At 50.7% G+C, this 64173-nt stretch overlaps 1 long non-coding RNA gene and 1 other non-coding gene across 3 annotated transcripts; one reads left to right on the forward strand and one right to left on the reverse strand.

Moving 5' to 3' along the window:
• Nucleotides 1-19956: 19956 nt before the first annotated feature.
• Nucleotides 19957-47132, forward strand: LOC120946636. Of its 2 annotated transcripts, XR_005750775.1 has the most exons (5): nt 19957-20085; nt 29435-29559; nt 35976-36170; nt 36317-36509; nt 46860-47132. It is a non-coding gene; the product is annotated as an uncharacterized LOC120946636 (long non-coding RNA). The 2 variants fall into 2 exon arrangements; XR_005750776.1 differs by lacking the exon at nt 29435-29559 and having other exon boundaries at nt 19959-20085.
• A 13371-nt stretch (nt 47133-60503) lies between these two features.
• TRNAR-UCU lies at nt 60504-60575 on the reverse strand. Its single transcript has one exon. It is a non-coding gene; the product is annotated as a tRNA-Arg (tRNA).
• Nucleotides 60576-64173: the final 3598 nt, after the last annotated feature.

A 64173-nucleotide genomic window follows, 5' to 3' on the forward strand; every position in this document is an offset into this window, starting at 1 on the left:
TTGGTGGTAGATAAGTGCATATAGATGGGGCCAGGGGGCAGTACCATTACGCTGGGCGTGGGGGAGTGTGGGCAGATGAAACTTGGAGGGAAGTTCCACTGGCCACTCTCACCTTATACTCAGGGTGGTAGCGTCCCCTCTTGGTGGTAGATAAGTGCATATAGGTGGGGCCAGGGGGCAGTTACATTACGCTGGGCATGGGGGAGTGTGGACAGATGAAACTTGGGGGGAAGTTCCACTGGCCACACTCACCCTATACTCAGGGTGGTAGCGTCCCCTCTTGGTGGTAGATGAGTGCATATAGGTGGGGCCAGGGGGTAGTACCATTACGCTGGGTGTGGGGGAGTGAGGGCAGATGAAACTTGGGGGGAAGTTCCACTGGCCACACTCACCCTATACCCAGGGTGGTAGCGTCCCCTCTTGGTGGTAAATGAGTGCATATAGGTGGGGCCAGGTGGTATTACCATTATGCTGGGCGTGGGGGAGTGAGGGCAGATGAAACTTGGGGGGGAAGTTCCACTGGCCACACTCACCCTATACTCAGGGTGGTAGCGTCCCCTCTTGGTGGTAGATGAGTGCATATAGGTGGGGCCAGGGGGTAGTACCATTACGCTGGGCGTGGGGGAGTGTGGACAGATGAAACTTGGGGGGAAGTTCCACTGGCCACACTCACCCTATACTCAGGGTGGTAGCGTCCCCTCTTGGTGGTAGATGAGTGCATATAGGTGGGGCCAGGGGGTAGTACCATTACGCTGGGCATGGGGGAGTGAGGGCAGATGAAACTTGGGGGGAAGTTCCACTGGCCACTCTCACCCTATACTCAGGGTGGTAGTGTCCCCTCTTGGTGGTAGATGAGTGCATATAGGTGGGGCCAGGGGGCAGTACCATTACGCTGGGCGTGGGGGAGTATGGACAGATGAAACTTGGGGGGAAGTTCCACTGACCACACTCACCCCATACTCAGGGTGGTAGCGTCCCCTCTTGGTGGTAGATGAGTGCATATAGGTGAGGGCAGGTGGTATTACCATTATGCTGGGCGTGGGGGAGTGTGGACAGATGAAACTTGGGGGGAAGTTCCACTGGCCACACTCACCCTATACCCAGGGTGGTAGCGTCCCCTCTTGGTGGTAGATGAGTGCATATAGGTGGGGCAAGGGGGTAGTACCATTACGCTGGGCGTGGGGGAGTGAGGGCAGATGAAACTTGGGGGGAGGTTCCACTGGCCACACTCACCCTATACTCAGGGTGGTAGCGTCCCCTCTTGGTGGTAGATGAGTGCATATAGGTGAGGGCAGGTGGTATTAGAGAGAGAGAGAGACTTGTAAAGCGCAACACATGCGAACTGAATCGCCTCTGGGCGCTGTATCCATTTCATGGGTAAGGAACCCCTTGACCTCAGAAGAGATGGGTTTTAATCTTTCTCCTGAAGGCCAAGTGGTCCGACTCCAGTCGGATGGTAGTTGGTAGTGCATTCCACAGACGAGGTCCTTGGACTGCAAACCTTCGATCTCCTTTGGACTTGTATCTGGCCTTGGGTATCTGGGGGAGGTTTTGATTGGTGGATCGCAGAATGCGATTGGGGTTATGGGCTTTTATTTTTTCGCATAGATATTGGGGGGCGTTTCCTTGAATACACTTATTTATTAGACAGAGTGCCTTGAAAGTGATTCTGTCTTTTACCGGCAACCAATGAAGGGATCTCAGTGAAGGTGAGATTGATTCCCATGGTTTTTTCCCAGTCACTAGTCGAGCGGCCGTATTTTGAACGACTTGCAGACGAGTGATTTGGTATTTGGGGAGTCCTAGATAGAGGGCATTTGCGTAGTCGAGTCTGGTATTGATGATTGTTCCCACCACGACTGCAATATCCTCTTTCGGGATAAAGGGCGTGAGTCTGCGTAGTAGGCGCAGCAGATGGTGGGATCCGCTGACCACTGACCCTATTTATGCATCCATTGTCATGTAGGTATCGAAAATGACTCCGAGACTTTTGACTTTGGTGCTAGGGGTGATAGTTTTACCCAGAATGGGTGGGGGAGTCCATGTTGACGCGGGGTGATTTTTCCGTGAGCTGGTATGGGCCTCCGGTTGTTTGGGTCTTTGGGGTCGAGGGTAGTTTTTTTTAGAATTGGTTTTATTGTACCTTGTTTCAGCAAGGTGGGCACCATGCCCTCCTTGAATGATTGGTTTATGAGCTGCGTGATAGCTGGTGCCAGTATATCGGCACTTTCTTTCAGCAGTTTGGTGGGGATGATATCATTGGGTGCTGTGCTATTACGCAGAGTCCCGATGATGTTTTTAGTGGCATTGATTGAAATGGGTTTTAGAGTGAATTTTGGTGATTGCGGCGGATTTATGTGGGTATTAGGTTTGTGATTTGGGGGGGAGTTGGTGACGGTTCCATTTTGCTGAATACTTTCACGGATTTTTTCAATTTTATTAATGAAATAATCCGATAATTCGTTGCAAAATTCTTGTGAATCAGAATTGGGGGCCTCTAAACAAGCAGGATTCATAGTCTGAGTGACCAGCTTGAAGAGTTCTCGGGGGCGGTTAAGGGCATTTGCGATGATGTTTGAGAAATGATTTTTTTTTGGCCGTGAAGATTTCTTTGTGATATTTATTTGTTATTATCTTGTAAATGGTGTGGTTTTTATCTGAAGAGCACCTTTTCCACGCAGCTTCTGCTCTTCTACGCTCTTGTTTTAGCAACGTCAGCTGGTCATTAAACCAGCTGGAGTTGTTTTTCCGGATGCAAGTTTTGCGTTTTGGTGCTACTAAGTCAGCTGACTGTAGTAGCGCCTTGTTGATGGCGTCAAGTGTTTCTGTGGCTGTTTGTTTTTGTTGGGTTGTTTTTATTTTGTTCATTAGTGTTGTTTTGAAGAGTTCCGAGTGGAGCTTCTTCTGAGATCTAGTCCAGTGAGTTGTCACCGGTTTTGTCGTTTTTTTTGGGCTGGCATTTTTGGTGATTGTGAATTTGATGGCATGGTGATCGGTCTATGGTTGCGGCTCATTTCCCAGGACGTCAATTTCCAAATCTTGTTTGAAAATGAGATCGAGCGTATGGCCTGAGGCATGAGTGGGGCCTTGTATTAGTTGCTGCAGACCTAATCCTTTCAGATGGTCGATGCAGGCGTCGGCTACAGGGTCCAGCGAGGAGTTGGCCCAGAGGTTGAAATCCCCAAGCACCAAAAGGTGTTTGATGTTTAGGGTATATGTGGGGTGGGGTATATGTTTAGGGTGATGCCCAGTATGCTGGGCGTGGGGGAGTGAGGGCAGATGAAACTTGGGGGGAAGTTCCACTGGCCACACTCACCCTATACTCAGGGTGGTAGCATCCCCTCTTGGTGGTAGATGAGTGCATATAGGTGGGGCCAGGGGGTAGTACCATTACGCTGGGCGTGGGGGAGTGAGGGCAGATGAAACTTGGGGGGAAGTTCCACTGGCCACACTCACCCTATACTCAGGGTGGTAGCGTCCCCTCTTGGTGGTTGATGAGTGCATATAGGTGGGGCCAGGGGGTAGTACCATTACGCTGGGCGCGGGGGAGTGAGGGCAGATGAAACTTGGGGGGAAGTTCCACTGGCCACACTCACCCTATACCCAGGGTGGTAGCGTCCCCTCTTGGTGGTAGATGAGTGCATATAGGTGGGGCCAGGTGGTATTACCAGTATGCTGGGCATGGGGGAGTAAGGGCAGATGAAACTTTGGGGGAAGTTCCACTGGCCACACTCACCCTATACCCAGGGTGGTAGCGTCCCCTCTTGGTGGTAGATGAGTGCATATAGGTGGGGCCAGGGGGTAGTACCATTACGCTGGGCGTGGGGGAGTGTGGACAGATGAAACATGGGGGGAAGTTCCACTGGCCACTTTCACCCTATACTCAGGGTGGTAGCGTCCCCTCTTGGTGGTAGATGAGTGCATATAGGTGAGGGCAGGTGGTATTACCAGTATGCTGGGCGTGGGGGAGTGTGGACAGATGAAACTTGGGGGGAAGTTCCACTGGCCACACTCACCCTATACCCAGAGTGGTAGCGTCCCCTCTTGGTGGTAGATGAGTGCATATAGGTGGGGCCAGGGGGTAGTACCATTACGCTGGGCGTGGGGGAGTGAGGGCAGATGAAACTTGGGGGGAAGTTCCACTGGCCACACTCACCCTATACCCAGGGTGGTAGCGTCCCCTCTTGGTGGTTGATGAGTGCATATAGGTGAGGGCAGGTGGTATTACCATTATGCTGGGCGTGGGGGAGTGAGGGCAGATGAAACTTGGGGGGAAGTTCCACTAGCCACACTCACCCTATACTCAGGGTGGTAGCCTCCCCTCTTGGTGGTAGATGAGTGCATATAGGTGGGGCCAGGGGGTATTACCAGTATGCTGGGCGTAGGGGAGTGAGGGCAGATGAAACTTTGGGGGAAGTTCCACTGGCCACACTCACCCTATACCCAGGGTGGTAGCGTCCCCTCTTGGTGGTAGATGAGTGCATATAGGTGGGGCCAGGGGGTAGTACCATTACGCTGGGCGTGGGGGAGTGTGGACAGATGAAACTTGGGGGGAAGTTCCACTGGCCACTTTCACCCTATACTCAGGGTGGTAGCGTCCCCTCTTGGTGGTAGATGAGTGCATATAGGTGAGGGCAGGTGGTATTACCAGTATGCTGGGCGTGGGGGAGTGTGGACAGATGAAACTTGGGGGGAAGTTCCACTGGCCACACTCACCCTATACCCAGAGTGGTAGCGTCCCCTCTTGGTGGTAGATGAGTGCATATAGGTGGGGCCAGGGGGTAGTACCATTACGCTGGGCGTGGGGAAGTGAGGGCAGATGAAACTTGGGGGGAAGTTCCACTGGCCACACTCACCCTATACCCAGAGTGGTAGCGTCCCCTCTTGGTGGTAGATGAGTGCATATAGGTGGGGCAAGGGGGGTAGTACCATTACGCTGGGCGTGGGGGAGTGAGGGCAGATGAAACTTGGGGGGAAGTTCCACTGGCCACACTCACCCTATACCCAGGGTGGTAGCGTCCCCTCTTGGTGGTAGATATGACTAAGCATTGATATCCAATGCGAAACGCGTCAGCTGTTTTTCCCACTGTGTGCTGATACTTGTAGTGCATTTTTCCTTTACCCAATAAAGGGCACGTCTTTTTTAAGAAATTGGAGTGCGGCTGTCCATATCTTTCTTCTTTTGCATATCCCGTGCATTGCCGGCACCCATTGGTTCCTGAGTGGACATTGATTGTTCTAGTGTGCTCATCTGGAGCTGCAGCCTTCCTACCTACTTGCTCCAGTAAGTTGCGGCGGCGTAGTGTAAATAGCTTATGCGAGGCCGCCGCAGATTATTGGAGAATATGGCCCTCTGTCTTTTACGGGCAACCAATGAAGGGATCTCAGTGAAGGTCAGATTGATTCCCATGGTTTTTTCCCAGTCACTAGTCGAGCGGCCGTATTTTGAACGACTTGCAGACGAGTGATTTGATATTTGGGGAGTCCTAGATAGAGGGCATTTGCGTAGTCGAGTCTGGTATTGATGATTGTTCCCACCACGACTGCAATGTCTTCTTTCGGGATAAAGGGCGTGAGTCTGCATAGTAGGCACAGCAGATGGTGGGATCCGCTGACTACTGACCCTATTTGTGCTTCCATTGTCATGTAGGTATCGAAAATGACTCAGAGACTTTTGACTTTGGTGCTAGGGGTGATAGTTTTACCCAGAATGGGTGGGGGAGTCCATGTTGACGCGGGGTGATTTTTCCGGTTAGCGTGAAACAGGAGAAGTTCTGTTTTCGAACCATTGAGTTTAAGATAACTGTTTGTCATCCAGTTATCTATTAGAGTGAGGCATTTCTCTAGTCCAAGAGAATGATCCTTTTTGTTGCAGATGCGGAAATATAGTTGTGTGTCGTCTGCATAAGAGTGATAAAGTAACTTCTGGTTACTGATGATTTCAAAGAGAGGGCGAAGATAGATATTGACCAATACGGGCGATAAGGGAGATCCCTGAGGGACTCCGCATGACACCGTACATTTTTCGGAAGTGAAAGACCCCAGTTTCACTATTTGCGATCGGTTTTCCAAGAAGGAGGAGAACCAGGGTAAAACACCTTCAGCGACTCCGGCTACTTCAGCTAGCCTAGCCAGTAGTAATCCGTGGTCTACAGTGTCAAAAGCCGCGCTTAGGTCCAGCAGTATCAGGAGACAAGATTCTCCTTCGTCTGCGGCCTCTAGAGCGTCATCCCATATTTTGAGCAGCGCCGTTTCTGTTCCGTGACCCGGACGGAAGCCTGATTGAAACGGATCGAGTAATTTATGGGTGTCTAAATGCAGTTGCAGCTGTTGTACAACTTCTTTCTCCATTACCTTGGAGAAGACATTTAGAGCTGTTATGGGCCTCCGGTTGTTTGGGTCTTTGGGGTCGAGGGTAGGTTTTTTTTAGAATTGGTTTTATTGTACCTTGTTTTAGCAAGGTGGGCACCATGCCCTCCTTGAATGATTGGTTTATGAGCTGCGTGATAGTATATCGGCACTTTCTTTCAGCAGTTTGGTGGGGATGATATCATTGGGTGCTGTGCTATTACGCAGAGTCCCGTTGATGTTTTTAGTGGCATCGATGGAAATGGGTTTTAGAGTGAATTTTGGTGATTGCGGCGGATTTATGTGGGTATTAGGTTTGTGATTTGGGGGGGAGTTGGTGACGGTTCCATTTTGCTGAATACTTTCACGGATTTTTTCAATTTTATTAATGAAATAATCCGATAATTCGTTGCAAAATTCTTGTGAATCAGAATTGGGGGCCTCTAAACAAGCTGGATTCATAGTCTGAGTGACCAGCTTGAAGAGTTCTCGGGGGCGGTTAAGGGCATTTGCGATGATGTTGGAGAAATGATTTTTTTTGGCCGTGAAGATTTCTTTGTGATATTTATTTGTTATTATCTTGTAAATGGTGTGGTTTTTATCTGAAGAGCACCTTTTCCACGCAGCTTCTGCTCTTCTACGCTCTTGTTTTAGCAACGTCAGCTGGTCATTAAACCAGCTGGAGTAGTTTTTCCAGATGCAAGTTTTGCGTTTTGGTGCTACTAAGTCAGCTGACTGTAGTAGCGCCTTGTTGATGGCGTCAAGTGTTTCTGTGGCTGTTTGTTTTTGTTGGGTTGTTTTTATTTTGTTCATTAGTGTTGTTTTGAAGAGTTCCGAGTGGAGCTTCTTCTGAGATCTAGTCCAGTGAGTTGTCACCGGTTTTGTCGTTTTTTTTGGGCTGACATTTTTGGTGATTGTGAATTTGATGGCATGGTAATCGGTCTATGGTTGCGGCTCATTTCCCAGGACGTCAATTTCCAAATCTTGTTTGAAAATTAGATCGAGCGTATGGCCTGAGGCATGAGTGGGGCATTGTATTAGTTGCTGCAGACCTAATCCTTCCAGATGGTCGATGCAGGCGTCGGCTACGGGGTCCAGCGAGGAGTTGGCCCAGAGGTTGAAATCCCCAAGCACCAAAAGGTGTTTGATGTTTAGGGTATATGTGGGGTGGGGTATATGTTTAGGGTGATGCCCAGTATGCTGGGCGTGGGGGAGGGTGGACAGATGAAACTTGGGGGTAAGTTCCACTGGCCACACTTACCCTATACTCAGGGTGGTAGCGTCCCCTCTTGGTGGTAGATGAGTGCATATAGGTGGGGCCAGGGGGTAGTACCATTACGCTGGGCGTGGGGGAGTGTGGACAGATTAAACTTGGGGGTAAGTTCCACTGGCCACACTTACCCTATACTCAGGGTGGTAGCATCCCCTCTTGGTGGTAGATAAGTGCATATAGGTGGGGCCAGGGGGTAGTACCATTACCCTGGGAGTGGGGGAGTGTGGACAGATGAAACTTGGGGGGAAGTTCCACTGGCCACACTCACCCCATACTCAGGGTGGTAGCGTCCCCTCTTGGTGGTAGATGAGTGCATATAGGAGGGGCCAGGGGGTAGTACCATTACGCTAGGCGTGGGGGAGTGAGGGCAGATGGAACTTGGGGGGAAGTTCCACTGGCCACACTCACCCTATACTCAGGGTGGTAGCGTCTCCTCTTGGTGGTAGATGAGTGCATATAGGTGGGGCCAGGGGGTAGTACCAATATGCTGGGCGTGGGGGAGTGAGGGCAGATGAAACTTGGGGGTAAGTTCCACTGGCCACACTCACCCTATACTCAGGGTGGTAGCGTCCCCTCTTGGTGGTAGATGAGTGCATATAGGTGAGGGCAGGTGGTATTACCAGTATGCTGGGCGTGGGGGAGTGTGGACAGATGAAACTTGGGGGGAAGTTCCACTGACCACACTCACCCTATACTCAGGGTGGTAGCGTCCCCTCTTGGTGGTTGATGAGTGCATATAGGTTGGGGCGAGGGGGTAGTACCATTACGCTGGGCGTGGGGGAGTGAGGGCAGATGAAACTTGGGGGGAAGTTCCACTGGCCACACTCACCCCATACCCAGGGTGGTAGCGTCCCCTCTTGGTGGTAGATGAGTGCATATAGGTGGGGCCAGGTGGTATTACCATTACGCTGGGCGTGGGGGAGTGAGGGCAGATGAAACTTGGGGGGAAGTTCCACTGGCCACACTCACCCCATACCCAGAGTGGTAGCGTCCCCTCTTGGTGGTAGATGAGTGCACATAGGTGGGGCCAGGGGGTAGTACCATTACGCTGGGCGTGGGGAAGTGTGGACAGAAGAAACTTGGGGGGAAGTTCCACTGGCCACACTCACCCTATACCCAGGGTGGTAGTGTCCCCTCTTGGTGGTAGATGAGTGCATATAGGTGGGGCCAGGGGGTAGTACCATTACCCTGGGAGTGGGGGAGTGTGGACAGATGAAACTTGGGGGGAAGTTCCACTGGCCACACTCACCCTATACTCAGGGTGGTAGCCTCCCCTCTTGGTGGTAGATGAGTGCATATAGGTGGGGCCAGGGGGTAGTACCATTATGCTAGGCGTGGGGGAGTGAGGGCAGATGAAACTTGGGGGTAAGTTCCACTGGCCACACTCACCCTATACTCAGGGTGGTAGCATCCCCTATTGGTGGTAGATAAGTGCATATAGGTGGGGCCAGGGGGTAGTACCATTACCCTGGGAGTGGGGGAGTGTGGACAGATGAAACTTGGGGGTAAGTTCCACTGGCCACACTCACCCTATACTCAGGGTGGTAGCATCCCCTCTTGGTGGTAGATAAGTGCATATAGGTGGGGCCAGGGGGTAGTACCATTACCCTGGGAGTGGGGGAGTGTGGACAGATGAAACTTGGGGGGAAGTTCCACTGGCCACACTCACCCCATACTCAGGGTGGTAGCGTCCCCTCTTGGTGGTAGATGAGTGCATATAGGTGGGGCCAGGGGGTAGTACCATTACGCTAGGCGTGGGGGAGTGAGGGCAGATGAAACTTGGGGGGAAGTTCCACTGGCCACACTCACCCTATACTCAGGGTGGTAGCATCTCCTCTTGGTGGTAGATGAGTGCATATAGGTGGGGCCAGGGGGTAGTACCAATATGCTGGGCGTGGGGGAGTGAGGGCAGATGAAACTTGGGGGGAAGTTCCACTGGCCACACTCACCCCATACCCAGGGTGGTAGCGTCCCCTCTTGGTGGTAGATGAGTGCATATAGGTGGGGCCAGGTGGTATTACCATTACGCTGGGCGTGGGGGAGTGAGGGCAGATGAAACTTGGGGGGAAGTTCCACTGGCCACACTCACCCCATACCCAGAGTGGTAGCGTCCCCTCCTGGTGGTAGATGAGTGCATATAGGTGGGGCCAGGGGGTAGTACCATTACGCTGGGCGTGGGGGAGTGTGGGCAGATGAAACTTGGGGGGAAGTTCCACTGGCCACACTCACCCCATACTCAGGGTGGTAGCGTCCCCTCTTGGTGGTAGATGAGTGCATATAGGTGGGGCCAGGGGGTAGTACTATTACGCTAGGCGTGGGGGAGTGAGGGCAGATGAAACTTGGGGGGAGGTTCCACTGGCCACACTCACCCTATACTCAGGGTGGTAGCGTCCCCTCTTGGTGGTAGATGAGTGCATATAGGTGAGGGCAGGTGGTATTACCAGTATGCTGGGCGTGGGGGAGTGAGGGCAAATGAAACTTGGGGGGAAGTTCCACTGGCCACTCTCACCCTATACTCAGGGTGGTAGCGTCCCCTATTGGTGGTAGATGAGTGCATATAGGTGGGGCCAGGGGGTATTACCATTACACTGGGCGTGGGGGAGTGAGGGCAGATGAAACTTGGGGGGAAGTTCCACTGGCCACTCTCACCCTATTCTCAGGGTGGTAGCGTCCCCTCTTGGTGGTAGATGAGTGCATATAGGTGGGGCCAGGGGGTATTACCATTACACTGGGCGTGGGGGAGTGTGGGCAGATGAAACTTGGGGGGAAGTTCCACTGGCCACACTCACCCCATACTCAGGGTGGTAGCGTCCCCTCTTGGTGGTAGATGAGTGCATATAGGTGGGGCCAGGGGGTATTACCATTACACTGGGCGTGGGGGAGTGTGGGCAGATGAAACTTGGGGGGAAGTTCCACTGGCCACACTCACCCCATACTCAGGGTGGTAGCGTCCCCTCTTGGTGGTAGATGAGTGCATATAGGTGGGGCCAGGGGGTAGTACCATTACCCTGGGAGTGGGGGAGTGTGGACAGATGAAACTTGGGGGGAAGTTCCACTGGCCACACTCACCCTATACTCAGGGTGGTAGCGTCTCCTCTTGGTGGTAGATGAGTGCATATAGGTGGGGCCAGGGGGTAGTACCAGTATGCTGGGCGTGGGGGAGTGAGGGCAGATGAAACTTGGGGGGAAGTTCCACTGGCCACACTCACCCTATACCCAGGGTGGTAGTGTCCCCTCTTGGTGGTTGATGAGTGCATATAGGTGAGGGCAGGTGGTATTACCAGTATGCTGGGCGTGGGGGAGTGAGGGCAGATGAAACTTGGGGGGAAGTTCCACTGGCCACTCTCACCTTATACTCAGGGTGGTAGCGTCCCCTCTTGGTGGTAGATGAGTGCATATAGGTGGGGCCAGGGGGTAGTACCATTACGCTGGGTGTGGGGGAGTGTGGACAGATGAAACTTGGGGGGAAGTTCCACTGGCCACACTCACCCTATACCCAGGGTGGTAGCGTCCCCTCTTGGTGGTAGATGAGTGCATATAGGTGGGGCCAGGGGGTAGTACCATTACGCTGGGCGTGGGGGAGTGTGGACAGATGAAACTTGGGGGGAAGTTCCACTGGCCACACTCACCCTATACTCAGGGTGGTAGCGTCCCCTCTTGGTGGTAGATGAGTGCATATAGGTGAGGGCAGGTGGTATTACCATTATGCTGGGCGTGGGGGAGTGAGGGCAGATGAAACTTGGGGGGAAGTTCCACTAGCCACACTCACCCTATACTCAGGGTGGTAGCCTCCCCTCTTGGTGGTAGATGAGTGCATATAGGTGGGGCCAGGGGGTAGTACCATTACGCTGGGCGTGGGGGAGTGTGGGCAGATGAAACTTGGGGGGAAGTTCCACTAGCCACACTCACCCTATACTCAGGGTGGTAGCGTCCCCTCTTGGTGGTAGATGAGTGCATATAGGTGGGGCCAGGTGGTATTACCAGTATGCTGGGCGTGGGGGAGTGTGGACAGATGAAACTTGGGGGGAAGTTCCACTGGCCACTCTCACCCTATACTCAGGGTGGTAGCGTCCCCTCTTGGTGGTAGATGAGTGCATATAGGTGGGGGCAGGGGGTAGTACCATTACGCTGGGCATGGGGGAGTGTGGACAGATGAAACTTGGGGGGAAGTTCCACTGGCCACACTCACCCTATACCCAGGGTGGTAGCGTCCCCTCTTGGTGGTAGATGAGTGCATATAGGTGGGGCCAGGTGGTATTACCATTACGCTGGGCGTGGGGGAGTGAGGGCAGATGAAACTTGGGGGGAAGTTCCACTGACCACACTCACCCTATACTCAGGGTGGTAGCGTCCCCTCCTGGTGGTAGATGAGTGCATATAGGTGGGGCCAGGGGGTAGTACCATTACGCTGGGCGTGGGGGAGTGAGGGCAGATGAAACTTGGGGGGAAGTTCCACTGGCCACACTCACCCTATACCCAGGGTGGTAGCGTCCCCTCTTGGTGGTAGATGAGTGCATATAGGTGGGGCCAGGTGGTAGTACCATTACGCTGGGCGTGGGGGGCCCCCCCCCTCCCCTGCACCTACCTTTTCTGCCCCTGCTCCAAGGATGGCCGGCGCCGCGGCGCAGCGGAAGTCGGGACTCGCGGGAGGTCGGGACTCAGGACGGACGGCGGATCGAGTCCAGCTGAGCAACCGAGGCCTGGAGGGGAGGAGGAGGAGGTCTTGGTCTGTGCCGCGGTACTGGTAGGTGACGGTGAGTGACTCACTGTCTCTGCCTGCCCTGTAACGATGCTGCTGCTCTCTCTGCAGCGCGAACCGCGGCTGGCCGTTGGAGGAGGAGGAGGTGGGGGTGGAGTCGGAGCCGCAGAGAGAGCGGGACACGGTGACGTCACTGGTTGCTACAAGCCAAGCGGGGCTTCCCTAGCAACCAGTGATTTAGAATCATTTAATTACAGCGACAGCAGCGGCAGTGAGTGTGGCAGGCAGTTGATTCCGGGACTCTCTATTGTCCCGGTTTGAAGGCTCCCGGGACACGGGACAAAAGTGTATATTACGGGACGATCCCGGGCAAACCGGGACACGTGGTCACCCTAGTGGGGGAGTGAGGGCAGATGAAACTTGGGGGGAAGTTCCACTGGCCACACTCACCCTATACCCAGGGTGGTAGCGTCCCCTCTTGGTGTGGGGGAGAGCGGGCAATTAGAGCCCCACCCTCGGTGGTAAGTGAGTGGAGATGTGGGTGTAGGTGTGTGGAGAGCGGGGGAGGAGGGACAATCCCCCACACAGAGCATCTCCCACTGCCCTTTTACCCCTCCCCCGCAGGCCCAACCGGCCCACCCTTATCCTGGGGGGAGGGGACCCCTACTCTTCTGCCCCCACCTCTATACCCCCCTGCTCTTCTGCCCCTACCTCTGTACCCCCTGCTCTTCTGCCCCACCTCTGTGCCCCCCTGCTCTTCTGCCCCCACCTCTGTACCCCCTAGTCTTCTGCCCCCACCTCTGTACCCCCTAGTCTTCTGCCCCCACCTCTGTACCCCCCTGCTCTTCTGCCCCCACCTCTGTACCCCCCTGCTCTTCTGCCCCCACCTCTGTACCCCTACTTTTCTGCCCCCACCTCTGTACCCCCTGCTCTTCTGCCCCCACCTCTGTACCCCCTGCTCTTCTGCCCCACCTCTGTACCCCCTGCTCCTCTGCCCCCACCTCTGTTCCCCCCTGCTCTTCTGCCCCACCTCTGTACCCCCTGCTCTTCCACCCCCACCTCTGTACCCCCTCTGCTCTTTATAACACACTATACTAACACTGCACTACAATAAGACACTATAATAACACTGCACTACAATAACACACTATAATAACACTGCACTACAATAACACACTATAATAACACTGCACTATTAATATAATTAAACTAAATAACTGCGCCCACGCCTGCGCGGGAGTGACGTCATGTTGGCCCGGCCAATTAAATCGGGTGGAGATTGGTACCTGGAAGCCACCTGGCCAAAGCTGGCAGTGGCTCCGGGACACCATAGCGCTGGAGCGCTATGAAAAGTAAAGACTTTAAGACTCTTGGCGGTCCTCCTTGGTTGTCTTGCGCTTCTTCACTAGCTGGAATAATTTCCGTAGGTGAAGACGGGTCTGATTATTACGAGTTTCCACATTGGGAACGTCAGTCTCCTCCATGGCGCACGCTGCATTTTTGCTTGTTGGTGGAATGATGACATCACTCGGTGGGGTGATGTCACTCTTTCGTGGGAAGGTATTCCTCTTTCTGATCACCATTTTTGATTTGAGCTTCCCTATACGCTGGCTTAGGCTAGCACGATGGGAAGCTCGAGGAGGTGTGATGCTGGGAACGGGAATGTCGGTCTCTTCCATAGAGCTGTCCACTTTTTTCCTACATCGTGCTAAGCTGGGATGGAGAATGACTGTTCTCCGTTGTGGACTAAGACCGGAATCCATTGCTGGGGTGGTTGGACGGGTCTCCTCCATGGCGCTCGCTGCATTTTTGCTTGTTGGTGGAATGATGACATCACTCGGTGGGGTGATGTCACTCTTTTGTGGGAAGATATTCCTCTTTCCGATCACTATTTTTGATTTGAGCTTCGATATACGCTGGCTTAGCTTAGCACGAAGTGAAACTCGAGGAGGTGTGATGCTGGGAACGGGAACGTCAGTCTCTTCCATAGAGCTGTCCACATTTTTCCTACGACATGCCGAGCTGGGATGGAGAATAACTGTTCTCCGTTGTGGACTAAGACCGGAATCCATTGCTGGGGTGGTTGGACGAGTCTCCTCCATGGCGCTCGCTGCATTTTTGCTTGTTGGTGGAATGATGACATCACTCGGTGGGGTGATGTCACTCTTTTGTGGGAAGATATTCCTCTTTCCGATCACCATTTTTGATTTGAGCTTCCCTATACGCTGGCTTAGCTTAGAACGAAGGGAAGCTTGAGGAGGTGTGACACTGGGAACGGGAATGTCAGTCTCTTCCATAGAGCTGCCCACATTATTCCTGGTAGGTGTGACGCTGGGAACGGGAACGTCAGTCTCTTCCATAGAGCTGCCCACATTATTCCTGGTAGGTGTGACGCTGGGAACGGGAACGTCAGTCTCTTCCATAGACCTGTCCACATTATTCCTTGTAGGTGTGACGCTGGGAATGGGAAAAGCAGCCTCCTCCATGCTGCTCACTGCATTTTCACTTGATGGTAGAATGGTGTCCTCACTTTCTGGTAGAATGGTGTCCTCACTTGATGGTAGAATGGTGTCCTCACTTTCTGGTAGAATGGTGTCCTCACTTGCTGGGAGAATGGCGCCACTTGCTGGGAGAATGGCGTCACTTGTTGGTGGGGGGGTTTTGCTACTTGTTGGTCGGAACAGTCGCTTGATATATATTAGGAGCAGTACCACCAGCACGGTGATAAGCCCCAGAAAGCATTCTGACCGGTACTCAGTAACAATATTTATAAGCAGGGGTGGGACTGTGTTCTCTAATGCCACCCACCCCTTGGACCAGACTGACCAGAGCCCGGTGACCACCCATTGGTACCAATCACCAGCATTTATCAGCAGGAGTAGGATTATGTTCACGAAGGCTCGCCACAGACTGTCCAAGGCATAGAACAGTAGATAAATGAATCCTTGCAGCTGCGTGGTCTGCAAATAATACGCTGCTAGTATGTACAGGTAATTTTGGTGCAGGACGCTGATGGGTTCTAGTGTTAGGTTCTCGATGGATGTCCCCCTGCTGTTCCAGATATTGATCAGTGGATAAATTAATTGCCTCAGCTCCAAGAAAATCAAATAGAGTCCTAATATTGTTACCAGGTTATTTTGGATGTGCTTCAGCATGAGAATACATGTCAGGACTGCCCTTCTAAATGATGATGGAATGGAAGCCAGGAATGGAAACCAGCTGATGCGTTGTGGGATTAGGCTCTGAAAGAATATATTCCAGATATAGATCAGTTGATAAATAAATGCACACAGCTCCAGGGACATCAAATAGCGTCCTAATGTTCTGGCCCGGTAATTTTGGCTCAGGACGTACTTCAGAATGAGAACGCAGATCAGGAGTGCCAAACTAAACCATGATGGAATGGAAGCCAGGAATGAAATCCAGCTGATGAGTTCTGGGATTACGTTCTCAAAGGATGTCCCCCTGCTGTTCCAGATATCGATCAGTAGATAAATGAATGCACACAGCTCCAGGAACATCAAATACAGTGTTAATATTGTGGCCAGGTAATTTTGGCGCAGGATGTGCTTCAGAATCGGAAGACATATCAGGAGTGCCAAACTAAACAAGATTGGAGGACGGGTCAGGAGTGAAATCAAGCTGATGAGCCCCCATCTGTTCCAGATATAGATCAGTGGATAAAGGAATCCACACTGCTGCAGGAATGTCACCCAGCGTTCTAATGTTCTGTCCTGGTCATCTTCGCGCAGGACGCACCTCATAATCGGAACACATATCTGGAGTGTCCAGCTATGCAAGGATAGAGTGAAGGTCAGAAGTGAAAACCAGTGGATGTGTTCTAGGATTGTGTTCTCGAAGGCTGGTCCCCATCTGTTCCAGACATCGATCAGTAGATAAATTGATCCGCTCAGCTGCAGGAACGTCAAATAGCGTCCTAATATTCTAGCCAGGTAGTTTTGGCGCAGGACGTACTTCAGCATCAGAACACATATGAGGACTGCCCAGCTAAACCAGAATGGAGTACGGGTCAGGAATGAAATCCAGCTGATGAGTTCTGGGATTATGTTCTCAAATGATGTTCCCCTGCTGTTCCAGATATCGATCAGTAGATAAATTAATGCACACAGCTCCAGGAACATCAAATAACGTCCTAATGTTCTGGCCAGGTAGTTTTGGCGCAGAACGTACTTCAGCATCAGAACACATACGAGGACTGCCCAGCTAAACCAGAATGGAGTGCGGGTCAGGAATGAAAACCAGCTGATGAGTTCTGGGATTATGTTCTCAAAGGATGTGAATGAAAACCAGCTGATGCGTTCTGGGATTATGTTCTCAAAGGATGTGAATGAAAACCAGCTGATGCGTTCTGGGATTATGTTCTCAAAGGATGTCCCACTGATGTTCCAGATATCGATCAGTAGATGAATTAATCCGCTCAGCTCCAGGAACATCAAATAACGTCCTAATGTTCTGGCCAGGTAATTTTGGTGCAGGACGTACTTCAGAACCAGAAAACATATCAGGACGGCCAAACTAAGCAAGACTGGAGGACGGGTCAGGAATAAAAACCGGCTGATTGGTTCTGGACGGTCATTTTCCATTCCTCTCACTGTTTCCTCCACTGGCTGCTCCGTCCTCATCATGTCCCCCTTCTCCTCCATGAGGGTCGCTGGGGACCTTCTGACAACGTCTCTGGGGACAGCCCATGGGTAAAGGATTCTAAAAATCTGCGGAATCTGCGCTGACTGCGGTGTTGTTTCCACAATCACTTCCTCTGGGGGCCCTCCAATGACTTTTGTGGGCTCTTCCTGTATTGCGGTCTCTGGGGACCGTCTGCGTCTGGCGACGTCTCTGGGGACAGTCCATGGGTAAAGGATTCTAAAAATCTGCGGAATCTGCGCTGGCTGCGGTGTTGTTTCCACAATCACCTCCTCTGGGGGCCCTCCAATGACTTTTGTGGGCTCCTCCTGTATTGCGGTCTCTGGGGACCGTCTGCGTCTGGCTACGTCTCTGGGGACAGCCCATGGGTAAAGGATTCTAAAAATCAGCGGAATCTGCGCTGGCTGCGGTGTTGTTTCCACAATCCCCTCCTCTGGGGGCCCTCCAATGACTTTTGTGGGCTCCTCCTGTATTGCGGTCTCTGGGGACCGTCTGCGTCTGGCGACGTCTCTGGGGACAGTCCATGGGTAAAGGATTCTAAAAATCAGCGGAATCTGCGCTGGCTGCGGTGTTGTTTCCACAATCACCTCCTCTGGGGGCCCTCCAATGGCTTTTGTGGGCTCCTCCTGTATTGCGGTCTCTGGGGGCCGTCTGCGTCTGGCGACGTCTCTGGGGACAGCCCATGGGTAAAGGATTCTAAAAATCAGCGGAATCTGCACTGGCTGCGGTGTTGTTTCCACAATCCCCTCCTCTGGGGGCCCTCCAATGACTTTTGTGGGCTCCTCCTGTATTGCGGTCTCTGGGGACCGTCTGCGTCTGGCGACGTCTCTGGGGACAGCCCATGGGTAAAGGATTCTAAAAATCAGCGGAATCTGCGCTGGCTGCGGTGTTGTTTCCACAATCCCCTCCTGTGGGGGCCCTCCGATGACATTTGAGGGCCCCTCCTGATCCACGTGGACCTCTGGGGATTGGATGATGGTATATCTCTGTCCTCCCAAAGAGAGTAACAGAGTAACAATCATAACAAGGATTTGGTTCCTCATTTTTGCTTGTAGAAAATAACTGACAGGAAATGCCAATTACTATTAATAGACGATTAGACAATTAATGCCAATCAATCAATCGACTCTCAATTCCAATCACTGGAGATAATGTGATGAAATACAAATCAATCAGTCAGGAGCTCTGCAAGAGAGATGCTTCTGCTGTGAAGACCTATTGTCAACTGACAGCTCCTCCCCCTGCCGGCTATTTATTTGCTGCTGCAGCTGTGACATCACATAGCAGGTCATGTTACCATGTTACCATGGTAACAGAATGTTTGTTTTCTCTCTGTGTGCTTCTATTTTTACACTGCAGGTCACATGACCAGCACTGAGAAAAAAACATCCTGCCTGTGCTTGTAAACAACCTCCAGCCAGTAATTGGTTTCCTTTGCAACTGCTTCAATCTGATTGGCTGATCTGGGTCTAGAGCAGATCTGGAAAGGATCCTATAATATAGCATAACATGTCCTATATATTCACCAAAGGGGAATGTTTATTTTTCGGTGTCATATATATTAGAAGAGGTTTCAGAAACAGAATTATGGGGGGGGGGGGGGGGTTTGTGGCAATAAAAAACGTTTACACACCAAGAACATTTAATGGATCAGAGAGAATATATATATATATATGTATTTGTATTATCAGAGCAGATCATAATTTAATACTCTTATATTTTTTATTCGTATAATAATAACAATACAATAAAATATGTTTTATTATTTATTTATTTTAATATAATATTATTAATGATATTATTATTTATAATAATATTTACAATAATAATAATTATCATGGGGGGGGGCAATTAAAACCGATTACAGACCAAGATAATTAAATGGATCAGATAGAAAAAATATATATCATGTTTGAACAATAATTAATACAAATATATAATAAAAAAACTAAAAATAATAAATTCTGACCTGCTCTGATAATACAAAAAAAAAAATATATATATATATATATATATATATATATATATTTTATATATAGAAAATATATATATATATATATATATATATATATATATGTTCTATATATATATTTTCTATATATATAATATATATATATATATATATATATATATATATATATATTTTTATATATAGAAAATATATATATAGAAAATATATATATATATATATATATATTTTCTATATATAAAAAAAATTATATATATATATATATATATATATATATATATATAAAATATATATATATATTTGTATTATCAGAGCAGGTCAGAATTTATTATTTTTAGTTTTTTTATTATATATTTTTATTAATTATTGTTCAAACGAGATACTATATTTTTGATTTGTATTATAATAATACAATAAAATATGTTTTATTATTTATTTATTTTAATATAATATTATTAATGATATTATTATTATTTGTAATAATATTTACAATAATAATAATTATCATGGGGGGGGGGGGGCAATTAAAACCGATTACAGACCAAGATAATTAAATGGATCAGATAGAAAATATATATATATATTTGTATTATGAGAGCAGATCAGAATTTATTATTATTCGTTTTTTTATTATATATTTTTATTGATTATTGTTCAAACACGATACTATATTTTTTATTTGTATAATAATAATACAATAAAATATGTTTTATTATTTATTTATTTTAATATAATATTATTAATAATATTATTATTTGTAATAATATGTATAATAATAATAATTATCATTGTAAATATGAATACACATAATAATAATAATATTAGTAGAATGAAATGTCTCTCTTTGTATTCAGTCAGTAGAATTTTTCTCTGGTGACATTTCAGGGACTGCACTGATCTCCGGTGCCACTAGAGGCCAGCACTTCCCATACTGTGCGATCACTAGACAGTCCTTCCGGTAATTAGCATAGAGCTCCGCCCGGTACCGGAAGTGACGGGGGAGGACAGGTGTATACAAAGGATCCCGGGGGGGGGAGCGGCGCCCCCGGGTGGCCGGCGGAGGGGGAGACACGGGGAAGCCACGCGCAGCCGATTCTTCAGAGGGGAGGGGCTTTCATTTTATCCGTTACCATGGTAATATTTATTATTATTCATTTTATATTGATCATCAATATATTGGTTTTTCTTCTACAATTATTCTAAATCATCATCATAATTATTTATCTTATTTTTAAAATGAGGATTATTAATTTATTATTATTTTTATACTTAAAAAAAAAAAAATTAGATTTGGATATTTTGTTATTAATAATAACAGAGATTAATAATTACAGAAATGACGATAATAATAATATTTTCTCTCATTATTTGTATTATTATTATTATTATTGATATTATTATTATTATTGATATTATTATTATTATTATTATTATTATTATTATTATTTATGTTTAATCTGTAATTGTTATTATTTATAATCTTATCGTCATTAATTATTTTATTATCATCATCATTTATATTATTATCATCGTTATAATATTATCTATTATTATTATTATTATTAATTAACGATGATAATTTAAATAATGACGATAAAATAATTAATAACGACGATAATAATTTATAAATAATGGCGATAATATAATAACGTTGATAATAATATAAATAATGACGATGATAATAAGAAATAATTAATAACGACAATAATATCATAAATATTTTATTATCGTCATTATTTAAATTATCATTGTTATAATATTATCTATTATTATTTATAATATTATTGTCGTTATTAATTATAATTTATATTATTATCAACGTTATTATATTATCTTTTATTATTTATTATATTATTGTCAATATCAATGATGTGATTATTAACGTTATTAGTTCTATAATATTATCATTGTTATTTCTTGTATTCTTATTGTCATTAATATCCCCGGGCTCTGTGACACATGGGGTTAGGGGGGGGGGAGGGGGTGGTCATGGTGTGGCGGCGGTAAGGCTCGCGATACGCGTGGTTGTGGCGGCGGTAATGCCGCACTTAGGGAGTTAAAATAAGTGATGAGGAAGTGACATGTCGCCTCCTCACTGCCCGGCATATTCCTCTGAAAAGTGATCTATACATGGATCGCTTTTCAGAGGGGTGACTATTCTGATTATATGGGATTGGGGGGGGGGGTCAAGATTAAAAGTAATATACAGACACACCCCCTACAGGCATGGAGTCACCCCTCCGCTCTGCTCTGCGCTTATCTCATGGAGTCACCCCTCCGCTCTGCGCTTATCTCATGGAGTCATCCCTCCGCTCTGCGCTTATCTCATGGAGTCACCCCTCCGCTCTGCTCTTATCTCATGGAGTCACCCCTCCGCTCTGCTCTTATCTCATGGAGTCACCCCTCCGCTCTGCTCTGCGCTTATCTCATGGAGTCACCCCTCCGCTCTGCGCTTATCTCATGGAGTCACCCCTCCGCTCTTATCTCATGGAGTCACCCCTCCGCTCTGCGCTTATCTCATGGAGTCACCCCTCCGCTCTGCGCTTATCTCATGGAGTCACCCCTCCGCTCTGCTCTTATCTCATGGAGTCACCCCTCCGCTCTGCGCTTATCTCATGGAGTCACCCCTCCGCTCTGCGCTTATCTCATGGAGTCACCCCTCCGCTCTGCGCTTATCTCATGGAGTCACCCCTCCGCTCTGCGCTTATCTCATGGAGTCACCCCTCCGCTCTGCGCTTATCTCATGGAGTCACCCCTCCGCTCTGCGCTTATCTCATGGAGTCACCCCTCCGCTCTGCGCTTATCTCATGGAGTCACCCCTCCGCTCTGCTCTTATCTCATGGAGTCACCCCTCCGCTCTGCTCTGCGCTTATCTCATGGAGTCACCCCTCTGCTCTTATCTCATGGAGTCACCCCTCCGCTCTGCTCTTATCTCATGGAGTCACCCCTCCGCTCTGCGCTTATCTCATGGAGTCACCCCTCCGCTCTGCGCTTATCTCATGGAGTCACCCCTCCGCTCTGCTCTTATCTCATGGAGTCACCCCTCCGCTCTGCTCTGCGCTTATCTCATGGAGTCACCCCTCCGCTCTGCTCTGCGCTTATCTCATGGAGTCAACCCTCCGCTCTGCTCTTATCTCATGGAGTCACCCCTCCGCTCTGCTCTTATCTCATGGAGTCACCCCTCCGCTCTGCTCTGCGCTTATCTCATGGAGTCAACCCTCCGCTCTGCTCTGCGCTTATCTCATGGAGTCACCCCCTCCGCTCTGCGCTTATCTCATGGAGTCACCCCTCCGCTCTGCTCTGCGCTTATCTCATGGAGTCACCCCTCCGCTCTGCGCTTATCTCATGGAGTCACCCCTCCGCTCTGCGCTTATCTCATGGAGTCACCCCTCCGCTCTGCGCTTATCTCATGGAGTCACCCCTCCGCTCTGCTCTTATCTCATGGAGTCACCCCTCCGCTCTGCTCTTATCTCATGGAGTCACCCCTCCGCTCTGCTCTGCGCTTATCTCATGGAGTCACCCCTCCGCTCTGCGCTTATCTCATGGAGTCACCCCTCCGCTCTGCTCTTATCTCATGGAGTCACCCCTCCGCTCTGCGCTTATCTCATGGAGTCACCCCTCCGCTCTGCGCTTATCTCATGGAGTCACCCCTCCGCTCTGCGCTTATCTCATGGAGTCACCCCTCCGCTCTGCGCTTATCTCATGGAGTCACCCCTCCGCTCTGCGCTTATCTCATGGAGTCACCTCTCCGCTCTGCGCTTATCTCATGGAGTCACCCCTCCGCTCTGCGCTTATCTCATGGAGTCACCCCTCCGCTCTGCGCTTATCTCATGGAGTCACCCCTCCGCTCTGCGCTTATCTCATGGAGTCACCCCTCCGCTCTGCTCTTATCTCATGGAGTCACCCCTCCGCTCTGCGCTTATCTCATGGAGTCACCCCTCCGCTCTGCTCTTATCTCATGGAGTCACCCCTCCGCTCTGCGCTTATCTCATGGAGTCACCCCTCCGCTCTGCGCTTATCTCATGGAGTCACCCCTCCGCTCTGCGCTTATCTCATGGAGTCACCCCTCCGCTCTGCGCTTATCTCATGGAGTCACCCCTCCGCTCTGCGCTTATCTCATGGAGTCACCCCTCCGCTCTGCGCTTATCTCATGGAGTCACCCCTCCGCTCTGCGCTTATCTCATGGAGTCACCCCTCCGCTCTGCTCTTATCTCATGGAGTCACCCCTCCGCTCTGCGCTTATCTCATGGAGTCACCCCTCCGCTCTGCGCTTATCTCATGGAGTCACCCCTCCGCTCTGCGCTTATCTCATGGAGTCACCCCTCCGCTCTGCGCTTATCTCATGGAGTCACCCCTCCGCTCTGCGCTTATCTCATGGAGTCACCCCTCCGCTCTGCGCTTATCTCATGGAGTCACCCCTCCGCTCTGCGCTTATCTCATGGAGTCACCTCTCCGCTCTGCGCTTATCTCATGGAGTCACCCCTCCGCTCTGCGCTTATCTCATGGAGTCACCCCTCCGCTCTGCGCTTATCTCATGGAGTCACCCCTCCGCTCTGCGCTTATCTCATGGAGTCACCCCTCCGCTCTGCGCTTATCTCATGGAGTCACCCCTCCGCTCTGCGCTTATCTCATGGAGTCACCCCTCCGCTCTGCTCTTATCTCATGGAGTCACCCCTCCGCTCTGCTCTTATCTCATGGAGTCACCTCTCCGCTCTGCGCTTATCTCATGGAGTCACCCCTCCGCTCTGCTCTTATCTCATGGAGTCACCCCTCCGCTCTGCTCTTATCTCATGGAGTCACCTCTCCGCTCTGCGCTTATCTCATGGAGTCACCCCTCCGCTCTGCTCTTATCTCATGGAGTCACCCCTCCGCTCTGCTCTTATCTCATGGAGTCACCTCTCCGCTCTGCTCTTATCTCATGGAGTCACCCCTCCGCTCTGCTCTTATCTCATGGAGTCACCTCTCCGCTCTGCGCTTATCTCATGGAGTCACCCCTCCGCTCTGCGCTTATCTCATGGAGTCACCCCTCCGCTCTGCGCTTATCTCATGGAGTCACCCCTCCGCTCTGCGCTTATCTCATGGAGTCACCCCTCCGCTCTGCGCTTATCTCATGGAGTCACCCCTCCGCTCTGCTCTTATCTCATGGAGTCACCCCTCCGCTCTGCGCTTATCTCATGGAGTCACCCCTCCGCTCTGCGCTTATCTCATGGAGTCACCCCTCCGCTCTGCTCTTATCTCATGGAGTCACCCCTCCGCTCTGCGCTTATCTCATGGAGTCACCCCTCCGCTCTGCGCTTATCTCATGGAGTCACCCCTCTGCTCTGCTCTTATCTCATGGAGTCACCCCTCCGCTCTGCTCTTATCTCATGGAGTCACCTCTCCGCTCTGCGCTTATCTCATGGAGTCACCCCTCCGCTCTGCGCTTATCTCATGGAGTCACCCCTCCGCTCTGCTCTTATCTCATGGAGTCATCCCTCCGCTCTGCGCTTATCTCATGGAGTCACCCCTCTGCTCTGCGCTTATCTCATGGAGTCACCCCTCTGCTCTGCTCTTATCTCATGGAGTCACCCCTCCGCTCTGCTCTTATCTCATGGAGTCACCCCTCCGCTCTGCGCTTATCTCATGGAGTCACCCCTCCGCTCTGCTCTTATCTCATGGAGTCACCCCTCCGCTCTGCTCTTATCTCATGGAGTCACCCCTCCGCTCTGCTCTTATCTCATGGAGTCACCCCTCCGCTCTGCTCTTATCTCATGGAGTCACCCCTCCGCTCTGCGCTTATCTCATGGAGTCACCCCTCCGCTCTGCTCTTATCTCATGGAGTCACCTCTCCGCTCCGCTCTTATCTCATGGAGTCACCCCTCCGCTCTGCGCTTATCTCATGGAGTCACCCCTCCGCTCTGCGCTTATCTCATGGAGTCACCCCTCCGCTCTGCTCTTATCTCATGGAGTCACCCCTCCGCTCTGCTCTTATCTCATGGAGTCACCCCTCCGCTCTGCTCTTATCTCATGGAGTCACCCCTCCGCTCTGCTCTTATCTCATGGAGTCACCCCTCCGCTCTGCGCTTATCTCATGGAGTCACCCCTCCGCTCTGCGCTTATCTCATGGAGTCACCCCTCCGCTCTTATCTCATGGAGTCACCCCTCCGCTCTGCTCTTATCTCATGGAGTCACCCCTCCGCTCTGCGCTTATCTCATGGAGTCACCCCTCCGCTCTTATCTCATGGAGTCACCCCTCCGCACTGCGCTTATCTCATGGAGTCACCCCTCCGCTCTGCGCTTATCTCATGGAGTCACCCCTCCGCTCTGCGCTTATCTCATGGAGTCACCCCTCTGCTCTGCTCTTATCTCATGGAGTCACCCCTCCGCTCTGCGCTTATCTCATGGAGTCACCCCTCCGCTCTGCGCTTATCTCATGGAGTCACCCCTCCGCTCTGCTCTTATCTCATGGAGTCACCCCTCTGCTCTGCGCTTATCTCATGGAGTCACCCCTCCGCTCTGCTCTTATCTCATGGAGTCACCCCTCTGCTCTGCTCTTATCTCATGGAGTCACCCCTCTGCTCTTATCTCATGGAGTCACCCCTCCGCTCTGCGCTTATCTCATGGAGTCACCCCTCTGCTCTGCTCTTATCTCATGGAGTCACCTCTCCGCTCTGCGCTTATCTCATGGAGTCACCCCTCCGCTCTGCTCTTATCTCATGGAGTCACCCCTCCGCTCTGCTCTTATCTCATGGAGTCACCCCTCCGCTCTGCTCTTATCTCATGGAGTCACCCCTCCGCTCTGCTCTTATCTCATGGAGTCACCCCTCCGCTCTGCTCTTATCTCATGGAGTCACCCCTCCGCTCTGCGCTTATCTTATGGAGTCACCCCTCCGCTCTGCGCTTATCTCATGGAGTCACCCCTCCGCTCTGCGCTTATCTCATGGAGTCACCCCTCCGCTCTGCGCTTATCTCATGGAGTCACCCCTCCGCTCTGCTCTGCGCTTATCTCATGGAGTCACCCCTCCGCTCTTATCTCATGGAGTCACCCCTCCGCTCTGCGCTTATCTCATGGAGTCACCCCTCCGCTCTTATCTCATGGAGTCACCCCTCCGCTCTGCGCTTATCTCATGGAGTCACCCCTCCGCTCTGCTCTTATCTCATGGAGTCACCCCTCCGCTCTGCGCTTATCTCATGGAGTCACCCCTCCGCTCTGCTCTTATCTCATGGAGTCACCCCTCCGCTCTTATCTCATGGAGTCACCCCTCCGCTCTGCTCTTATCTCATGGAGTCACCCCTCCGCTCTGCTCTTATCTCATGGAGTCACCCCTCCGCTCTGCGCTTATCTCATGGAGTCACCTCTCCGCTCTGCGCTTATCTCATGGAGTCACCCCTCCGCTCTGCTCTTATCTCATGGAGTCACCCCTCCGCTCTTATCTCATGGAGTCACCCCTCCGCTCTGCGCTTATCTCATGGAGTCACCCCTCCGCTCTGCTCTTATCTCATGGAGTCACCCCTCCGCTCTGCTCTTATCTCATGGAGTCACCCTTCCGCTCTGCTCTTATCTCATGGAGTCACCCCTCCACTCTGCTCTTATCTCATGGAGTCACCCCTCCGCTCCGCTCTTATCTCATGGAGTCACCCCTCCGCTCTGCGCTTATCTCATGGAGTCACCCCTCCGCTCTTATCTCATGGAGTCACCCCTCCGCTCTTATCTCATGGAGTCACCCCTCCGCTCTTATCTCATGGAGTCACCCCTCCGCTCTGATCTCATGGAGTCACCCCTCCGCTCTGATCTCATGGAGTCACCCCTCCGCTCTGCTCTGATCTCATGGAGTCACCCCTCCGCTCTGCTCTTATCTCATGGAGTCACCCCTCTGCTCTGCGCTTATCTCATGGAGTCACCCCTCCGCTCTGCTCTTATCTCATGGAGTCACCCCTCCGCTCTTATCTCATGGAGTCACCCCTCCGCTCTGCTCTTATCTCATGGAGTCACCCCTCCGCTCTGCGCTTATCTCATGGAGTCACCCCTCTGCTCTGCCCTTATCTCATGGAGTCACCCCTCTGCTCTGCGCTTATCTCATGGAGTCACCCCTCTGCTCTGCGCTTATCTCATGGAGTCACCCCTCCGCTCTGCTCTTATCTCATGGAGTCACCCCTCCGCTCTGCTCTTATCTCATGGAGTCACCCCTCCGCTCTGCTCTTATCTCATGGAGTCACCCCTCCGCTCTGCTCTTATCTCATGGAGTCACCCCTCCGCTCTGCGCTTATCTCATGGAGTCACCCCTCTGCTCTTATCTCATGGAGTCACCCCTCCGCTCTGCGCTTATCTCATGGAGTCACCCCTCTGCTCTGCGCTTATCTCATGGAGTCACCCCTCCGCTCTGCGCTTATCTCATGGAGTCACCCCTCTGCTCTGCGCTTATCTCATGGAGTCACCCCTCCGCTCTGCGCTTATCTCATGGAGTCACCCCTCCGCTCTGCTCTTATCTCATGGAGTCACCCCTCCGCTCTGCTCTTATCTCATGGAGTCACCCCTCCGCTCTGCTCTTATCTCATGGAGTCACCCCTCCGCTCTGCGCTTATCTCATGGAGTCACCCCTCTGCTCTTATCTCATGGAGTCACCCCTCTGCTCTGCGCTTATCTCATGGAGTCACCCCTCTGCTCTGCGCTTATCTCATGGAGTCACCCCTCTGCTCTGCTCTTATCTCATGGAGTCACCCCTCTGCTCTGCGCTTATCTCATGGAGTCACCCCTCCGCTCTGCTCTTATCTCATGGAGTCACCCCTCCGCTCTGCGCTTATCTCATGGAGTCACCCCTCCGCTCTGCGCTTATCTCATGGAGTCACCCCTCTGCTCTGCGCTTATCTCATGGAGTCACCCCTCCGCTCTGCGCTTATCTCATGGAGTCACCCCTCCGCTCTGCGCTTATCTCATGGAGTCACCCCTCCGCTCTGCGCTTATCTCATGGAGTCACCCCTCCGCTCTGCGCTTATCTCATGGAGTCACCCCTCCGCTCTGCGCTTATCTCATGGAGTCACCCCTCCGCTCTGCGCTTATCTCATGGAGTCACCCCTCTGCTCTGCGCTTATCTCATGGAGTCACCCCTCCGCTCTTATCTCATGGAGTCACCCCTCCGCTCTGCTCTTATCTCATGGAGTCACCCCTCCGCTCTGCTCTTATCTCATGGAGTCACCCCTCCGCTCTGCGCTTATCTCATGGAGTCACCCCTCCGCTCTGCGCTTATCTCATGGAGTCACCCCTCCGCTCTGCTTTTATCTCATGGACGGGGGGGGTTGTGATTTCAGGGACACTGTGATGGGGGGGGTGATTTTAGGGGCACTGTGACGGGGGGGGTGATTTTAGAGGCACTGTGACGGGGGGATTGTGATTTCAGGGGCACTGTGACGGGGGATTGTGATTTCAGGGGCACTGTGACGGGGGATTGTGATTTCAGGGGCACTGTGACGGGGGGGCTGTGATTTTAGGGGCACTGTGACGGGGGGGGTTGTGATTTCAGGGGCACTGTGACGGGGGGGCTGTGATTTTAGGGGCACTGTGACGGGGGGGCTGTGATTTTAGGGGCACTGTGACGGGGGGCTGTGATTTTAGGGGCACTGTGACAGGGGGGGGTGATTTCAGGGGCACTGTGACGGGGGGGTTGTGATTTCAGGGGCACTGTGATGGGGGGGTTGTGATTTCAGGGGCACTGTGACGGGGGGGTTGTGATTTCAGGGGCACTGTGACGGGGGGGTTGTGATTTCAGGGGCACTGTGACGGGGGGGTTGTGATTTCAGGGGCACTGTGACGGGGGGGGGGTGATTTCAGGGGCACTGTGACAGGGGGGGGTGATTTCAGGGGCACTGTGACGGGGGGGTTGTGATTTCAGGGGCACTGTGACGGGGGGGTTGTGATTTCAGGGGCACTGTGACTGGGGGGTTGTGATTTCAGGGGCACTGTGACGGGGGGGTTGTGATTTCAGGGGCACTGTGACTGGGGGGTTGTGATTTTAGGGGCACTGTGACTGGGGGGTTGTGATTTCAGGGGCACTGTGACGGGGGGGTTGTGATTTCAGGGGCACTGTGATGGGGGGGTTGTGATTTCAGGGGCACTGTGATGGGGGGGTTGTGATTTCAGGGGCACTGTGATGGGGGGGTTGTGATTTTAGGGGCACTGTGACGGGGGGGTTGTGATTTCAGGGGCACTGTGACAGGGGGGTTGTGATTTCAGGGGCACTGTGACGGGGGGGGCTGTGATTTTTAGGGGCACTGTGATGGGGGGGCTGTGATATAAAGGGGACTGTAGAAGACACATGGGCTCAGTGACACAGCAGGAGGTGAGCAGAAACCGCGGTCTGTGATAATCCTGTCGGGTCCGCGGTCGCCGCCCACCACCCTCTGCGCAGGCTGCTGCCCATTATCCGGCCCGGGGGGGGGGGGGGAGACCCCCTTCTATACATTGTATGAACCTCCTGATTTTACAAGATCTTTGTGTGATTTGTTGTAGGTGCGGAAGGTCGCTCAGCTTGGCGTGCGCTCCATCCTGAAGAGACTCCGCCCCCTCCGCTCACCATCCTGCTGCCCCGTCCCCCGCCGCTAGGTTTTGTGTCCCGGAGATGGAGAAGTGGGGAGGTAAGAGGTGTATTGGTGGGAAGGGACAGAACATTGGGGGGGGGACACAGAGAGAGGGCAGAGAAGAGTCTGAGAAGAGAGTACAGTCAGCATGTGAGCTGATCAGATATAGGTGACCTGATGATGGATCTTTGATAACAGGGGAAGAGAAGCCTCACCAGCGCCCATCAGTGCAGCCTCACCAGCGCCCATCAGTGCAGCCTCACCAGCGCCCATCAGTGCAGCCTCACCAGCGCCCATCAGTGCAGCCTCACCAGCGCCCATCAGTGCAGCCTCACCAGCGCCCATCAGTGAAGGAGAAAAATTACCTGTTTGCAAAATTTTATAGCATACTATGAAAACTTTTTTTTTTTTTTCAGTTTTTTTAATTTTTTTTTTCTTTATTGATTTTTTTAGCAAAAAATAAAATAAAAAAACCCCAGTGGTGATTAAATACAAAACACCAAATACCACCAAGAAATCTCTAAAAGCAGACACACCCTGGAGAATAAAATAGTCACAATATTACCGCAAAGGTCTAGGAAACACTAAATTTCACTAAAGTGAATCTTTGTGAAAAATAACCCACAATAAACAACCTACATATTTGGTGAAATATAAAAGACGAGGTCACACCGAGTACATAGATACCCAACATGCCAAACCTTAGATTTGTGTGCGCCTGTGAAATGGCGACATACTTCAGTACCCGATATTTTCTATAGGGGACACTTCATAAGCCCCCCTATAGGTTATCAGTTTAGTGTTTTACGGAGGAGGAGGAGGTCTGGTGCTAGAATTATCGCTCTCACTCCGGCATACGCAGCGATATGTAACGTGTATTGCAGTCAATGTTTTCACATGTAGGTTCCCTCGACGTGAACGTTTCAGTTCTCATGGGAATATATTGGGGGTGGGGGGCCTCAAACATTTTTTTTTTTTTTTTTTTTTTTGGTGGGGTGAGAATTTGTATTTGAGTGTAACTTTATTTTTTTGCAAAAGAAAAACTTTTTGTTCCCTGCTTACGTTTTTTTTTTTTCTTCCCATCACATAAGGGACACAAAGTCCCCCCCCCCCGTGTCTTGATTTTTAGGTGACGGGTTCTCTTCAAGTCACGATAGAGTTGTACAAGTTTCCCAATGCGTTTTGGGGGGTTTAGGCTCTCTCCCTTCATCAAGGCTTACAACTGCTGTGACTGGACTCAGTAGGGTCCTTTTAACACTTGCTTATACTCAAGAGCAGTACTAGCAGGACACATACCAGAGGCATGATATGCAACTTGCTAATACTACTATCTTCTCCCGCTGCACTCCTATGACTACTATCCTCTCCCGCTACACTCCTATGACTACTATCTTCTGCCGCTACACACCTATCACTACTATCTTCTCCCACTACACTCCTTTGACTACTATCTTCTCCCGCTACACTCCTATGACTACTATCTTCTCCCACTACACTCCTATGACTACTATCTTCTCCCGCTACACTCCTATGACTACTATCCTCTCCCGCTACACTCCTATGACTACTATCCTCTCCCGCTACACACCTATCACTACTATCTTCTCCCGCTACACTCCTATGACTACTATCCTCTCCCGCTACACTCCTATGACTACTATCTTCTCCCACTACACTCCTATGACTACTATCTTCTCCCGCTACACACCTATAACTACTATCTTCTCCCGCTACACTCCTATGACTACTATCTTCTCCCACTACACTCCTATGACTACTATCTTCTCCCACTACACTCCTATGACTACTATCTTCTCCCGCTACACTCCTATGACTACTATCTTCTCCCACTACACTCCTATGACTACTATCTTCTCCCGCTACACTCCTATGACTACTATCCTCTCCCGCTACACTCCTATGACTACTATCCTCTCCCGCTACACACCTATCACTACTATCTTCTCCCGCTACACTCCTATGACTACTATCCTCTCCCGCTACACTCCTATGACTACTATCTTCTCCCACTACACTCCTATGACTACTATCCTCTCCCGCTACACACCTATAACTACTATCTTCTCCCGCTACACTCCTATGACTACTATCTTCTCCCACTACACTCCTATGACTACTATCTTCTCCCGCTACACTCCTATGACTACTATCCTCTCCCGCTACACTCCTATGACTACTATCCTCTCCCGCTACACACCTATCACTACTATCTTCTCCCGCTACACTCCTATGACTACTATCCTCTCCCGCTACACTCCTTTGACTACTATCTTCTCCCACTACACTCCTATGACTACTATCTTCTGCCGCTACACACCTATCACTACTATCTTCTCCCACTACACTCCTTTGACTACTATCTTCTCCCACTACACTCCTATGACTACTATCCTCTCCCGCTACACACCTATCACTACTATCTTCTCCCGCTACACTCCTATGACTACTATCCTCTCCCGCTACACTCCTATGACTACTATCTTCTCCCACTACACTCCTATGACTACTATCTTCTCCCGCTGCACACCTATGACTACTACCTTCTCCCGCTACACTCCTATGACTACTATCTTCTTCCACTACACACCTATGACTACTATCTTCTCCTGCTACACTCCTTTGACTGCTATCTTCTCCCGCTACACTCCTATGACTACTATCTTCTCCCGCTACACTCCTATGACTACTATCTTCTCCCGCTACACTCCTATGACTACTATCTTCTCCCGCTACACTCCTATGACTACTATCTTCTCCCGCTACACTCCTATGACTATTATCTTCTCCCGCTACACTTCTATGACTACTATCTTCTCCCGCTACACTCCTATGACTACTATCTTCTCCCGCTGCACTCCTATAACTACTATCTTCTCCCGCTACACTCCTATGACTACTATCTTCTCCCGCTGCACTCCTATAACTATCTTCTCCCGCTGCACACCTATGACTACTATCTTCTCCCGCTGCACACCTATGACTACTATCTTCTCCCGCTACACTCCTATGACTACTATCTTCTCCCGCTACACACCTATGACTACTATCTTCTCCCGCTGCACACCTATGACTACTATCTTCTCCCGCTACACACCTATGACTACTATCTTCTCCCGCTACACACCTATGACTACTATCTTCTCCCGCTACACTCCTATGACTACTATCTTCTCCCGCTACACTCCTATGACTACTATCTTCTCCCGCTACACTCCTATGACTACTATCTTCTCCTGTTACACTCCTATGACTACTATCCTCTCCCGCTACACTCCTATGACTACTATCCTCTCCCGCTACACACCTATCACTACTATCTTCTCCCGCTACACTCCTATGACTACTATCCTCTCCCGCTACACTCCTATGACTACTATCTTCTCCCACTACACTCCTATGACTACTATCCTCTCCCGCTACACACCTATAACTACTATCTTCTCCCGCTACACTCCTATGACTACTATCTTCTCCCACTACACTCCTATGACTACTATCTTCTCCCGCTACACTCCTATGACTACTATCTTCTCCCACTACACTCCTATGACTACTATCTTCTCCCGCTACACTCCTATGACTACTATCCTCTCCCGCTACACTCCTATGACTACTATCCTCTCCCGCTACACACCTATCACTACTATCTTCTCCCGCTACACTCCTATGACTACTATCCTCTCCCGCTACACTCCTATGACTACTATCTTCTCCCACTACACTCCTATGACTACTATCCTCTCCCGCTACACACCTATAACTACTATCTTCTCCCGCTACACTCCTATGACTACTATCTTCTCCCACTACACTCCTATGACTACTATCTTCTCCCGCTACACTCCTATGACTACTATCCTCTCCCGCTACACTCCTATGACTACTATCCTCTCCCGCTACACACCTATCACTACTATCTTCTCCCGCTACACTCCTATGACTACTATCCTCTCCCGCTACACTCCTTTGACTACTATCTTCTCCCACTACACTCCTATGACTACTATCTTCTGCCGCTACACACCTATCACTACTATCTTCTCCCACTACACTCCTTTGACTACTATCTTCTCCCACTACACTCCTATGACTACTATCCTCTCCCGCTACACACCTATCACTACTATCTTCTCCCGCTACACTCCTATGACTACTATCCTCTCCCGCTACACTCCTATGACTACTATCTTCTCCCACTACACTCCTATGACTACTATCTTCTCCCGCTGCACACCTATGACTACTATCTTCTCCCGCTACACTCCTATGACTACTATCTTCTTCCACTACACACCTATGACTACTATCTTCTCCTGCTACACTCCTTTGACTGCTATCTTCTCCCGCTACACTCCTATGACTACTATCTTCTCCCGCTACACTCCTATGACTACTATCTTCTCCCGCTACACTCCTATGACTACTATCTTCTCCCGCTGCACACCTATGACTACTATCTTCTCCCGCTACACTCCTATGACTACTATCTTCTTCCACTACACACCTATGACTACTATCTTCTCCTGCTACACTCCTTTGACTGCTATCTTCTCCCGCTACACTCCTATGACTACTATCTTCTCCCGCTACACTCCTATGACTACTATCTTCTCCCGCTACACTCCTATGACTACTATCTTCTCCCGCTACACTCCTATGACTACTATCTTCTCCCGCTACACTCCTATGACTACTATCTTCTCCCGCTACACTCCTATGACTACTATCTTCTCCCGCTGCACTCCTATGACTACTATCTTCTCCCGCTGCACTCCTATAACTATCTTCTCCCGCTGCACACCTATGACTACTATCTTCTCCCGCTACACTCCTATGACTACTATCTTCTCCCGCTACACACCTATGACTACTATCTTCTCCCGCTGCACACCTATGACTACTATCTTCTCCCGCTACACACCTATGACTACTATCTTCTCCCGCTACACACCTATGACTACTATCTTCTCCCGCTACACTCCTATGACTACTATCTTCTCCCGCTACACTCCTATGACTACTATCTTCTCCCGCTACACTCCTATGACTACTATCTTCTCCTGTTACACACCTATGACTACTATCTTCTCCCGCTGCACACCTATGACTACTATCCTCTCCCGCTACACTCCTATGACTACTATCCTCTCCCGCTACACTCCTATCACTACTATCTTCTCCCGCTGCACACCTATGACTACTATCCTCTCCCGCTACACTCCTATGACTACTATCCTCTCCCGCTACACTCCTATCACTACTATCTTCTCCCGCTACACTCCTATCACTACTATCTTCTCCCGCTACACTCCTATGACTACTATCTTCTCCCGCTACACACCTATGACTACTATCTTCTGCCGCTACACTCCTATGACTACTACCTTCTCCCACTACACACCTATGACTACTATCTTCTCCCGCTAGTAGGACATCACCTCTATCTGCCCCTGGTGGGGACTGACACTCACCATGGAACACCCTTTCCCGTTACCAGAGTAACCTATGCAGTATAGGGGCAGGTGGGGCCAAGCCTGGTTTCACCACCCACACATCCCATAGTTTCTCTGATTTTCATTGGGCAGACCTATAAAAGGATTTTCTTTCCATTCAGTGATGGTGTTATTGAGGTGATTTCTCCATCCATCCAGTTTTGGGGGGGGGGGGGGGGTTGGATACCCCCAGTTTTGGGCAATGAATGTATGGACATTGAAGAGCGATCTGATGGTGCGACTCAAGTGTTCACAGTGAGGACATTCTGAAGGGTTCACAGACTTTCCTGTCACCTGTTTAGATGACTTGTAAATGAAGAGGACCTATCACAGTGGAGGCTCCTGGTCCGTACTGGGGACCACCACCCCCAGCATTGTTCTGGAGCCTCCCTGTGCTAGGTCTCAGAGGCGGCTCTAGGCTTTTGTCAGGCCTTAGGAGAAACTTGACATGGGGCTCCCACTCTCACCCATGATGGGGTAAAATAATTCAAGGACAAGAGCCTCTTCCCCACAACCCTGGCCGGTGGTTGTGGGGGCCGGCGGGCAGGGGACTGGAAGCCCCCCCCTGCAGATCCTGGTCTTTAATAACTAAGGGGCAGGAGCCACCCGGTGATGTCACCTGGTGAACCCGCCCCCTTGTGACATCATTGACTGAGGGCATGCTGGGTCATTGACGTCACAAGGGGTGGTGTCACCGATATTCACTGGTTGTTAGGGACGCTGGCGGCCCCCACTCCTAAATCAGGGCTCTTAACTCTGCCTGAGCACAGCAGCGTTAAGGTCCCCTGTCCCTCAAAACTGGGGTAATAATTTGGGTAAGTTAGGCGGCCGCGAGGCCCCTGTAAGTGCGAGGCCTTAGGCGACCGCCTAATTAAAGAGTCGCCTCTGCTAGGTCTTCTCCAGCATTTCATATACATGGGTTCCCCTCACCCTCTCTTCCTGTGTTCTGTCACTTGGCAGGAGGTGTTGGGGAAGATGGAGGACCCCCCAGAACAGCTGCCTACGCTCAGGAAATCTGACATATCAAAGCCATTCCTGCCCAAGCGCTGAAGCCAGGGGCTCTGGTGGACTCGATGCTGAAGGACCTGGCCACCATCATCCTCAGCACTTCACTCCTGGCGGGATAGGTAGCCTTTGTCATCATATATCCTAAAGGTAAGTGAGAGGTCCCTCGCCTCCTTACCCTGTGGTACATTCCCCCTCACCCCCCACCCTGTAGTAGGTCTCCTATCCCTCACCCCACCCTGTGTGATACGTTCCTCCCCACCTATTCATACTATACCTCTCGCTTCTCCCTGCAGGGGGCGCTTTGATAGAAGAGATGTGGTGGTGAAGAGGATCCTGCCGGAGTGTTTCAGTTTTTGCAGATAGAGAAGTTCAGCTGCTGAGAGAATCTGACGAGATTCCCAACGTCGTCGTCCACTTCTGTACGGAGAAAGACCGCCGGTTCTAGTATATCGCCATAGAGCTGTGTGCAGCCACACCCTGCAGGAGGTCAGTAGTCACCGGAGAGGTTGTCCTCTTCCCCTAATGGCTGTGTGTCTTATGTCTGTCCTCTGTTCCTCAGTATGTAGAAGATGTTTCCGCCCTGGCCTACCCCCACCCCCTCAACATTGGTAGGTGACCAGTCATCTGTGTCTGGTACGGCGGCTGGTGCTCAAATTTTGCGGAAAAAAAAACATACATTTCTGCCACTGTGCCCCATCAGATGCTGCCACTGTGCCCCATCAGATGCTGCCACTGTGCCCCATCAGATGCTGCTACTGTGCCCCATCAGATGCTGCCAGTGCGTCCATCAATTTCTGCCAGTGCGTCCATCAATTTCTGCCAGTGCGTCCATCACTTGCAGCCGCCACTGTGCCCCATCACTTGCAGCCGCCACTGTGCCCCATCACTTGCAGCCGCCACTGTGCCCCATCACTTGCAGCCGCCACTGTGCCCCATCACTTGCAGCCGCCACTGTGCCCCATCACTTGCAGCCGCCACTGTGCCCCATCACTTGCAGCCGCCACTGTGCCCCATCACTTGCAGCCGCCACTGTGCCCCATCACTTGCAGCCGCCACTGTGCCCCATCAATTTCTGCTACTGTGCATCATCAGATCCTGCCACTGTGCCCCATCAATTGCAGCCACTGTGCCCCATCAATTGCTGCCACTGTGCCCCATCAATTGCTGCCACTGTGCCCCATCAATTGCTGCCACTGTGCCCCATCAATTGCTGCCACTGTGCCCCATCAATTGCTGCCACTGTGCCCCATCAATTGCTGCCACTGTGCCCCATCAATTGCTGCCACTGTGCCCCATCAATTGCTGCCACTGTGCCCCATCAATTGCTGCCACTGTGCCCCATCAATTGCTGCCACTGTGCCCCATCAATTGCTGCCACTGTGCCCCATCAATTGCTGCCACTGTGCCCCATCAATTGCTGCCACTGTGCCCCATCAGATGCTGCCACTGTGCCCCATCAGATGCTGCCACTGTGCCCCATCAGATGCTGCCACTGTGCCCCATCAGATGCTGCCACTGTGCCCCATCAGATGCTGCCACTGTGCCCCATCAGATGCTGCTACTGTGCCCCATCAGATGTTCTTTTTCCACTGTTTATGAGTCTTATTCAGGCTAATTCAATTGCAGAACCTAGTTTACGTTTCTATTCATTTAGCTCAGGTGTAACTTAATTTGTAATCACCTGATCACCTGAGGCCGGGTTCACACTAGTCCGACAAACGCTCTGACATTGGGAGCTCATGTCACCGCTCTCCGGTGCCTTCTGCCGGGCTGCGCCGCCGCTACTATCTTCTTTCTAGCTCTTTTACTAGCGGCAGCGGCCAGCCCGGGCTTCCTCCGTCGTCTTCTTCCTTGTCGCCTTCTTCTTCCCTCTTCTTTTTTTTTCCGGTGTTGACTCGACGCTCCCTCCTGCTGGGAAGAAGACGACGGAGGAAGAAGACGACGGAGGAAGCCCGGGCTGGCCACTGCCGCTAGTAAAAGAGCTAGAAAGAAGATAGCAGCGGTGGCGTAGCCCGGCAGAAGGCACCGGAGAGCGGGAGAAGAACCGGGGAGCGTGGAGAGCAGAAGAAGAGAGCGGAGAAGACAGAAGAAGGCCCCCAAAGTCAGAAGAAGACCCCGGGAGAGCGGAGAAGTCGGAAGAAGACCCCCGGAGCTCACTAATAAAATATTTTAAAAACCTGTGTAGTGTGTTTATTTGTTTTGACACTTTTCCTCCCGGTGAATGGGTAGGGGTGCAATGTACCCCATACTCATTCACCTAGGGTGGGGGGCCGGTATCTGGGGGCCCCCTTGTTAAAGGGGGCTCCCAGATTCCGATAAGCCCCCCGCCTGCAGACCCCGACAACCAACGGCCAGGGTTGTTGGGAAGAGGCCCTGTCATCAACATGGGGGCAGGGTGCTTTGGGGTGGGGGGGGCGCCGCAGCGCACCCCCCTGCCCCAGAGCTCCTACCTCCCCATGTTGAGGGCATGCGGCCTGGCACGGTTAAGGAGGGGGGGGGGGCGCTCGCTCGTCCCCACCCCCTTTCCTGACCGGCCGGGCTGCTGCTCGTATACAGGTCTGGTATGGATTTTGGGGTGACCCCCCACGTCATTTTTTCGGCGTAGGGGGTTCCCCTTTAAATCCGCATCAGACCCATGGGCCTGGTATGCTCTTGGAGGGGAACCCATGCCGTTTTTTTTGTTAAAATTTGGTGTGGAGTTCCCCTTCAAGATTCATATCAAACACAGTGCCTGATATTGGCAGGGATCCAAGTCGGGTCCCTGCTCATTGAAAGTCAGACTATAAGTCCAAGGCAAAGTCGGATCAAAGTACTATCCTGTTGATGAATGTTGGATGGATGTAGGAGCAATGTAGGATCAGTGTAGGATCAGTGTAGGACCAATGTTGCAGAGCAAAGTAGGATGAAAGTCGTGTAGTATAGTGTGAACCCAGCCTAAGTTCAGAGAATTTTTGGAGGGCAGCACTGATTTTTTTCCTCCCCCCCCCCCATCAGATGCTGCCACTGTGCCCATCAATTGCAGCCACTGTGCCCATCAATTGAAGCCACTGTGCCCATCAATTGAAGTCACTGTACCCATCAATTGCAGCCACTGTGCCCATCAATTGCAGCCACTGTGCCCATCAATTGCCCCTACTGTGCCCCATAAGATGCTGCCCGGCACTTACCTGTCTCGGAGCGGGTCAGCGGCGGTCTCCTGCACGTCCTCCGTGTCTTCTTCCATTCCTCTCTCAGGCGTCCAATCACAGCGCCTGATGTTTAAGCCAATCAGGTGACAGGTAACAGACCCGGCAACCTGATTGGCTGAGAGGCAAATTCAGTGTTAGCAAAGCGAATCCCACCACACTGACCTACCTGATTCCTACACTGACCACTACACTGACCTACCTGATTCCTACACTGACCACTACACTGACCACTACACTAACCTACCTGATTCCTATACTGACCACTACACTGACCTACCTGACCACTACACTAACCTACCTGATTCCTATATTGACCACGGCACTACACTATACTGACCACTACACTAACCACTATACTACACTGACCACTATACTATACTGACCACTATACTAACCACTACACTGACCACTATACTGCACTGACCACTATACTACACTGACCATTACACTATACTGACCACTACACTAACCACTATACTACACTGACCACTATACTATACTGACCACTATACTAACCACTACACTGACCACTATACTACACTGACCACTACACTAACCACTGACCACTATACTAACCACTACACTGACTACTATACTATACTGACCACTATATTATACTGACGACTATACTATACTAACAACTACACTATACTAACCACTATACTGACCACTATACTACACTGACCACTATACTACACTGACCACTACACTATACTGACCACTACACTATACTGACCACTACACTATACTGACCACTATACTAACTGACCACTACACTATCCTACCTACAGTATTCCTATTTTGCTGAAAGCCCTGAGGGGACACATCATGAAGCTCAGTAAATTATTAATCCGATTTCTGCAGCAGGAGGGGGAGGGGCTTGGAAGGGGCTTTTGGCATCAGGCATGTAACTGTCCATAGTTAGGCAGGCCCGCAGGCATGCTGTGTGTGTTGTTGCTGGCTGGCAATGCATTAACATGTGGCGTGACTCTCCCTAACTAACTGCTGCTGACAGGCGGCTGCTCCGAGTCCCATCTCTCTGAGATGGCTTCCCGCCTCCCTCACAGACTCACCTCCTCTCACAGGCTCACCTCCTCTCCCCGCCTCCCTCACAGGCTCACCTCCTCTCCCTGCCTCCCTCACAGACTCACCTCCTCTCACAGGCTCACCTCCTCTCCCCGCCTCCCTCACAGGCTCACCTCCTCTCCCCGCCTCCCTCACAGGCTCACCTCCTCTCCCTGCCTCCCTCACAGGCTCACCTCCTCTCACAGGCTCACCTCCTCTCCCTGCCTCCCTCACAGACTCACCTCCTCTCACAGGCTCACCTCCTCTCCGCGCCTCCCTCACAGGCTCACCTCCTCTCCTCTCCTCGCCTCCCTCACAGGCTCACCTCCTCTCCTCGCCTCCCTCACAGGCTCACCTCCTCTCCTCGCCTCCCTCACAGGCTCACCTCCTCTCCTCGCCTCCCTCACAGGCTCACCTCCTCTCCTCGCCTCCCTCACAGGCTCACCTCCTCTCCCCGCCTCCCTCACAGGCTCACCTTCTCTCCCCGCCTCCCTCACAGGCTCACCTCCTCTCCCCGCCTCCCTCACAGGCTCACCTCCTCTCCCCGCCTCCCTCACAGGCTCACCTCCTCTCCCCGCCTCCCTCACAGGCTCACCTCCTCTCCCCGCCTCCCTCACAGGCTCACCTCCTCTCCCCGCCTCCCTCACAGGCTCCCCTCCTCTCCCCGCCTCCCTCACAGGCTCACTTCCTCTCCCGCCTCCCTCACAGGCTCACCTCCTTTTTTTTGTTGTCCAGATCGGTATGCCACACTGGGATGGTTTATTAAAACTGGAGCACTCAGAATCTGGTGCAGCATATAAACCAATCGGCTTCCAGATTTTATCAAAGCCTCATTAATCATTTAACGACCGCGCCATAGCCGAATGACGGCTATAGCGCAGCCCGATTACTCTGGGAGAGCGTACATTGACGTCCTCCCAGAATCGCGCTACCCTGGGTCGCGTATACGGGAGTATTCGGGGTCCAGAGGACCCGGTGCGTCATGGTTTACAGTAAATGACCGCTGACAGCAGCCATTTTACAAGTGATCGCTCCATCAAATGACTGAGCGATCACTTGTAAACAAAGCGGCGTCATGTCCGGTTCCTCTCTCCCCTCTTTGTACCGATCGGTACAGTGTGAGAGGAGAGGAGGAGAGATCGGTTGCAGCAGCGCTGTGGGTGGATCTGTAGTGCCCACAGCGCTGCTCTGTGACAATTGCAGCCACAGCCGTCCCTCCAGGCTCAGCCATCCCTCTGTCATACTCATCCATCCGTACTTAGTCATGCTCGGCCATCCCCAGCCATACTTAGCCATATGCGGCCATACTTGGCAATACCCACCCAAAATCGGCCATACTCAGTGATACCCAGCATCTACCCAGCCATACCCACCCATACCCAGTCATATATGGCCATACTCGGCGATACCCAGCAATACCCAGCCATACTCTGTGATACCCAGCCATACTCTGTGATACCCAGCCATACTCTGTGATACCCAGCAATACCCAGCCATACTCTGTGATACCCAGCCATACTCTGTGATACCCAGCCATACTCTGTGATACCCAGCAATACCCAGCCATACTCTGTGATACCCAGCAATACCCAGCCATACTCGGTGATACCCAGCAATACCCAGCCATACTCGGTGATACCCAGCCATACTCGGTGATACCCAGCAATACCCAGCCATACTCTGTGATACCCAGCAATACCCAGCCATACTCTGTGATACCCAGCAATACCCAGCCATACTCTGTGATACCCAGCAATACCCAGCCATACTCGGTGATACCCAGCAATACCCAGCCATACTCGGTGATACCCAGCCGTACTCATGATACCAAGCATCTACTCACCCATACCCAGCAATACTCGGCGTTACCGGGCCATACCCATTCATACGTGGCCATACTCAGCAATACCCAGCCATACTCTGTGATACCCAGCATCTACTCAGCCATATACTGCCATAATAGGTAACATCCCGCCATACCCAGCCATACTCTGCGATACCTAGCATCTACATGGCCATACTCGGCGATACCCAGCCATACTCGGTGATACCCAGCATCTCCCCAGCCATACTCAGCCATACCCAGCCGTACTTAGTCATACCCAGCCATACTCAGCCATACTCGGTGATACCCAAAATCTACCCAGCCATACTCGGCGATACCCAGCCATACTCGGTGGTACTCGGCCGTTCCTAGCTGTTCCCGGTCGTACTCGGCCTCTGTATGTGGCCAGGCTGTGGAAAAGTCTCACACATGTGGTATCGCCGTACTCAGGAGGAGTAGGAGAGTCTATTTTGGGGTGTCATTTTTGATATGTACATGCTGTGTGTTAGAAATATTGTATGAATGGACAACTTTGTGTAAAATATAAAATGCGTTTTCATTTTCTTTCCACATTTTCCAAAAACGTTTAGAAAAAAAATGACATTTTCAAAAGACTCGTTATGCCTTATAGATTATACGTTTGAGTGTTTTCTTTCCAAAATGGGGTCATTTTCATTGTCCTGGTGCTCCAGGGCCTTCAAAAGTGTAAGAGGTAGTCAGGAAATTGGATGTGTAATTTCTGCTCCTAGAACGCCTGAAGGTGCTCCCTGCATGTTGGGCCTCTGTATGTGGCCAGGCTGTGCAAAAGTCTCACACATGTGGTATCGCCATACTCAGGAGGAGGAGCAGAATGTGTTTTGGGGTGTAATTTGTGGTATGCATATGCTGTGTGTGAGAAATAACCTGATATGACAATTATGTGAAAAAATAAAGAAAAAGAAAAAAAATCTTGATTTTGCAAAGAATTGTGGGAAAAATGCACAACTTCAAAAAACTCACCATGCCTCTTACTAAATACATTGGAATGTCTACTTTCCAAAAAGGGGTCATTTGGGGGGTATTTGTACTTTCCTGGCTTCTAAGGACCCTTTCACACGGACTTGTTCGTGTACGGGCTCCGCTTTGCTCAGCGGGGGTCGATCCCCAATGACAGGTCTGTCTCTGCACACTGTGCAGGGACCGACCTGTAAGAGCGCCGCTCTCCCCTATGGGGGATCGAATGAAGACGAACCGTAGAGTCCGCCTTCATCCGAACCGATAGACGGATGGAAAATAGTGTTTCCACCCGTCACACTTTAGCGGGTCGGATGTCAGCGGGCTTGTCACCCCATAGACCTGCATGAAGCGTCTGTTCAGGTCCGCCTAAAAAAACTGAACGGTCCGCCCGTGTGAAAGGGGCCTTATGTCTCGTACACACGACCGGTTTTCCCAGCAGGAAAACTGGCATGAGAGATTTTGCCTGGGAAAACCATCCGTAATGTATGCTCCATCGCAGTTTTCCCGACAGGAAAACTGCGGGGAGAAAAAAAAGAGAACATGTTTTCCTTTTTCCCGGCGGACTTGTTCCCATCAGTAAAACCGATCGTGGTGTGTATGCTTTTCTGAGGGGGGGGGAAGCGCATGCTCAGAATCGAGTATGAGACGGGAGCGCTTGTTCTGGTAAAAATAGCGTTCAAAACGGAGATAGCACATTCGTCACGCTGTAACAGACTGAAAAGCACGAGGCTGAAAAGTGTAAATCGGCTCTCACCAAACTTTTACTAAGACGAGGATCAGTAAAAGCAGCCCAAGGGTGGCGCAGTTTGAATGGAACTTCCCCTTTATAGTCCCGTCCAGGGCAGCCATAACAAATTTTGGGGCCCCCTACACCGCTTTAGGAAGGGCCCCCCTGGAGCAGAGAACCGTTGGGCCCCTTACAGGTATAGTGAAAAAAAAAATAATACAAAAAAAAACAGGAGGGGGGCCAGCCGGGCCTGTAAGGGGCCCTGGGGACCACCGGGCCCCTTACAGGTGTAATGCAAAAAAAAAAAAAACGGGAGGGGGGCCAGCTGGGCCCCTGGAGACCATCGGGCCCCTTACAGGTGTAATGCCTGTACTGTACCCCCTGATGGCGGCCCTGGTCCCGTTGTACGTGGTGTACGTCACCTTCGCTTTGGACGGGGGGTATTTGGCCTGAACTTGTGTATGCAAGGCAGGCTTGAGAGGAATCTCATCGGGGGGAAAAACTTCGTTTTTTTTGTCCTGCCGAGAAAAACGGTGGCGTGTACGAGGCATCAGGGTCTCAAGAATTGAGATCGGCCGTCAGTACTTCAGGTGTGATCAATTTCCAGTGATTGGCACCATAGCTTGTGGACTCTGTGGCCGGGATTCAGAAAGAACTTACGCCGACGGATCTGTTGATACGCGGCGTAAGTTCAAGGATGCGCCCGTCGTATCTATGCGCTGTATTTAGGAAACAAAATACGCCTGAATTTTGACAAGATACGACCGACGTAAGTCTCCTACGCCGTCGTATCTTGGGTGCATATTTACGCTGGCCGCTAGGGGCGCTTTCTGTAGATTTACGCGTCAAATATGTAAATGAGCTAGATACGCCGATTCACGAACGTACTTGCGCCCGTCGCAGTAAGCTACGCCGTTTGCGTAAGGCGTACGTCCGGCGTAACTTTACCCCTCATAAAGCCGGGGTAAGTCATGTTAAGGTATGGACGTCGGAACAGCCGTCGTATATTACATCGTTTACGTAAGTCGTACGTGAATGGGGCTGGGCGTAGGTTACGTTCACGTCGTATGAATGGAGCCGGCGTATCTTAGGGAGTAAATTCGACGTGATTCTGAGCATGTGCGCGCATGCGCCGTTCGGCCATGCATTAACATGGGGTCACGCTTCATTATAATACTACACGCCCACTGCCTTGCTACTTTGAATTAGGCGGGCTTACGCCGGCGATTTTACGTTACGCCAGCGCAAGAAAGGGAGCAAGTGCTTTGTGAATACAGTACCAGCCTCTCCAAGTTACGTTGGCGTAGCGCATATCAGATGCGATACGCCGCTCTAAAGATGCGCCGATCTCTCTGAATCCGGGCCTGTAACTTTAACCGCTTCCCGACCACCGCATGTAGATATACGTCGGCAGAATGGCACGTACAGGCACATTGGCGTACCTGTACGTCCCTTCCTTTCCGCGGGTCGGGGGTCCGATCGGGACCCCCCCCCCGCTACATGCGGCGGTCGGATTCCCTCGGGGGGGGATCCGGGACGACGGCGCGGCTATTCGTTTATAGCCGCTCCGTCGCGATCGCTCCCCGGAGCTGAAGAACGGGGAGAGCCGTATGTAAACACGGCTTTCCCGTGCTTCACTGTGGCGCTGCATCGATCGAGTGATCCCTTTTATTAGGGAGACTCGATCAATGACGTCATTCCTACAGCCACATCCCCCCTACAGTTGTAAACACACACTAGGTGAACCCTAACTCCTACAGCGCCCCCTGTGGTTAACTCCCAAACTGCAACTGTCATTTTCACAATAAACAATGCAATTTAAATGCATTTTTTGCTGTGAAAATGACAACGGTCCCAAAAATGTGTCAAAATTGTCCGAAGTGTCCGCCATAATGTCGCAGTCACGAAAAAAAATCGCTGATCGCCGCCATTAGTAGTAAAAAAAAATAATTAGAAAAAATGCAATAAAACTATCCCCTATTTTGTAAACGCTATAAATTTTGCGCAAACCAATCGATAAACGCTTATTGGGATTTTTTTTTTACCAAAAATATGTAGAAGAATACGTATCGGCCTAAACTGAGGAAAAAAAAAATGTATATATGTTTTTGGGGATATTTATTATAGCAAAAAGTAAAAAATATTATATTTTTTTTCAAATTGTCGCTCTATTTATTTTTGTTTATAGCGCAAAAAATAAAAACCGCACAGGTGATCAAATACCACCAAAAGAAAGCTCTATTTGTGGGGGAAAAAAGGACGCCAATTTTGTTTGGGAGTCACGACCGCGCAATTGCCTGTTAAAGCGACGCAGTGCCGAATTGTAAAAACCCCTTGGGTCATTTAGCAGCATATTGGTCTGGTCCTTAAGTGGTTAACAAAGACCAAATAATATGCACAGATTTGGGTTATTTTTACCAAAGATATGTAGCAGTATACATTTTGGCCAAAACTTATGAAGAAAAATTACTAATTTGACATTTTTTATAACAGAAACAAAGGAAAGTGCACTTTTTATTACAGAATTTTCAGTCTCCTTTTTTTTGTTTTATAGTGCAAAAAAATAAAAAAAAACAGCAGTGAATAAATAGCACCAAAACAAAGCTCTATTTGAGTGGGAAAAAAAAGACAAAAAATGTCATATGGGTACAATGTAGCATGACTGAGTAATTGTCATTCAAAACATGACAGCGCTGAAAGATGAAAAATCGGCCTGGGCAGGAAGGGGGGTGTAAGTGGCCGGTATTGAGGTGGTTAATAAAAAAAATACACATTTTATTAAAGCGAGTTAAAAACATTTTTGTTCTGAATTTTGGGGTGTCGCTCGCTGTCAGACATAATCCTCCAAAATGAAAAGAGAGAAATGCTGGGAATCGATCGCTTTGTGTAACGCATCTATATAGAAATGATACGAGGTTCACTTTTTGAATTACTGAAATAAATGAAGGTTTTTTTTTTTCTGACGATATTTGAATGTTGGGAGACTCTCCTGTAGACTTTCTCCTGTATTGATGGAGGGAATCTCATCCTTTCAGGTGACCCGCAGGTTCGGGATCCCCGGCCTGAAGCGGGGGATGGAGTGGTTTGGGTATCATGGAGGACATTGCCGCTCCCCTCTTCTCCCGCTCACAGGACAGGAGGAGAAGGAATTACGGACGGTGTTTACAGACAACGGCTGGCTCTGATCCGGGAAGAACGCGCAACGGATCTCCTTCCTCGGAATGTTTCATTTTCTATGTATCCGGGGGAAAAATACATCCCATAAAATAAATCCTCCGCATGGAGCAAATAAATGTCATCTCATCCAACGCCGGCTTCTCTGTCCCCCTCATTTCCACCTACTGGGGCGCAATCCACAGGGCTGCTACTAAACTAGAAGGTTGGGGGAGGAACAGTAAAGGGGCGGGGGCTCTGATGGAACCCTGATATAAGGGAAGACTCTGATGGAACCCTGATATAAGGGAAGACTCTGATGGAACCCTGATATAAGGGAAGACTCTGATGAGGATTGTGGTGTAGGGTAAGATTCTGAAGAGGACGCAGACATATGGGAGGACTCTGAAGGGGACTCAGACATATAAAAGGACACCGAAAGGGACTCAGATGTACACAAGTACTCCTATACATCACTGTCCTTGTACACATCTGAGTCCCCTTCAGAGTCCTTCTATAAGTCTGAGGGGGATTCAGACATAAAGGAGGACTCTGAAGGGGACTCGGATGTATAGAAGGACTCTGAAGGGGACTCAGACATAAGGGAGGACTCTGAATGGGGCTCAGATGTATAGAAGGACTCTGAAAGGGACTCAAATGTATAGAAGGACTATGAAGGGGATTTAGATGTATAGAAGGATTCTGAAGGGGACTCGGATGTATAGAAGAACTCTGAAGGGGACTCCGATGTATAGAAGGACTCTGAAGGGGATTCAGATGTATAGAAGGACTCTGAAGGGGATTCAGATGTATAGAAGGATTCTGAAGGGGACTCGGATGTATAGAAGAACTCTGAAGGGGACTCAGATGTATAGAAGGACTCTGAAGGGGATTCAGATGTATAGAAGGACTCTGAAGGGGACTCAGATGTATAGAAGGACTCTGAAGGGGACTCGGATGTATAGAAGGACTCTGAAGGGGACTCGGATGTATAGAAGGATTCTGAAGGGGACTCGGATGTATAGAAGAACTCTGAAGGGGACTCCGATGTATAGAAGGATTCTGAAGGGGACTCAGATGTATAGAAGGACTCTGAAGGGTACTCGGATGTATAGAAGAACTCTGAAGGGGACTCGGATGTATAGAAGGACTCTGAAGGGGACTCAGATGTATATGTAGCGCTACCCCCGAAGGAGCCACTGGTTGATTTGGGATCTACTCTCTTTTGCTCAGCTCACCCCTATATAACTAGCTCGAACCCTCCCTTGACACATCAGAAGTCCAGTAAGCGGGATATTGTGACCCCTGCTGGGCCGAGGCCACAATAACAGGCATGCAATATACAATAACAAAACTGAAAGTGAATTAGCTGCTGTGACGAATAGTCCCGCCAAATGAGAAATGTACTCCACACAGTGAATATATTTGAATGTAAAGGGGTCATTTTACTGTATAAAGGCTCAGAAAACAACAGATATAGGATTTGGACATAGACACAATAAATGGCAATAACTCTGAGTCCGATCCGCAAGGGCCCCTGCAAGAAAAATCAGCAATCAATGTAAATGAATAGGCTATTCTAGACCCGAGGATGGTACCACCCGCCTAAACGTAACCACTTCCCGACGGCCGTACGACTTTGTACGGCCGCAGGGTGGCTCTACATCTCTGGGAGGCCGTGTTTTTACGGCCTGCGTGCGCAGCAGCCAGCGGCGCGGGCGCGCGCGCCGCATCGCTGAGATGCCGATGCGAGTGCCTGGCGGCCGCGATGTCCGCCAGGGACTCGCGATCGGCGGCTACAGGGACAAGACGTGGAGCTCTGTGTGTAATGATGAGGTGTAAACACAGAGCTCCACGTCCTGTCAGGGGAGAGAGGAGACCGATCTGTGTCCCTTGTACATAGTGACATAGATCGGTCACCTCCCCCAGTCACCCCCCTCCCCCACACAGTTAGTAACACAATTCAGGGTACACATTTAACCCCTTCCTCACCCCCTAGTCTTAACCCCTTCAATGCCAGTCACATTTATACAGTAATTAGTGCATATTTATTGCACTGATCGCTGTATAAATGTGAATGGCGCCAAAAATGTGTCAAAAGTGTCCGATGTGTCCGCCATAATGTCGCAGTCACGAAAAAAAATGCTGATCGCCGCCATTAGTAGTAAAAAAAAATAATAAAAAATAATAATTCTGTCCCCTATTTTGTAAGCGCAATAACTTTTGCGCAAACCAGACGCTTCTTGCGATTTTTTTTTTTAACAAAAATATGTAGAATAATACGTATCGCCTAGACTGAGAAAAAATTATTTTTTTTAAAAAAATTGGGCAATTTATTATCCAGTTAAGCCCCGGACCAATATGCAGCCTAAAGACCCAAGGTGTTTTTACAGTTCGGGACTGCGTCGCTTTAACAGACAATTGCGCGGTCGTGCGACGTGGCTCCCAAACAAAATTGGCGTCCTTTTTCCCCCCACAAATAGAGCTTTCTTTTGGTGGTATTTGATCACATCTGCGGTTTTTAGTTTTTGCGCTATAAACAAAAATAGAGCGACAATTTTGAAAAAAATGCAATATTTTTTACTTTTTGCTATAATAAATATCCCCCAAAAACATATATAAAAACATTTTTTTCCCTCAGTTTAGGCCGATACGTATTCTTCTACCTATTTTTAGTAAAAAAAAATCGCAATAAGCGTTTATCGATTGGTTTGCGCAAAATTTATAGCGTTTACAAAATAGGGGATAGTTTTATTGCATTTTTATTATTATTTTTTTTTTTACTACTAATGGTGGCGATCAGCAATTTTTTTCGTGACTGCGACATTATGGCGGACACTTCGGACAATTTTGACACATTTTTGGGACCATTGTCATTTTCACAGCAAAAAATGCATTTAAATTGCATTGTTTATTGTGAAAATGACAGTTGCAGTTTGGGAGTTAACCACAGGGGGCGCTGTAGGAGTTAGGGTTCACCTAGTGTGTGTTTACAACTGCAGGGGGGTGTGGCTGTAGGTCTGACGTCCTCGATCGAGTCTCCCTATATAAGGGATCACTCGATCGATGCGCCGCCACAGTGAAGCACAGGGAAGCCGTGTTTACATACGGCTCTCCCCGTTCTTCAGCTCCGGGGAGCGATCGCGACGGAGCGGCTATAAACAAATAGCCGCGCCGTGGTCCCGGATCGCTCCCCGAGCGGACCCGACCTCCGCATGTAGCGGGGGGGGTCCCGATCGGACCCCCCACCCGCTAATAGGCAAGGACGTACATGTACGCCCATGTGCCTGTACGTGCCATATTGTGGACGTACATTTACATGCGGCGGTCGGGAAGTGGTTATAGTAACAAGTAAAAAATATTGTTTTTTTTTCAAAATTGTCGCTCTATTTTTGTTTATAGCGCAAAAAATAAAAACCGCAGAGGTGATCAAATACCACCAAAATAAAGCTCTATTTGTGAGGAAAAAAGGACGTCAATTTTGTTAGGGAGCCACGTCGTACGACCGCGCAATTGTCAGTTAAAGCGACGCAGTGCCGGAAGCTGAAATTTCACCTGGTCAGGAAGGGGTATATGTGCCCAGTAAGGAAGTGGTTAAGATGTCAGTCTATACTCGCGAGCACCCCCCTTAGCGGGTAGTTCTGCAGATTAGTTGATGTTCACGTGGCGGCCGGTTGGTGCACGTTAATATTTGTAATCCACAGGTAACAGTAAAAGGGAAGAAATCATATAACAGGATGTCTAGGGTAGTAGAACGTTGTGAGGTCGATCGCCCGTCCGTATCGATCACTCTTGTGAAACACTGGAACAACTTAACTAGGGCCCAGATTCACAAAGACTTACGACGGCGTATCTCCAGATACGCCGTCGTAAGTCCGAATGGCCGCCGTCGTATCTATGCGCCTGATTCATAGAATCAGTTACGCATAGATTTGGCCAAGATACGAGCGGCGTAAGTCTCCTACGCCGTCGTACCTTGGCGTGCAGTAATTACGCTGGCCGCTAGGTGGCGCTTCCTTGATTTCCGCGTCGAATATGTAAATGAGCAATATACGCCGATTCACGAACGTATGTACGCCCGTCGCAATTAGTTACGCCGTTTACGTAAGACATACGCCGGCGTAAAGATAAAGCAGGTCTCTAGGTGGCGCAGCCCATGCAAAGTATGGACGTCGGAACAAGCGTATCTTTTTACGTCGTTTGCGTAAGTCGTACGCAAATAGGGCTGTGCGTAAGTTACGTTCACGTCACAGGCATTGAGCCGGCGTACCTTTGAGCGTAAATACGACGTGATACTGAGCATGCGCGCGCATGCGCCGTTCGTTCGGCCATGCATCTACATGGGGTCAAGCCTCATTTAAATACAACACGCCCCCTACCAGCCTACTTTGAATTACGCGCGCTTACGCCGGCCCATTTACGCTGCCGTAACTTAGGACGTAAGTGCTTTGTGAATGCAGCACTTGCCTCTCTAAGTTGCGGCGGCGTAGTGTAAATACGATACGCTACGCCCGCGCAACATAGAACGGCCGTACGTGAATCTAGGCCTAGGCCTTCACGTTTCGGCCATAGGCCAGCATGTGTCCGTGGCCTGTGAAATGTGCTAGATGTCTATGGCAACCAAAAAAAAGTCAGAAACTGAGCAGGTGCTCTCTCACCCAGCAGGCCGACCCGCCTGATTCCTCCTCGGGAGGGAAAACCACTCTGGCAAGATGTCGCTCCACGGTACACCGGATCCCGGACGAGGGTGCTCCGCTGCTATGGTTGTCAGCTGGGCTTCCTCTTCAATCCCCGCGAGACACCGAATGGAGCTGGGGGTCTTGCTTCCGTCTGGATAGCTGGTCTCCCGGTAAAACTAGGCCCAGGCTTCCGGACTAACGGGGGCAGCTGTGTCTGTACGCAGCTCCGCACAGGAGAGAAGGCTGGTCCTGAGAGCGAGAAAAAGGCGCCACACCCCTTCCTTAACCACTTCCCGACCTCCTCATGTACATATACGTCAGCAGAATGGCACGGACAGGCACATGTACGTACCTGTACGTCCTCTGCTAGACGTGGGTGGGGGGTCCGATCGGGACCCCCCCCCCGGTACATGCGGAGGTCCGGTCCGCTCAGGGAGCGATCCGGGACGACGGCGCGGCTATTTGTTTATAGCCGCTCCATCGCGATCGCTCCCCGGAGCTGAAGAACGTGCTTCCCCGTGCTTCACTGTGTCGGCGCATCGATCGCGTCATTCCCTTTATAGGGAAGACACGATCGATGATGTCATTCCTACAGCCACACCCCCCTACAGTTGTAAACACACACTAGGTGAAGCCTAACTCCTACAGCGCCCCCTGTGGTTAACTCCCAAACTGCAACTGTCATTTTCACAATAAACAATGCAATTTAAATGCATTTTTTGCTGTGAAAATGACAATGGTCCCAAAAATGTGTCAAAATTGTCCGAAGTGTCCGCCATAATGTCGCAGTCACGAAAAAAAATCACTGATCGCCACCATTAGTAGTAAAAAAAATAAAAATAAAAAAAAACTATCCCCTATTTTGTAAACGCTAGAAATTTTGCGCAAACCAACCGATAAACGATTATTGCGATTTTTTTTTTACCAAAAATAGGTAGAAGAATACGTATCGCCCTAAACTGAGTGAGGAAAAAAAAATTTATATATGTTTTTGGGGATATTTATTACAGCAAAAAGTAAAAAATATTGCAGTTTTTTCAAAATTGTCGCTCTATTTTTGTTTATAGCGCAAAAAATAAAAACCGCAGAGGTGATCAAATACCACCAAAAGAAAGCTCTATTTGTGGGGAAAAAAGGACGCCAATTTTGTTTGGGAGCCACGTCGCACGACCGCGCAATTGTCTATTAAAGCGACGCAGTCCCGAACTGTAAAAACCCCTTGGGTCATTAGGCAGCAATATGGTCCGGGGCTTAAGATGTTAAATGACCTCCTTTCCCCAGTCTGAGCAAGACGTCACATCCTTCTGGGGGGGCAAAGCATTGCGGGAAATGTAGTCCGCTTCTCCATGGAGTCCGTGTCTCCTGCTACTAGTAGTCCCGCAATGCACAACTTCCCAACAATGTCCAACATATATACAATTTGAAATAAAAGTTCAGCGGGGATGACCTGCCATGAAGCTCCGGCCGGATGACCCCGCTACATATAGAAGGACTCTGAAAGGGACTTAGACATAAGGGAGGACTCTGAAGGGGGCTCAGATGTATAAAAGGACTCTGAAGGGGATTTAGATGTATAGAAGGACTCTGAAGGGGACTCAGACATAAGGGGGGACTCTGAAGGGAACTCACTCTGAAGGGGACTCAGATGTATAGAAGGGCTCTGAAGGGGACTTGGATGTATAGAAGAACTCTGAAAGGGACTTAGACATAAGGGAGGACTCTGAAGGGGACTCAGATGTATAGAAGGACTCTGAAGGGGACTCAGATGTATAGAAGGACTCTGAAGAGGACTCTAATGTATAGAAGAACTCTGAAGGTGACTCAGACATAATGGCGGACTCTGAAGGGGACTTGGATGTATAGAAGGACTCTGAAGGGGACTCAGATGTATAGAAGGACTCTGAAGGGGACTCAGATGTATAGAAGGACTCTGAAGGGGACTCAGATGTATAGAAGGACTCTGAAGGGGACTCGGACATAAGGGAGGGCTCTGAAGGGGACTCCGATGTATAGGAGGACTCTGAAGGGGACTCAGTTGTATAAATGGACTCTGAAGGGGACTCAGATGTATAGAAGGACTCTGAAGGGGACTCGGATGTATAGAAGGACTCTGAAGGGGACTCGAATGTATATAATGACTCTGAAGGGGACTCGGATGTATAGAAGGACTCTGAAGGGGACTCGAATGTATAGAAGGACTCTAAATGGGACTCCGATGTATAGAAGGACTCTGAAGGGGACTCAGACATAAGGGAGGACTCTGAAGTGTATACAAGGACTCCTCTGGTATGAAATATAAAAACCTAAAGCTGCAGTCACATGACCACCCTTCTCTTCTGGTTACTTCCTGGGGTCCTCTCTCAGGTGTCCTCATCACTGCCTGTGGTCACATGACCATCCTCCCCTCTTCTGTTTACTTCCTGGGGTCCTCTCTCAGGTGTCCTCATCACTGCCTGTGGTCACATGACCATCCTCCCCTCTTTTGTTTACTTCCTGGGGTCCTCTCTCAGGTGTCCTCATCGCTGCCTGTGGTCACATGACCATCCTCCCCTCTTTTGTTTACTTCCTGGGGTCCTCTCTCAGGTGTCCTCACCACTGCCTGTGGTCACATGACCATCCTCCCCTCTTCTGTTTACTTCCTGGGGTCCTCTCTCAGGTGTCCTCATCGCTGCCTGTGGTCACATGACCATCCTCCCCTCTTTTGTTTACTTCCTGGGGTCCTCTCTCAGGTGTCCTCACCACTGCCTGTGGTCACATGACCACCCTTCTCTTCTGTTTACTTCCTGGGGTCCTCTCTCAGGTGTCCTCACCAGTGCCTGTGGTCACATGACCATCCTCCCCTCTTCTGTTTACTTCCTGGGGTCCTCTCTCAGGTGTCCTCACCACTGCCTGTGGTCACATGACCATCCTCCCCTCTTCTGGTTACCTCATGAATCAGGAAATGAGGGGTGACTCTGGTGCCCACGTGTCCCGGATTGCCCGGGATTATCCCGTAATTGACATCTCTGTCCCCCGTCCCGGGCACCTTCATTCCGGGGGGATTACAGTGTCCCGGAATGAAACAGGAATTCATGGGACAGGGGCGGACTGAGCCACCATAGCTCCGCCTCCACCTGACTCTACACCTGATCACTGGTTGCTATGGCCGCTTGGCATCTGACGTCACGGCCGTGACTCCCTCCCTGCCCAGCAATGAAAGCGGAGGAGGATTTCACTTCCTAGTGCTGCTGGGCCCCGGCCGCCACCCCCTTGTCATGATATGAGGCTAGAGTGACAGTCCCGCTGGTCTAGTGGCGGCGCGGTGCAGCGGCAGCGGAGATAAAGCCGGTGCCGACAGCAGCACATCGTGAAACAGCGAGAGGCGCCCCCCGGTGGCTAGAACCAACAGCCCAGGAGGGAGAGGGAGAAAACCTCACCGCCGACCACCCTGACCTGAGCAGCAGTGGGTGCAGCAGGGCCCCGAACCTCCCAGAGCCTGCGCACCTTCTCCAGCCTCCTCTCCTAGCTGTCACCAACAAGAAGGAAGACCAAGGGGCCCCGAGGACGAGGATGGGCGGAAGGTGGGTGCAGCAGGGCCCCGAACCTCCCAGAGCCTGCGCACCTTCTCCAGCCTCCTCTCCTAACTGTCACCAACAAGAAGGAAGACCAAGGGCCCCGAGGACGAGGATGGGCGGAAGGTGGGTGCAGCAGGGCCCCGAACCTCCCAGAGCCTGCGCACCTTCTCCAGCCTCCTCTCCTAACTGTCACCAACAAGAAGGAAGACCAAGGGCCCCGAGGACGAGGATGGGCGGAAGGTGGGTGCAGCAGGGCCCCGAACCTCCCAGAGCCTGCGCACCTTCTCCAGCCTCCTCTCCTAGCTGTGACTGTCACCAACAAGAAGGAAGACCAAGGGGCCCCGAGGACGAGGATGGGCGGAAGGTGGGTGCAGCAGGGCCCCGAACCTCCCAGAGCCTGCGCACCTTCTCCAGCCTCCTCTCCTAACTGTCACCAACAAGAAGGAAGACCAAGGGCCCCGAGGACGAGGATGGGCGGAAGGTGGGTGCAGCAGGGCCCCGAACCTCCCAGAGCCTGCGCACCTTCTCCAGCCTCCTCTCCTAGCTGTCACCAACAAGAAGGAAGACCAAGGGGCCCCGAGGACGAGGATGGGCGGAAGGTGGGTGCAGCAGGGCCCCGAACCTCCCAGAGCCTGCGCACCTTCTCCAGCCTCCTCTCCTAGCTGTCACCAACAAGAAGGAAGACCAAGGGCCCCGAGGGCGAGGATGGGCGGAAGGTGGGTGCAGCAGGGCCCCGAACCTCCCAGAGCCTGCGCACCTTCTCCAGCCTCCTCTCCTAGCTGTCACCAACAAGAAGGAAGACCAAGGGGCCCCGAGGACGAGGATGGGCGGAAGGTGGGTGCAGCAGGGCCCCGAACCTCCCAGAGCCTGCGCACCTTCTCCAGCCTCCTCTCCTAGCTGTGACTGTCACCAACAAGAAGGAAGACCAAGGTCCCCGAGGACGAGGATGGGCGGAAGGTGGGTGCAGCAGGGCCCGGAACCTCCCAGAGCCTGCGCACCTTCTCCAGCCTCCTCTCCTAGCTGTCACCAACAAGAAGGAAGACCAAGGGCCCCGAGGGCGAGGATGGGCGGAAGGTGGGTGCAGCAGGGCCCGGAACCTCCCAGAGCCTGCGCACCTTCTCCAGCCTCCTCTCCTAACTGTCACTGTCACCAACAAGGAGGAAGACCAAGGGGCCCCGAGGACGAGGATGGGCGGAAGGTGGGTGCAGCAGGGCCCGGAACCTCCCAGAGCCTGCGCACCTTCTCCAGACTCCTCTCCTAACTGTCACTGTCACCAACAAGGAGGAAGACCAAGGGGCCCCGAGGGCGAGGATGGGCGGAAGGTGGGTGCAGCAGGGCCCAGAACCTCCCAGAGCCTGCGCACCTTCTCCAGCCTCCTCTCCTAACTGTCACCAACAAGAAGGAAGACCAAGGGGCCCCGAGGACGAGGATGGGCGGAAGGTGGGTGCAGCAGGGCCCCGAACCTCCCAGAGCCTGCGCACCTTCTCCAGCCTCCTCTCCTAGCTGTCACCAACAAGAAGGAAGACCAAGGGGCCCCGAGGACGAGGATGGGCGGAAGGTGGGTGCATCACATACACACCTACCAACAGACAGAGGGGCACAGGAGGGACTGCAGGCAGGGGATAGGGGGGCACTTTCACCCACCCCTCCCCCTCCCCCTCTCTCTCCCCACAAGAAATACCTTCCCCCTAAGAAATACCTCCCCCCAAGAAATGCCTCCCTCCGAGAAATACCTCCCCCCAAGAAATGCCTCCCTCCGAGAAATACCCCCCCCCGAGAAATACCCCCCCCTGAGAAATACCTCCCCCCAAGAAATGCCTCCCTCCGAGAAATACCTTCCCCCAAGAAATGCCTCCCTCCGAGAAATACCTCCCTCCTGAGAAATACCTCCCCCCCCCCGAGAAATACCTCCCTCCTGAGAAATACCTCCCCCCTGAGAAATACCTCCCCACGAGAAATACCTCCCCCCGAGAAATGTCTCCCTCCGAGAAATACCTCCCCCCCGAGAAATACCCCCCCCCGAGAAATACCTCCCCCCGAGAAATGCCTCCCTCCGAGAAATACCTCCCCCCTGAGAAATACCTCCCCCCTGAGAAATACCTCCCCCCTGAGAAATACCTCCCTCCTGAGAAATACTTCCCCCTGAGAAATACCTCCCCCCTGAGAAATACCTCCCCCTGAGAAATACCTCCCCCCTGAGAAATACCTCCCCCTGAGAAATACCTCCCCCCTGAGAAATACCTCCTCCCAAGAAATGCCTCCCTCCTGAGAAATACCTCCCCCCTGAGAAATACCTCCCCCCTGAGAAATGCCTCCCTCCGAGAAATACCTCCCCCCGAGAAATACCTCCCCCCTGAGAAATACCTCCCCCCTGAGAAATACCTCCCCCTGAGAAATACCTCCCCCTGAGAAATACCTCCCCCCTGAGAAATACCTCCCCCTGAGAAATACCTCCCCCCTGAGAAATACCTCCCCCCTGAGAAATACCTCCCCCCTGAGAAATACCTCCTCCCAAGAAATGCCTCCCTCCGAGAAATACCTCCCCCCTGAGAAATACCTCCCCCCTGAGAAATACTTCCCTCCTGAGAAATACTTCCCTCCTGAGAAATACTTCCCCCCTGAGAAATACCTCCCTCCTGAGAAATACCTCCCCCCTGAGAAATGCCTCCCTCCGAGAAATACCTCCCCCCGAGAAATACCTCCCCCCTGAGAAATACCTCCCCCCTGAGAAATACCTCCCCCTGAGAAATACCTCCCCCTGAGAAATACCTCCCCCCTGAGAAATACCTCCCCCTGAGAAATACCTCCCCCCTGAGAAATACCTCCCCCCTGAGAAATACCTCCCCCCTGAGAAATACCTCCTCCCAAGAAATGCCTCCCCCTGAGAAATACCTCCCCCCTGAGAAATACCTCCCCCTGAGAAATACCTCCCCCTGAGAAATACCTCCCCCCTGAGAAATACCTCCCCACGAGAAATACCTCCCCCCAAGAAATGCCTCCCTCCGAGAAATACCTCCCCCCGAGAAATACCTCCCCCCAAGAAATGCCTCCCTTCGAGAAATACCTTCCCCCAAGAAATGCCTCCCTCCGAGAAATACCTCCCTCCTGAGAAATACCTCCCCCCCCCCGAGAAATACCTCCCTCCTGAGAAATACCTCCCCCCTGAGAAATACCTCCCCCCGAGAAATGTCTCCCTCCGAGAAATACCTCCCCCTGAGAAATACCTCCCTCCTGAGAAATACCTCCCTCCGAGAAATACCTCCCCATGAGAAATACCTCCCCCCTGAGAAATACCTCCCCCCTGAGAAATACCTCCTCCCAAGAAATGCCTCCCTCCGAGAAATACCTCCCCCCGAGAAATGCCTCCCTCCGAGAAATACCTCCCCCCGAGAAATACCTCCCCCCTGAGAAATACCTCCCCCCTGAGAAATACCTCCCCCCTGAGAAATACCTCCCCCTGAGAAATACCTCCCCCCTGAGAAATACCTCCCTCCGAGAAATACCTCCCCCCTGAGAAATACCTCCCCCCTGAGAAATACCTCCCCCTGAGAAATACCTCCCCCCTGAGAAATACCTCCCCCCTGAGAAATACCTCCTCCCAAGAAATGCCTCCCTCCGAGAAATACCTCCCCCCTGAGAAATACCTCCCCCCTGAGAAATACTTCCCTCCTGAGAAATACCTCCCCCTGAGAAATACTTCCCCCCTGAGAAATACCTCCCTCCTGAGAAATACCTCCCCCTGAGAAATACTTCCCCCCTGAGAAATACCTCCCCCCTGAGAAATACCTCCCCCTGAGAAATACCTCCCCCCTGAGAAATACTTCCCCCCTGAGAAATACCTCCCTCCTGAGAAATACCTCCCCCTGAGAAATACTTCCCCCCTGAGAAATACCTCCCTCCTGAGAAATACCTCCCCCCTGAGAAATACTTCCCCCCTGAGAAATACTTCCCCCCTGAGAAATACCTCCCTCCTGAGAAATACCTCCCCCCGAGAAATACCTCCCCCCGAGAAATACCTCCCTCCTGAGAAATACCTCCCCCCTGAGAAATACCTCCCTCCTGAGAAATACCTCCCCCCTGAGAAATACCTCCCCCCTGAGAAATACCTCCCCCTGAGAAATACCTCCCCCTGAGAAATACCTCCCCCTGAGAAATACCTCCCCCCTGAGAAATACCAACCCCCTGAGAAATACCTCCCTCCTGAGAAATACCTCTCTCCAAGAAATATCTCCCCCAAGAAATATCTCCCCCCGAAAATACCTCCCCATGAGAAATATCTCCCCCGAGAAATACCTCCCCCAAGAAATATCTCCCCCTGAGAAATACCTCCCCCCTGAGAAATAACTCCACGTGAGAAATACCTCCCTACGAGAAATACCTCCCCCCTGAGAAATACCTCCCTGCATACGTGAGCAGCGCCCGCATATGAAAACGGTGTTCAAACCACACATGTGAGGTATCGCCGCAATCGTCAGAGCGAGAGCAATAATTCTAGCCCTAGCCCTCCTCTGTAACTCAAAACATGCAGCCTGTAGAATTTTTTTTAAACGTCGCCTATGGAGATTTTTAAGGGTAAAAGTTTGTCGCCATTCCACAAGCGGAGCGCAACTTTGAAGCGCGACGTGTTGGGTATCAATTCACTCGGCGTAACGTTATCTTTCACAATATATAAAAAATAATGATTGGGCTAACAACTACTGTTGTCTTATTTTTTTAATTAAAAAACGTGTGTTTTCCCATAAAAAGTGCGCATTTAAGACCGCTGCGCAAATTCGGTGTGACAAAAAGTATTGCAACGACCGCCATTTTATTCTCTAGGGTGTTAGAACCCCCCAAACATTATATATGTTTTTTTCTAAGTAATTTTCTAGCAAATAATGTTTTTGACTTTGTAAACACCGAATCTCAGAAAGAGGCTCGGTCCTTAAGTGGTTAACGAATGATTCTTATCCATGTATAAATGTTAGCGGTACAATTTGGGCGCACATACCCGCGCTCCATTATTACGTGTGTCGCGTTGGAATAATTGTATCGAGTGTTTTGATGATTTCTGTGGAGACCTTTTTTATTACATTACATTATATAGACCTTCTCTACCCATTCCTATGTAAGTACGCCCTTTGTAATGATACAAGTATTCTGCTCATTGGTCGCTCTCATTTCATAGTGAGCTTCATATAAAGTCCCACAAATCTCTTTCCTTTCTCATATATACTCAACACTTAATCTGTATAACACTCCCCCCCCCCGGGGACTCAATACACTTAGAAGGTGAGGAAGCCATCTTGGCGACTGCGTTGGCCGGGAATCGAACCCGGGTCTTCTGCTTAGAAAGCAGCTGTGCTAACCACTGCACCACCAACGCAAAAAGTAGCATGTCTTTTATAGTGTGGGAGGAAACCGGAGAACCCGGAGGAAACCCACGCAAGCACAGGGAGAACATGCAAACTCCATGTAGATAGTGTCCTGGTCAGGATTTGAATAGCTGCAATAGAGCTCAGAGATGATGGAACGAAATAAAGAGAGAGAGAGAAGGAAAGAAGTATTTGAACCAAGGACTCCAGTGCTGCAAGGCTAACCACTAAGCCTCTGTGCTGCCCATATACGGCCTCTGTTCTATAAGGCCCGCCCCCGCTGAGCGGGGTACATTAGTGATGTCCAAAAGAGCTGAGAGATGATGGAAAGAAAGGGAGAGAGAAGGAAATAAAGAAAGAGAGGAAAAGAGAATGAAAGAAAGAGAGTAGCATGTCTTTTATAGTGTGGGAGGAAACCAGAGAACCCGGAGGAAACCCACGCAAGCACAGGGAGAACATGCAAACTCCATGCAGATAGTGTCCTGGTCAGGATTTGAACCAAGGAGCCCAGTGCTGCAAGGCTAACCACTGAGCCTCTGTGCTGCCCATATACGGCCTCTGTTCTATAAGGCCCGCCCCCGCTGAGCGGGGTAAGTCCAGTGATGTCCAATAGAGCTCAGAGATGATGGAAAGAAAGAAAGAAAGAAAGAGGGAAAATGAGAAGGAAAGAAAGAGAGTAGCATGTCTTTTATTGGGTGGAAGGAAACCGGAGAACCCGGAGGAAACCCAGGCAAGCACAGGGAGAACATGCAAACTCCATGCAGATAGTGTCCTGGTCAGGATTTGAACCAAGGAGCCCAGTGCTGCAAGGCTAACCACTGAGCCTCTGTGCTGCCCATATACGGCCTCTGTTCTATAAGGCCCGCCCCCGCTGAGCGGGGTAAGTCCAGTGATGTCCAATAGAGCTCAGAGATGATGGAAAGAAAGAAAGAAAGAAAGAGGGAAAATGAGAAGGAAAGAAAGAGAGTAGCATGTCTTTTATTGGGTGGAAGGAAACCGGAGAACCCGGAGGAAACCCAGGCAAGCACAGGGAGAACATGCAAACTCCATGCAGATAGTGTCCTGGTCAGGATTTGAACCAAGGAGCCCAGTGCTGCAAGGCTCACCACTGAGCCTCTGTGCTGCCCATATACGGCCTCTGTTCTATAAGGCCCGCCCCCGCTGAGCGGGGTAAGTCCAGTGATGTCCAATAGAGCTCAGAGATGATGGAAAAAAGAAAGAGAGAAAATGAGAAGGAAAGAAAGAGAGTAGCATGTCTTTTATTGGGTGGAAGGAAACCGGAGAACCCGGAGGAAACCCAGGCAAGCACAGGGAGAACATGCAAGAAGAAAGAAAGAGAGAGAAGGAAAGACCAAAAGAAAGTCAGAGAGAAGGAAAGAAATAAAAAAAAGCGAAAGAAGGAGAGAGAAGAAAATAAAGAGAATAAAATAAAACAGAGAGAGAGATGGAGGGAGAGAAGAAAGAAAGAAAGAGATTAGGAAAAAGGGAAATAAAGAGGAATGGAGGGAGAGAAAGAAGGAAAGAGAGGGAGAATGAAAGAGAAAGAAGGAAATAAATAAAAGAGGATGGAGGGAGAGAAAGAAGGAAAGAGAGGGAGAATGAACGAGAAAGAAGGAAATAAATAAAAGAGGATGGAGGGAGAGAGAAGGGAAGAAAGAGAGAGAGAGAGAGAGAAGGAAAGAAATAAAGAAAGAGAAGGAAAAAAAGAGCGATAGAAGGAAAAAAGAAAGAAAGAGGGATGAAGGGAGAGAGACAATGAAGGAAAGAGAGAGAGAGAGAAGAAAAAAAGAGGAGAGAGAGAAGGAAAGAAAGAAAGAGAGAAAAGGAAAGAAAGAGAGTAGGAAAACAAGGAAAGAAAGAGGAATGGAGGGAGATAAAGAAGGAAAGTGTAGCGCTACCCCCGAAGGAGCCGCTGGTAATTGATTGGGCCTGTACTCTGCTTTAACACCCCCCCAATAATTTGGTGTCACTCCCCTTGACACAGCTGTGGTGCAGTGCTGGTGTGAAGCTCAATAATAAAAGACAGGTGAATAGACAGATTATATTCACGTTACCTGTGGTGTCACCCGCCCGGGCATACACTCTTACACCTGCTTGGAGAATTAACAAGCCTCACAACCAGTGGCGGCCCGTCCATAGGGCGCGCCCGGGCGCCGCCCCCCCCCCCCCCCCCAAGGCAGCAAACAAAAAAAAAATTTTTTTAAACATGTCCCTTTAAGAAACGTATTTTTTTTTTAAAAAGTCCTTATGTGCACTGTGTCCTGGCGCCGAATATCGCGAGCAGAAGTTTCGTCCGTCCACCCCCCACCCCCTCGCTTCTGAATTTTTTTTTTAATGAATAGCACGGCGCGAAGTTGCGGCCGTCAACCCCCCCCCCGCTTATTCATTAATGTTTTTTAACGAAAATCGCGGCCAGAAGTTGCGTCCCCCCCGCTTATTCCCATTTTCTTCTAAAGAAAATCGCGGGCAGCAGTCCGAACCGCCCACCAAATACCCCCCCCCCCCCGCTTATTTAAATGTATTGAATATGGCGGGTAGGAATTGCGGAGAAAACCACCCTCCCCCCCCCGCTTAGCTTATTCAAAATAGTTTTTATTGAATATTGTGGCCGTCACAAAGCTTACAAACCCCCCCCCCCCGCATATTGAAAATTGTTTTCTATTGAATATCGCGGCCATCAATCACCCGCCCCGCTTATTGAAAATGGCCCAGATTCAGCATAGCTTGCGCTTTATTTGCGCGGGCACAGGGCAACGATTTTGCCCTGCGCCCTTGCGGCAAATGACGTCGCAAGGACGTCATTTGCTTCAAAGTGAACGTGAATGGCGTCCAGCGCCATTCACGAATCACTTACGCAAACGCCGTGAAATTCAAATTTCACTACGCGGGAGCGGCGGCTATACTTTAGCATTGGCTGCCCCTACTATTAGAAAGGGCAGCCTTGCGCTAAAAGTAGCCGTATGGAAACTCCGTACCTGGCTTGCGCGGGGCCCGCGCAAGCTTGTAAATCAGTGGTAGTATGCAATTTGCATACTACACGCTGATACACAATGGGAGCGCCCCCTAGCGGCACACGCAAGAATGCAGCCTAAAATCTGCAAGGCATAAGAGCCTTATGCCGCGCAGATTTTAGGCTGCAGCCGGTGTAACGAGGTTCCTGAATCAGGAGCACTCGTTACACCGGAGCAAGTCAGCAATTGCGCCGTGTAACCATAGGTGCACGGCGCAGCTGCAGGCATCATTCAGATATCGCCGTCTTCAGCTGGCGATTCTGTGCACCAGAAGAACGATCAAAGCGGCGGTTCCGCCGCTCGATCGTTCTTCTAGGCAGCGGGAGGGGACGTCCCCCCCCTCCCGCCGCCATCCGGTGCTTCTCCGGGCTCTCCCGTGCCATCGGGGGCCCGGAGAGCGAATCGGCCGGCCCTCGTTGTTGAACCATAGAGATGACTGGTGACCAGACGATCACAGTCATCTCTATGACCGTCAGAGGGCCGGGCGCGACGTTATGACGTCACGCCCGGTACCCGGAAGTAAACAAAGCCGCTATCGCGGCTGTCGGCATGTAATCGGTGAAATTTTTTTCACCGATTTCATGCTTGTAAGCCTGTA

This window comes from Rana temporaria, chromosome 8 (assembly GCF_905171775.1).
Source record: "Rana temporaria chromosome 8, aRanTem1.1, whole genome shotgun sequence".
Taxonomy (NCBI): domain Eukaryota; kingdom Metazoa; phylum Chordata; class Amphibia; order Anura; family Ranidae; genus Rana; species Rana temporaria.